General features: G+C 39.9%; 1 long non-coding RNA gene across 1 annotated transcript; it reads right to left on the bottom strand.

Annotated features, from left to right (window-relative positions):
* Positions 1–4,404: 4,404 nt before the first annotated feature.
* Positions 4,405–23,758, bottom strand: LOC142490900 (uncharacterized). The gene is made up of 3 exons (XR_012800137.1): positions 23,587–23,758; positions 6,758–6,865; positions 4,405–4,766 (listed from the first exon to the last, which is right to left on the bottom strand). It is a non-coding gene; the product is annotated as an uncharacterized LOC142490900 (long non-coding RNA).
* Between the last annotated feature and the right edge of the window lie 48,331 nt (positions 23,759–72,089).

Below are 72,089 nucleotides of genomic sequence, written 5' to 3' on the forward strand. Positions count from 1 at the left end.
AAAGTCACTGGTATTACACTGTCTGTCAGTTAAAGGTGCAGCGAACACTTATGGATACTGTACAAACTGTTTCTTTTTTTGGTCACCTATTTCACTGTATAGTCAACCCACTGTTTTGGGTGTCCACCATGTTCACTTTGTAAGTTCTAATTTGCGGGTGCATGCATGGCATGATGGGAAGCAGAGTGTAACTACCTAAGCTCTGTGGTGGCCGAGGCAATATTGGCAAAGAAACACCTGGAGATGTAGCATCTTCTATCTATCAGCAACCGCAGGACATACGCTGGTGAACCACGGAACAAGAGTCGAGCGATAGTGAGCGATTGGTGGATGTCCAGTGTATTGGGATAGAAAACTACCAAGGCTCTGCATTGGAAGTGGAAACAAAAAAACAGCACAAAACCAAATAGTGAAGTAAATCAAAATATTATTGTATAAAAAGTAGGGATAAATATTCTGCATACATCAAACAGATCATAAGCATTGAGCGTGCACAGCACACAAGTTACCACTCGACAAGTAGGGGTTCAGGAGCCAGGATATGGCCTCTCTGGCAGGCATCTACGATGGTATCTGTGGGATTCCTCCTCAGTACAGGCAACCGGAGATGATGATAACACCTCTGTAGAAACCCTCCCTTCGGTCCGATGGTGTTAAAAATGTCCAAAGTTCTTCCAATGGTTTAGGCACGGCAGCGGTCCCAAGATAGAACGGTAAGGGGGACCCTAACCATACAGAGTGTGCTCTGAAACCGGCACAGCAAAAGCCAGGAGCGGTCACTCACACAAAGGTCTCTCTGGTTAGAAATGCCGTCGCTCCGTCGTAGTGCGCCGTATGATGACGTCACAGTCGCGGTTCACAAGAATCAAGGCACAGGAATTAAATGACTCGCAATGATGTGGAAAAATAATAAAATAATGCAGCAATAACCTACTAGACACAGGTGTTAATTAAATCCTACTCGTTTCGTAGTATAACACTACTTCATTAGGTAGAGAAATTGACAATATGAGTATATCAAGAAATATGATTGAGTGTGCTTATCATAAAGAACACTCACAACAGTTAAAAATTTGTATGGCAACAAAGTAAAAATAACATTGAAAAAACCTACATCTATCTAATCAAACTTTTATTAGAATCTCTGAATAGAAGAGGTGGTATAAAAAATATATGACTATACGATATGTACATACATACTGAACCCTAATTTAACGAAGCTGAAAGTAAAATAGCATAACAAAGAGTAGAGATGGGCAATGTATAAGCATATGGGGAAAAGACCCTCAATAGGGATCAAGCTGTTAATAAACTAGCATTATCAAAACTATTCTAATATTGTCCCATATGATTTATCATTAACTCCAAGTCTAGCCAATACCTAAAAGACCTAGCTGGTACATCCAATTTCATAGACTTGGCTAGTCTTGGAGTCAATGATATATCATATGGAACAATATTAGAATAGTTTTGATAATGAGGGGAGGAAACTTTTTAGCCCCTGTGATGCACGCATTGACATCATCATCCGCACGCTCTATGGGCAGCCTCCATTGCCATGACGGATCTGCCAACAGTTAGGTACTGCGCGAGCCGTCCTGGCTCTGGATTGGTCGCTAGGGGCGTGACTTATGAGTGTCAGGGGAGTGCGCTGTGCCTGGCTTATGGTGTATGATTTTTTAACTTGCTATCTGCGGGAGTGGTGCCGCATTTATTTCGCTGTGGGCGGCCTCCATTGCCAGAACGGATCTATCTTCAGTGTGGTTATTGCGCAAGCGCGTACCACGGTGGTTATTGGACCTGTCCTGGCTCTGGATTGGTTGTCAGGGGCGGACTTGTGGTTTCCATGCCCTCAGATGCATGAAGGAGTCTTTTTAGACACATCATGGTTTTTTTAGCAATCAGGTAGGGCGGTTCTATTTTGTGCTATGTGTATTGGTTAATTATGTTAGCTTGTCTCTATAAATATGTTAATAAAGTTGGATATGTATGCCTTGATAAAGCGCTCTGTGTTGCGTGAAACGTTGGTAGGGCTTTCTGGCCCTCTTTTTTCTACATGACCATTAAATAACTAATTTTTTATGGGACACACACTCGCCTGATCATTTATTTGTTGGATACCTGTTGTACTGCTCTGCCTCCTCTCCTCCTTTTTGTTACATTGACTCACTGGACGGATGCACACGTGAGGACCCCCACTTCAGGATTACATGAATGCTGCAGCCTCATAAGTGAGTAACTTGCCTGCTACATGTTTTCCCAATTATGGATCTCAGGACTTTAGGAACTTTCTAGGGTACTTTAAATGTTTATGATTCCTGGTGTGGTTGTGTATACTTACCTACGTGGGTGGAGAGTTCACTATCTAGGAATACGTGCCCTGTACCTGTCTTCAATCAAGCATTTATTTGGGGGTCCCTATACAAGTACCTTTCATTATTCCTCATTACTCTTCTCCTGGCTTTGGTCTTAGCATTACGCATTGACCTTTATTAGACATGGTAGAGGCACATAATTCTCTCCAACATGAAGTGCATGACATGTAAAAATAAAATACATGAATTATTAGAAAAAAGTAAAGATCTTGAAAATAGATCTGAATGGAACAACATTGAGGTTACGGGGAATACAAAAAATAGTTGATGCCCTTGAACCACATTTAATTTGCTTACCTGATGTTGAACCAGACTCTCTACAGATAGACAGAGCCCACCGAGCCCTAAGAGCTATGCCTAAAAAAGGTTAACCTCCTCGATATGTCATAATAATAATAAATCATTTTTGCCCAAAGGATGCCATTTTAAGATTGGTTAGGCTCCAAGATAAGATGAGAAGGGGCCACCTACATATATTTCAAGACATCTCTCTTCTAACTCTCGCGAGATGTCGGGATACAGATGCAGCCACCAGTATCCGATCACTTGCCTGGGTAAAACTAAGGCATCTCACAGTAAATGCCTCAACATGCCTCAACATTTCTGTGAGATTCCTAATGGCCCATCGGATTAACACAGCAGGGGTCCCTGCAGTCCCATTCAGTTTGAATGGGACTGCAGGCACCTCCCCCCCCCCCGCTGTGTTAATCCGATAGGCCATAAGGAATCTCACAGAAATGTTGAGGCATGTTGAGGCATTTACTGTGAGATTGCCCCAGATTTTCCAAGGCAAGTGATTTAATACTGGTGGCTGCATCTGTATGTACGTTCTAATTTAAAGATTATCCCTGCCCATGACCACTTCAAAATTTTTATTCCTTTTCACTGAGTTGCCAAGTAGAGATGGACGAAATGTTTGATGGAATTTGAATCTGGCACAAATTGTCCAATTCTTTTCATCTATGGAATTTGCGGATCATTCTCAAAAAGTAATTTTCAAAATACTTAAAATCTGCCTGATGGATTCGGAATCTGAATCTACAAATGGAATCCAAATTCATCCAATAGATTTTGAATCCATTAACTTAATTATTATGGATGAAGAAGTATATAAATATCAATGTAAAGACATTCCGCTGTTTCAGATTTAAGTTGAATCCGTCAATGGATTCTTTAAAATCCGTGCGGCCGAGACGAATAATAATGTCATATGTAGAGATGGATGAATGTGTCAAAGATCAGCCTGCAAACGTTCACACAAACTGTTCAATTTCATCACAAATCCGCAAAATTTCTTTCAAATATTTTGTATTTAAAAAAAGGTGCAAAAGTAACTAATTCTGTCTAATATAATTAAGGTTTTCTATAACAAATATAAAAATCTATCCAGACTGAAGCATGGTGGGGGGAGGAAGAGTCCTAATTTATTAGAGTATTGTGTGACATAAATAAATCACCAAACACACCTTTATACAGTACAACACATGGAGAGACAGGTATGTTCCCTTTTGTTGTATAAAGGTGTGTTTGAGTATGTACTGTATATCAATTTGGATTATACTGTTTCTCCTTTTTAAACACAATATGCGTAAAGTAAAAAATGTGTTGAAATTCAATTTTTGACGTGGATTTGAACTTTGGCAAAAGTTTGCCCATCTGTAATCATAAGCAAATCATAAGTGACTTAAGTATTTACTGTCAATTTTTATTCCTTTTGCTTGCACATTCAATGTCTTGAACAATTTTTCAAATGTTGCTGTGAAAAATGGTCAACCTGTCGCACCTTGCTGATTTATATGTTGCAATCTAGTGGTTGATATGGCATTTTCATAAATGTTCCTTATTATATTAATACAAGCTTCTTTACCCGCTGAGGTGTAGACAGAATCAAATGCTTTTTTGTAATCTACAAATTCAAAAATTAGTGGTAGATTATTTTTATTACCTTTATAAATCACTTCTTGTACAACTTGAATAACAACAACAACAACAACAACAACAACAACAACAACAACATTATTGCTCCATTTCTTGTTTTTTGCCCAATAACTGATTTGTTTCATCTGATATTTTATCATCGTTAATTTTATTATCGATCCCTCCAGCTTTTTTTGTGCTTTCAACTACAATCTTCATATGTTCTTGATAATTGTTTGTTAAAGTGTCCCCATGCATTTCAAGCAAGATGAAGTAATATTTTAGCTCTTATTGAAATTCTCTGCTTTTATTCTTGAGGTTATGATGTACATTGTTTCATTCTTTTTTTTAAATCGGTTTTCTTCTTTCCATTTTAGCATTCAGATATAATTTGCAGCAAACCAATTGGTGATCACTCCTTATGTCAAAATGGGACTGTGACGTTTTCAATCACGTGTTTCTTATTACCTAGACCTAGGAAATAGTAAATATAATTATTTATTCCATTGGGTCCTCACTACTGTATGTCAATTTTCTTTATTGATTCTTCTAGTAAAAGGAATTCATGATGTAGACGTTTTCACCTACTGCAAATTCTATAAACCGATATCCGTGCTCATACCCAGTACTCGACAAATGCGGTCGCCCGTTTGCCCGGGGTGAGGGCTTATTCCCCCCATGCAAGGTGTTTACAGCGGGGTGCTACGGCAGCACTTTCGTCCTTCTCCAACTCCAATGATCTTACGGTTATTTTACAGACTGACTCTGTCAAATCGGTAGCCAGAAGATTTTGATTGAAATCAAAAATGAATGAATATTTTCCACTTTTTTAATAGTGTAGATATATTTTATTTTGATTGGAGTGGGCTCATAGAGACACACATTATTACACTTTTATAGTAGGGTAGTTTCACTGAAACATTTTCTACTGACATCTTCTGTGGTAACCGCAGATAAATGTAAATGCAATGCACAGTAAGTGACTCGTTGTATTACAGTGCTTTCTATTATTTTTTTCTGTAATATTTACATGTATTCAGTATTCACATTAGTGAACTATTGACTGGATGCATAGACAAAGCAGTCCCACCTCCCACACTTCGATTCTAGCAAGTGAATCCCCCCACTGGGTAAAATGCCAGTGACCAAGGTCTCTTCTTACTTATCTACCTTTCTCTCATATGTAGAGAAACTCACCCCCGCCCCCTAGCCTCCTCCTCTGAAATTCCAATTCAATGACACACATATGTGTTCCATAGACAAAGCATATACACACCCCCTGTACACATTATTTCTGCAAGTATAGGAAGAATAGGTAAAGTGACATGGTGTCATCTTTTCTACTTTTTTAATATTTTAATCAGAGTGGGAACAAAGAAAAATTGTACTGTACATTTTTATACTGAAATACTTTACTACTGTCGCGGCCGAGTTTATTCTAACATTTGCCCGGTCTTGGCCGCGACAGATACCGGGCGCGCGCCGAGGTGTCCCGTGCGCGCGCCGGAGCGTCGGAGGTTCGGTCCTCCAATCGAGGCACCCCCCTCCCCTCTCCGGGTCCACCGGGTCTCCCGAAGCCCCCCACCGCCATCCCCCACATTAGAGGAACCCAGGGCTCCCTAAGGGAGCCCTGGGCACGCGCACCATGCGCGCACGCTCCCAATGAAGCGTGACCGCGCATTGATGACGCGCGGCACGCCGAGGGAAAAAAATGAGGAAACCGGGAAACCTCGCGGCTTGCGGCTCTAGCCAGGTGAGGATAAACTGTGTCGCCACTGTACATTTAAATGTAAACATTGTAACTGCAGGGATGTTGGAATATTATATTTTTTTACAACGGGAGCTTCTCATATAAAAACATTGTAACTGAATGGATCAAGATATATATATATATATATATATATATATATATATATATATATATATATATATATATATATATATATATATATATATATATATTTATATATATATCTGTAGACAAACAAACAGAAACCACATACACACCTTATAGTAAATGGGTATCTACTGATGCAGCCATGAGTATCCGAACACTTGCCTGGGAGAATCTGGGGCAATACCCCCATAATGCTGCAAATTTTCTGTGACATTTCTGCAGACAGACTAATAGCCCATTGTATTAACACAGCGGGGGTCCCTTGCAGTCCCATTCAAACTGAATGAGACTGGCAGGGACCCCCGCAGTGTTAATCCGATGGGCCATTAGTCTGTTTGCAGAAATATTACAGAAATATTGCAGCATTACTGGTGTATTGCCCCAGATATTCAAAGGCAAGTGTTCGCATACTCGTTGCTGTATCTGTATAAGACCTGCAGAGTAAACTCTAGAATAGAGAAGCTGGTCAGTGATCTGAGACAGCAGTACAAATAGCACGAGAAAAGACAACAAGAAGTTTCAATAGTAATTACTCAGATAATAACAAAAGAATGTAAAATCTGCTCACCTCGCTCCAGACCCAGATCAATCAGATTCATGTTGGAAATGTTGGATGAATTTGTAACACCTGTCCCAACTGCTGACATACAGGGACACGGTGTAAGCAAAGTTGGACCTGTTTTTGGAATGGAGAGGATGGTGAGGGACATTGCGGGTCTCTATTGTATTCTAGGACAACAGCAGCAGAAGAGAGCAAGACATCTGGAGGAACCCTCCCCACCCACTGTGTCACCATGCCATACCCATATGCTACGCAACATCCCTGACAATGAGGACATTTTGGCTATGAGCTCACTGATGGAGGGAGGGACCTGGAGGAAAGTGTCATTGCAGAGCAGTTAGCTGTGCCCGCTTTCCAAAGTACACCTGCGGCACCACAGAGGCAAAGATCCGAGATGATCTGAGAGAATGGGAATGCAGTATGGAACATCCAGGTTTACATTATACCAACGAAAACTTTGTCAAGATATCTAATAAAATGAGGAGACAGCCAAGTCGATATGCCCTGCTAATCTTCAAACACCATGTGAGTTTTGTGCAATATTCTAAGTGGTTCAAACAAGTCAACTATGATGGTTCAAGGGGGAGAGCGCCATTCCCATCAATTTCAAGAGAGCCATTATACTGTGGCGCCGGTGTCACGTGGCGCCCGCTTCCCCGGCTTCCCCGGCTTCCCCAGCATCCCCCCGAAGGTTGAAGCGGGTTAAGCGGGGTTACGGGGAATGATGCAGGGCAGAGCAGGAGCAGCCAGAGGGTCGGGAGGGGAGGTGAAGATGCGCGCGAGGGGAGTGCAGGGAAGATGCGGCTGGCGCGCGGACAAGTTCGATGCCAGCCGAACAAAGCCCCAGTACGGACCAGGTAAACGGTAGAATTAAGCTGGCCGCAGCAGTAGACTAACTGAAGAAGCAGTCCAAAATCCCTGCTGCACAATTCAAGACAGTCAAAGACATTATCAATGCACGGCATCCGAGGGCTGTGGGCTAGAGTCTTACGAGTGAAGAAGATGAAGATGAATTTCTGAACAAAAAGTTTTTAGTTTTTTTAAAGATTTTAATCTAATAAATACAGTTTTACAGATTGTTTTTAAAGTAAGGACTTTATTGTAGTCATTGTTTAATTCCTGTTTTCATTCTTATTTTGTATGTTTGGCAGGCTGATGAGCATCAACACTGTGTTTATGCAGGAAACACAACCAGCGATACTGTCAGGTTATATACAGTACTGTAATTCAGGCATCTACAGTATATTTTTCTCTAAATTACACTCTTAAAATATTATTTAGCATTTGAACATGTACAGTAAATGAGGCAGCAAAAAGAAGATGTCAGTTGAAGAAGATTATATTATTTAGAAAAGTCATATTTTAGTCATTGTTTAATTCTTCTTTTCATTATTGTTTTGCAGTTTTGCAAGCAGATACGCATTAACACAGTGTTTGTGCAGGAAGCAATACTGTCAGGTAATGTTATGTAATTTGTGCATCTATTTGTTTGCCAATATCTGTATTGTTCATGTGTTCAATACAGTTCTTCCATACTGTACACTTCGCATGCGCAGAAATTCAATGACACACATATGCATTTCAACATGTTCTATAGAAACTCACATGCACAGAAATTCAATGACACACATATGTGTTGTAACCAGGTTCTATAGAAACTCGCATGCATAGAAATTCAATGACATATAGTATGCGTTTCCAACAGGTTCTGTAGAAACTCACATGCACAGAAATTCAATGACACATATATGCGTTTCAACCAGGTTCCATACAAACACACACTTCAACAACATTCTCATTTTACAGGTGTTAATGTCCAAGAGCCAGTCCAAAGTAGATGCCGGGTGAAGAATATTGTCCATTTGGAAAAGATCAAAGAAATATGTATTATTGTATTTTTACAAAGTCTCTGTGCATTATATCTAAACAGTCATTCACTGTAATCTAATTGAAAAAAAATTGAAAAAATAAAATATTTTAAAAATACTTTGTAGTCATCTGAAGTTTTTAAGGGAATAAGTTGTAGGTTACATTTAAATATATGGGATATCATATCATACAAAATTAACAGGAATAAGGGACGGTTACATTGCACTTTGAAGACAGATTTGAAGACACACTAGCACACTACGCCACCTATCATTTCTGTGGAGTATTGCAAAGATCTCTAAAACTTAATTTTTCCCGGTCTGACACAGGTAAATAACGCTATATCTGTAATTAGTGAATGCAAATGATATTAAAAAACTAATAAATTCACAAGTGTCCCCATAATACACACGATTATCTATATTTCGATACAAGTAATAATAAATACAGATTCAACACATTTATCAAAAAAAGTGTGATATCAATAGATTCATTACAAAACAAGAATAATCTAGATCTAAGTATAAAATTCTAAAATTATTCTGTTTCCAAAATTGAATTATCTCTATAACCTACAACTGTACCATCAGTTTCTCTTTGAATCTAGGTATGAATTGACTCTAAGCTGCTTTAAAAAGGCACTAGTAGCAATATGATCATCCTAAGTATGAATTTCAAGATCTAAAAATTGTATTTTATTAGTATGGTTCACATGAGTACATTTTAAATTAAAATAATTTTTATTAATTGAATAAAAAAATAATAAAGAGATCACTCTTCACAATTCCAAATCATAAGAATATTGATGGTGTATAGTATTTCCTTGCAATAAACTGTAGATATTATAATGTCTAAAATAATTTCCTTCTGAATAGACGACAATGTATCATCCCTATCCAAAAAATATTTAACTGCTGAAATATCACCAGTATGGGGGATACTGTTATAGAGAGATGTAACATCTATATCCAAAAGTCACAAATGTATACAGTCACAAAAGTCTAAATGTATACAGTAGAGGGGAATCCCATTTGATGGTCTCCAAAACTTGCAAAATATTTTAGAGAAAAGGGGGAAATTTACTGTAACTAACAATGGCTAAAGGTAAAGACCTAAATATTGAGATAAATTACAGGTTAAATAATGTATTCCCGATATAATGGTAAGACCGGAAGGAGAAATAAGATTCTTGTGGATTTTCAGTAAATAATACATATTAGCAGTAGACAGATCAGTAACAAATACAATCTAATTTCTGATTCTTAAAAAAAAAAAAAAAAAAAAACATTAGCATTTTATGTTCTCAATAATAAACCATTAAGTTTATTTAAAAAACGCAGAGGTGCGATCTGACAGAAAGAGTCTATAGGAAATGGCATCTGGTAATACGTTTTGTGCTACCATGAGATAATCTTGTTTATTTAAAATTACTATCCACCCTCCTTTGTTGGCTGACCTATAACAATTTGAGAATTAGACAATTGGTCATGTAATGCTTCTTTATCAGTTCCACTCAAATTAGACTCCTTAATGTTCTGCTCCAGGCATAGGGTAAAGAAGTCTTGTTCAACCAGTTTACTAAATGTTTAAATAAATGAAATCCAAAAGAGGTGGTTTTGATCAGAAACAGTCCTTTCCCTCCTCACATTATATTCCCAAGTTCTATAGCTATTGCTTCATCCATATCTCTCCAAATAGAAAGGTCTCTCTCTCTCTCTCTCTCTCTCTACATCTCTCCCCCCTCACTCCCTTTCACCCCCCCCCCTCTTCACCCTTCCCCCCTGGCCCCTCCCTCTCTCTCTTTCTCTCTCTTGACTGATCTGTGGAATAGCTGTATGCTCTCTCTACATATATATGTATATATATATATAAATATATATTACTAATAGATGTAGCAGAACTGTGGTGCGCTCCTGCAGGTGAAATCATCTGTTAGCCCTGACCCTGTTTGTACAAGAAAATGGCCTCTTCTCCCACTGGTGCATTGTGTATGTCCAGCATCAATGGGCAAGAAAGTGCAATAATGTCTGCCACGTCTGTACATATACTATATCCTGGTGAAAGCTACTTCATCTAACAAGAATACTTTTATTTAAGGTAGGATTCCTACACTATTATCAATCTGAAAGTATTAATAACACAAGATGGAAAATATGAAAGAAGCAACTGTTATCTTGAAATAAAATGCAATTTCAGCAAGAAACATAGTTCTGTCATTTAGCTCTGAATAAAGTACAGTAAGTAGAGAAATAATATGTAGCTAAATTTAAATACTGCACATTAAAAGATAACACTACAACATAACCTTTTACACGTGGTGAAGTTATACAATCATCCAATACATCCCCCTTTTAACAATATTTTTTTCCCATGTTATGCTACGATGACCATGATTAACTGAGATTCAATGCAAGCTTATTTGCCGATTAATACCACAAACAATTTTTTTATTCTCTGACCTATTTAACTTTTGTTTTATCAATTGTAGAGTATAGTAATTTAGCAAATGTAGGCCAAATGTATAACTATAAAAATTATAATAACAATATATTACATACCGATGTAGTTGGCATTATTGCAATAGTTAATGATATGTGTTGCATTAACGCTGGCGCATTATTTAACAGCAGTGATATTGAAAGCAAATAGGGAGGAGCTCATGATATATCGAACAGAAGAAAAAATGCAGCAGCAGTTCCAAACAGCAATTTTAGAATCCCATTTTTTAAGCCGGGCATAAATTATTTAAAAGATTAATATTCTTTAGAAATACCAAGTAAGAGCAATGTGTAAAAAATAGACTAGAACTTTCTTGTAGCATTAACCACACTGTGTTAGTTTACATGTGTTATATTGTCCAGTACGGCAGCTCACATCACCTAATCCTCATATTTGTAGCCTGGGAAGGGTTAACTACTTATCCTGCGAGAAAAGATTAGAAGCAGTAGCATAAACTCTAAGCTAATTTAACCTTTAAGGTCAACTTTACCTAAAATCAAGGCTGGTAATATAAGTAAAGCAATCATTGTAAAAGAAGGGAAGTCTATAAAATTTGCAGAGGTCATGGGAAATGTCATCTACCTTGAATTTAATTATAATCAGTTTAAATTGTTAAATAGATTCTTAGTGCCCTAAAGGAATGCATAGATGTAATTAAGTATAAGATCAAGAAGTCAGCCTAAATGTTTTAAGCAAGCAGGAAAGGCTTGTGGTTTGGTTTCAATGAAAATAAGTTACTAAAGCTGGATTTGGGATATAGCCAATGTGCATAAAATCAGTATCTACTAATATTTTAGTGTATTTTCTTCTTTATGATAATTGGTTGGATTTTCCCTTTACATATACGTGATACCTACAATACATTTCCTTAAGAGAAATACAGCTATGCAAATCTTTACTAAACAAATGACATTGATTTTTCTACACATTTTTCCACTGCATGGAAGTTTCGCCAGAATAAAATTTCCTGGATCGTCATAGGGTTGGTTATATCATTGTTTTTAGTTTGTCAGAAAGACTGTTGGGTTAAGCCAGTACAAACAATGGAAACATGTTATGCACAAGAACAGAGGTTGTAGCATGAAGGCACGGAATATGCTACAGTACATGATAACGGAAGAAGGCAAACACCTTCTCTGCCAGTTTGCATAAGCTATTACTTATGGCCTTGCTATTTTTATTGCACTGCATAGATTTTTTTTTTATCATTTTTCATATTTTTTTTTTGTTAGGAAATAGAATCTTTTTAAATAATGAAAAGATCTAAGTATTTCTTTTTAGAAATCCTGTATTTTAGCAGCACTATTTCTTGCAAAGAAGAAAGCACAGCACACATACAGTATCCTTGTGGTAAAGTGACGAGATAATTACTTTGCAGAGAATTGAACGGCAATACATTGCTAGCCCCTTTGGAAGTGAAAAGGTTAATATTAGACTAAGCATCATAGGTGGATGCCGAACGGGCAGTGGTCTCTTTTCAATATGCTGTGTAGCCATCTTCCCCTTTCTCATTAAGATATCATATACAGGCATACCCCACATTAACGTACGCAATGGGACCGGAGCATGTATGTAAAGCGAAAATGTACATAATGTGAAGCAGTAACTTTTTCCCACTTGTCGATGCATATACTGTACTGCAATCTTCATACACATGCATAACTGATGTAAATAACGCATTCGTAACAGGCTCTATAGTCTCCCCGCTTGGGCACAGCTTTGGTACAGGTAGGGAGCCGGTATTGCTGTTCAGGACGTGCTGACAGGCGCATGCGTGAGCTGCCGGTAGTCTATTGGGCGATATGTACTTACTCGCGAGTGTACTTAAAGTGAGTGTCCTTAAAGCGGGGTATGCCTGTACATTCATTTAAAAGGTAGATACATTCTTGCTCTGAAGAAGAGGGCGTACGGCATACTGAATAGAGGCTTATGTGAATATAATAAACACTGAATTCAGTTCATAACCATTCATATATGTGTTTTCACTTTCTTTTAAAAATGAACATAATCTGGTTTGTAAACGGTATTTATATCCTATTTTCTTTAAGGTATAAAATGCTAGAGGTGCTTTTGAAACATATGCTTCATAAATAATCACTGAGGGGGTAAATCTATATACACCAAAGTGGCAGTCCGAGCTGTTTTCAGCTGAAAATCCCCATTGGGATAGGAGAAGGAATGAACACTGTATTGTGGTTATTCTATGTGTTCCTTAATTATGGTAAGAAAGACCAAGGACTGGGGGTATGTATCTTATGGAAGAAAATGTATTATATGTAACCAGTTAATTATCTCTTACAAGAGATGCCAGGATATGTATTACTGAACGTCTCTTTGAATCATTTTACACTACTGTTGCATGTGTTGAAAGCTTATTTTTAAGCTGCTTTAAACCATAAATACAATTCCTAATAACAAAATGTAAATATGTTGTATTTTGGACAGCTAAATAAGAGTTTACTAAGGATGGGCAGGTTTACAGGTTTGAAATATAGTGAAAATAGAAACTAGTTAAATTCAAGCCAAAAACAAGGAAATGCTCACGCTCAAATTCATTTATTTTTAAACTGGGAATCCGCCTCCCCTCCCCAAACCCACCTGAACAGAGTGAGTGTAGGATTCTTGAATCTGAGTCCCAGGACATTAATCTAAACCGCATGCTTGGATCTCCTAGACTGAGCCAAAACGAATCCGAAACAAAACTTTGTTTTCGATTTCTTCTCGAGTACAGATTTAGCATCATGTCTCTCTCTGAAAACAACTCTCCTTTCCTTCCACCCATTTGCATATAGTATAATAGTTTGGCATACCAATTTATACTGTGTATACCGCTCAATTCAGTTCAAGTTGGGTTAAGTATCTTCGCTGTGTGTGGAGCCCAAATTCTCCAGCCAGGCAATGTAACAAAGAAACAGAGAAAATATACATAGTTCTGGTATAGTGAGTCAAAATATCAGATGATTGGTGTATGCAAACCACTGTTTATGCCCTTACATGGCCTCAAAGGATATTATGGCATTTCAATATATACAGTATTGTGGCAGGGAACTGATGATGGGCCTCCTCCCAGATTTAGTATAGCGCATAGGAGCAGGGTTTGCTTTGTGTATGCGCTATACAAGACATTGCGATAGATTGATAGATAGATACAGGAAGTCATTGGTTATCCAACGGAATCCGTTCTGGAAGTAGTGCTGGATAGTGAAACCATTGTAAAGTGAGTCCCATGTTAATCAGTGGCGGTGAGCGTTGGATAACGCATTGAGGCATCGAAAAATGACCTGTAGGGTTGCATTGTAAAGCGTTGGATATGCCATTCATTGTAACGTGAAACATTGGATAACGAGGACTACCTATAGATAGATAGATAGATAGATAGATAGATAGATAGATAGATAGATAGATAGATAGATAGATAAGGATATATCTCAGAGAGAGATGAAATGAAGAACAAATAGTGCAGATTGGCTAAAACTTTTTATCTTCAATTAGTCAAAATAAAAATGCACACACAATCTAGTGAATGATAAAAAGCATAACTGATCTGTAGAATAAGGTATGTGGACAGATCTTGGTATGGAACTAGCTCTCACCACTACTACCGCAGCATTCACTGTGGCTTGCAGTCGGCAACATCACATCCCGTATTCGCACTTCTGGTTTCACAGTACATCCTCTCACTGCATCCTCTCGCACAGACTAAGAGCATCTTTTCCAGTTTTGTAAGATTATATCTAAATGTATGATTTTTTTCAATCAGATTATGCAAATCTTTATTTATTATCTGATAAAATATCCCTAAAAAATGACCTCTGTCATTGCTAGGGAACAAAGCTGTCCTGATTTCAAATGTGTATGTTGAAAAATGGCTGCCATCATCCTCAATGGAAGCATGAGTCTTGTTTTCCAAATTTATATCTGTAACAGGGACTTATCCCATTTTTTAAAAAGCTGCCTCAGAGCTCTGAGAATCCAACAGAGATATAGTTGATTAAAGCCACTCAATTAACTAGTCTCCAACTGGACAAATGAGAACTCTGTAAAAAGCCTCATGTGAGACACAGGAGAGATATTCCTTAGCTTACATTTGGGTTGACAGAAGGAGAGCATAGAAGCCTGCACACAGACACTGTCTTGAGTACAAAGGCTGTGCTGAGATCAAGACATCGAGACACCAAGAGAACTATATTTCCTGGACACAGAGGACCCAGGAACTTGCCAGAGACTGACATGGAGGGCCATCTGCTTAATGTACCTCCTGAGACTTTGGGGTGATAGGCTGGTAATGGGAATATCCCTCCAGTCCTGCAGATAGGGTCTGGAGAAGTAAGTTAGCCCTTACAAAGAGATAGGGGTATGTTGTTTTTGTATGTTTTGCCTGGATAAAGGAACAAGCTCAACAAAGCCAAGATATAATTTCACCCAAATCGGTCTCCATTATATGTACCTCTGCACACAACTCTAACAATATCATTATTTACTTTTGCGTCCTTATTTAATAAAATAGCAGTTTAAAGTTATGTAGCCAGGCCCCCTCTTTGGTCCCCGTATGCCCCCATCTTACCTTCGCTGGGGCTGTGGAAGTGTGCAGGTGCACCCGGATGTTGCCGGGGGTTGTAGGTAGTTGGAGGGGCGACTCGGTCGCCGGAGCTCCTTGGCGGGATGCTGGTTAGGTCACCACAATTTTTGGATTAGCCGTGCATACGCAGAAGCACTTGCGCATGCGCAGTAGGCTCACGAGTTGCGGCAGCCATCTTGCTACACCTCGCGCATGCGCAGGAGGCCTTACACCCATAGCTCAGAAGGGGAACTACACCCCCTATGAGCCTCTGGGAGTAGAGACACATGTTGCCAGGCAGCCAATAGGGCTACGAGAATCTCGACAGTAAGAGATTGATACATTTGATGCGCTCAGACCTTGCGCTTCATTTGGAAGAGGGACCTCAATGGAGCAAGTAGTGTCAAGGGGGCAGTGCTCCCTTGAACTAGGCCAGATCTCCCCCTTAGGCCCAAAACAGGCCCGACACACAAGATTGTAGTTGCTAAAGGGAAAGCCCATAGCTAGGGACATTTCCACAGTAGCAACTTATAGTCATGGTACAGCACTGGTGAGATGCCACGCGGTGATTGCGACCTGTGGTCTGGGACAAGGCCACCTACATACAGAAACTCTTAAAGGTGAGACCCCCCTACCGGAGTCCACCAAATGAAGAGGCGGACGCCATCGCGGATGACGACGACGCTGGATCAGCGGATCCTATTTGTAAATATGCAGTACCAGGGTGTTGGAGCCCCGGGCAGGTACCTCAACAAGTGCACCAACATTCCACAGGATAGCACTATCTCCTACACTTTTGGGTGGGCCCTGACATTGGGGGAAAAGGACATCAACGTATTGGTGCCAAGCACCCTATGTGCTTTGGGGGACACTTCACTGGTGTATTGGGGTTGCGTGCGTGGGACTATATACTGTGGGGTACAGGTTATTACATTGATTTCAGTAAAACCAGTTGTCATATACCCTGTGTGGTTATTATTGGTATTCTCCTGTGTGGGGTTGTAATGTAAATCTTTGGCAATTAGATCATTCTGTACTTTCGTTAAAGTGATCTAGATTTGGGTTGAAGGAGTGGCTAAGTGAATAAAGGCACTGAATTTGAAGTAGGAACGAGGAAGTCTGGTTCAAATCCTAGTCTAATCTCCTTGTGACTTTGGACAAGTCACTTTACTCCATGTGCCTCATGCCCCAAAAAATAGGTTGTAAGCTCTATAGGGCAGGGACTCATATCTGCAAAAATAATATGTAGAGCGTTGGGAACACTGTCAGCGATATACAATAAAAACCCTATTATTAAAATATATTTGTTTCTTTTCGGGTTTTTTTTTGTCTTCTTTCTACCTTTCATCCCTCTAAACCTCCCCAAATTAGTATCCCTTACCCTTAAAGGTGAAAAGCTTTTTTTCATTTCCCACAAGATCGTGGGTATTTTCTTCTCTAAAAGAAGGCGATGTTTATGTGTACCTCTTTTATTTTCTAATCTCGCTTTATAGATACTAATTGGATTACTCCCTCTGGGGATTTCCCGATTAGAATAAGTTTTCTCTCTCTTTTATTATCATAATCATTATTTCAAAAGAGTTTTTTTATTATAATGATTCTGATATTGGTTTTAATTTTGATCCAGTTGGGTTAACCCTGTTAGGCTACTTGTGTGCATTGGGTATAAAGTATACTAGGTTGGCGTACCACTGCCATCTTTATTAGCATACCAGTCAATTCAATTCAATAAAAACATTATATACAGTACCTGTGTTTGGAATATACAGCAGTATAATAGAGTGTCATAACACCATGTCAACTTTGCCTGTGCTCCAGTCAAATACAATTCTGTTGGATTAATAGCCTAAGGATACCTGTGTATATTCAATGTATAGAATTATAGTGTAGTATACCACCACCTAAACTGTACAAATGTACTGTAGTAGTCAACTGTGTTCCAATTTTGTTAATACTATTACTGTAACTTACATGTGTATGTTAAGTATATAGCATATTAGTTTGGCATAGCACCATCTTACTGGTCTCTACTACATACAGATGCAGCAACGAGTATCTGAACATTTGCCTTTACTAGAGAATTCAGTAACAGTTGGGTTAATGCCGTTAGAAATCCTGTGACTATTAGGTATATAGTAAAATAGAGTGGCATACCACTATCCAAACTGTACCAGTGTACCAGTCAATTTCATTACAGTTGGATAAATACTATTAGGTTACGCATGTGTATGTAGTACAGATGTAGTAAACTACAGGGTAAGCTGCCATCACGCAACCATGGCTATCCCGGTGCCTTAAGATTAATGCTGTGTAGAGGCCAATCCTGAAGCATGGACCCTCTGCAATGCTGTCGCGGCAGATTCTTTCTCCAGAGCCACAGCTTTAAACTTTTTCAGCCATGGCTTCGGAGACAGAAAGTCTTGCTACATCTGTATAATACAATGACATGCCACCATGTGACCTGTAGCGGTGTACCTGTCAATTCAGTTCTAATTGGATAATATAAGATAATATAACAGTAACAGCTGTACTTGCACGATCAAGATTGAGTGTACTAAATGTACTTACTGTATATCATATTTTTGGTATACTCTATTGATAAAGAAGCATCTCCGGAGATGGTAAAGAGAAAGTCTTGTTTGGGTCTATCAGACAAACAGTTAGCTGTCAGTGAGTCCTTTCAAATAATCACAGGCAGTCTCTGGCACTTAATATAGCACATGCTATGGCTATTATGGTAATTATATCTCCTGTATCTGCTATTGATTCACTGCGTTTTTACAGGGTAATACCTCTCTGCCCACGTCATCCAATTCCATTTAGAATAAGCATTTCCAGGACTATACAGGACAATGTATCAATGTCAGCAAGGTCAGGAAGACTTAAATCGGGCTCGCTATGAATTTAACCACATATACTGTATGTGGACAATAATGAAAGGACTTCATGACAGTCACTGCCAATTGTGTGTCTAACTCTTCTTTTCCATCTCAAATGCAATTCCTGCTCCCATGCAAGTTACTCTGCAATTCACTGGCGTCACTAAGAAGCATACTGGTGTCAATCTCTTGGAAAAACTAGAAAAGAATATTAAAAAGTTGCTGACCCCCACCTCCCCTTGTGGACTATCACCTGATTTTAGAGATTCTGTGCACTTCCTCTTGGTGACTTCAATTTATTTAGCATATTTTAAGCTTCAATTTCAAATAAATAGTGTTGGCTCTAAGACGCTGTCCTACCGGTATACCTTGTTTTTGAAAAAAATATTTATTTGCAATCATTTTGTGTTTAATTTTTTGTACTATGGGGTCCATGTATCAATGGCAATTAGGGAGCAAAACCAGGGCATTTTTACCCTGCACCTATGTAGCAAAAGCATTTCGCTGCAATGTTGTCCCTTCTGTCCTAGTTCGCTTCATGGGCAGTGTCAGTAATAGGAGTTGGGAAGGAGTTACATGGCTCACATATTATAAGATGTATCCCTTTCTGCATCACTCTTTTTGCTTTTTTTGTGCCCCAAAAATCCTTCATTTCTGAAGCGGTGTATGTTTAATAGTCAAATGTAAGAAACTGTTCTTGCATACTGTATGCTGCAGCTCCGCTGCAAATAATGGAGCAGTGTACAGTATTTAAACAGACTTTTATCTACTTTGATACATGGATCACTCTGGCATTATCATATCATAAATGAATTTTATATACAATGAATAAATGTCTGTACTTTTAGATACTAACTACATTTCCCATTTACTGCTTAAGATTTTTACTTTTACGATAATCTTTTTTTAATATCCTGTAGAGCAGAGAGATTTTTAGTTAGGGAGAGAGATTTTTTAGTTAGGGAGAGAGATTTTTTAGTTAGAGTACAAAGTGCTATATATAATCCCTTAAACATACCTTCAAACAACACGTGAAAAGAGGACAATGTTATACACAAAAACTAGGCACACCTGAAATACTTGAGAAATATGCTACTCGGATATGCAAATGAAGCCTCTCTCGTTGTCTCTCTCCTCTGCAGCAAAGCCTATATTTTAATGTCTGGAACTTCTGGGAGAATCAAATGTGTGAGAATTACATACATTTGCTCCATTTGTTTCCATGCAAATATTAGTCCGTGAATCAAATATTAATGAAAAAATTATGAAATCCTGTATATAATTTGCCTAATTTGCACACATTCACCCACCTCTACATACACTGCATACTTTAGAGTGCAAAATCTATAATAATAGAAGAGAGAGTCTGTCTGTCTGTCAGGGTCATAGCTACAAGACCATGAAACCTAGAGACATTGCACTTGTCAGTTCTTTCTTATTTTTATTTAAGTTCATTACTTCTATGGAGTGACTATAATTTCTCTGACAAGCAAGTGAGCCAGTGGGTGTTGTACCAGGTAGGTATGTATCTGACATGTGACATCATAATGCATATAGCCGGTGGCAGATAAGGAGATAGCTATAAAGTATAGACAGAAAGCAGGTGAAGAAAGAGTGGAAGACAGTTGGCATGTTGGGAGAAAGCAAGAATGATGGTGAAGGAGAGAAAGGTGGAAAGAATTGGGGACATCATAAAGTATTAAAGGAAAGGGATGGAAGGGGGAGATATGAGGGGGAGGGGAGAGGTGAGGGGGAGGGGAGAGATAAGTGGGGAGAGAGAGAAGGTGGAGAGAGAGAAAGGGATAGGGGGAAGAAAAGGATGGGGGAGGAAAGAGGGGGAAAGAGATAAGCAAAAAGGAGTGAGAGGTGTGAAGAGAAAGCAAGAATGATGAAGGAGAGCGGCAGAAATAATTGTAGACATTATAAGGTATGAAAGGAAAGTGATCGAAGGGTGAGAAAGGAAGGGGTGAGAGAGAAGATGAGGGAGAGAGCAAGAGAAGGAGGGAGAGCATGTAGGTAGAAAAGGGGGAGGGAGAGAACAGGAGTAGAGGAGAAGGGGGATGAGAGAAGGGGATTAGGGTGAGAGAGGGGGTGAGAGGAGAAGGGGAAGGGATCAGGGGAAGAAGGAAAAGGAGGAGGAGAGTGATGGGAGGGAGAGATATGAGGGGGTAGGGAGCGAAGAGGAGTAGGGAGAGAGGGGGTTGGAGGCTGTAGGAGGAGTGGTGAGAGAATGGGTAAGGGGAAACGGAGGGGCAGAGAGAGATGGAGGGGATGAGACAGAAGATAGGGAAGAGAGAGGGAGAAGGTGGGGAAATAAAAATGTCACAAAGGTAATGCATGTTAATACTGAAGTTTTTAATAAAAAATACTGTAATTTTGAGAGGCAATTAATAATTTTGATTACTGCTACCTGTGTGAAGGAGGGAACTTTAAAAAGAGAAATGGGGGGTGGGGAGAGAAGAGGGGGAGAGGTATGGCAGGAGGAATAGAGTGGGGGGAAGAGAAAGGAGAGGGAGGGAGGGGGGAGAGACATAATATATTATTAGTCATTTTGATTACTGCAACCCGTTTGATGTCGAACTTTATTCTCAAGTATTATATATTCTATTTCAGGCAAGAGTAGGAAGCATTACATTAAAGTATCTCTCACTAGACCTGCTAATTGAATAACCAACAGGGCTGGGACTACAGCCATTATCTGGACCTCGGGCCAAATGTAGGGTGGGAGGAGGTAGTGTTTTATGCCAGCCAACACAATGTGCCGAGAGGAACGTGGATGGTGGGTATGTTTGAGTGGGTTAAGTGGGTTGAGTGGGTTCATGGGGTCCTGATGGGAAAGATCTTTGCGCAGGAGTGAAGAATCCAATGGACCCAGGACTGGAAGTGAGGCGTAGCTGAGAAACAAAGCTGAGCTTGGCAGATCAGTGTCACATGCCCTTGTACTAGACTAGTACCCTCCACTGCCAAAGGCTGCGCCCACTTTAAGCAATCAACCTTACAGTGTCTACTCTGAAACAAAATGTATCCCCAGTAGAGTTGAAACTTGGGGAGCTTTTGAACTGCATACATTTTTTTTTATATTTTAAAATATTTTTAATTATATTACTTATCTATGCTTATTCAAATAGTTTATTTATGCTTTATAGTGTCACTTTTGCATATTTCTGCATTTTTATTTTTTTTCCATAATTTTTTACTAATTCAAAATCAAAACACATTTTTTATTTTAGAACCAAAACCTTAACACCAGTAAAATTGCCCACCCTTATATATAGTACTTATGAGTACAATGTTGTGGCCATTTTCAACCCATATTACATGGGTTAAAGTGTTTTATTTCAAAGGGTGAAAGAGTAAGGGAAATTTGGGATGGTGATTATAATGATTAAGCCTATCATATAAACAATAGTCTTTTAAGAATGAGGTACTATTCACATTTTACTACAACATGCATGTACTATGTGTTTTCTTGCACAATGTAAATGAAATACTGTCGAATTGGTGTTTTGTGTAGTACTTCCCTGTATGCATATATTTACTTACAAACAAGGCATTGTGGGCGAAAGCCTTATTGAAGTTCAATGGCTATTTCAGTGAAAGCTTTAGATGTTTTTTTTTTTTTTTTCAATTATGCAAGATAATTCACCAAACTTTACTGGGCTAAACAATTCACAACATATGTCTTAGATGCTGCACGATTTTGCTACATTTTTTGCAAGGCCTGACATCCTGAAATAGGGCTCCCAGGAGAGAAAGAAAGAGAAAGAGAGAGATGGTCTGAATCTCTCAGTCTTGCAAATTGATGGCAGAATAATAAATAGCTGAAAAACTGCTGTGAGCATCTTGCATATTTTTTTTGATGATTGTTAATGACTATCATACTCTAGTGAATAATTAATTCCCTTTGCCTATTGTAACACTTTGCATAATTAATGTACAGTAATTGGCATATTGTAGATCTTAATTAATCAGTATCATTTTATTACTTGCTCGTTATCACTGAACATTATAGCAGTCTTTAACATTCATTTATTTATGTGGTATTATTATGTTTTTTTTGCAAATATTATATTGTGAAATGTGTTATTTGGTTATCTTGTAAATACAGTGTAATAACAATAATATACATCATTATTTAAGCCTGTTTTACTTTCTGAAATAATGCTGAGGCATGTACTGTATGTACTGCTATCTTTGTTAGATTGAAATTCAGACGGTACATTATATTATACGATACAAGCCTTCATGGTTATAGGAACTTCCACTATTCATTACTCAGGTGGAAGGTTTTTGACTAAGTTCACATTTGTATTATTATTCTGCTGAACATGCATATGTGTGTGGATTTTAAATAAATATCATAGCTTGTTTAGATCTACAATAACAGTAGTGTTTATGTAGAGCTGACTGACCTCTCTTTTCTAAGAATTTATAGGTTGTTTGACATCTGAGTTGTTACTATAGCAACACAACATGTGGATTCCAAAGGTCAGCTGACACAGTAGTTCCAAGTGGTCAATGCCTTTAATGTTATCATGGGATATTACCTTTAAGGTGAACATATGCAGTAACATCAAAGTCAAAATTTTAGTCTGAATGAAATTATATTAAGCCATCCTTAAATTTCCTTTAAATGCTTTCATTTAAAACTTCAATTGATGTGTGTAGGATCATTATTACAAGAAGTAATTACTTTATGAAGTAGTATTATCAGACTGAAGCTAAACACGTCTTTTCTTTTAATACAGTACTGTCACTCTCAATATTCTGCACTCTCAAGCAGTGAGTAGGTACTGTACATGTAGCACCCTCACTATTTCCCCAAATCCTGACACATAAGTCCTGGTAAGAGCAGGCAGTGCTAGGGTTACTAGTTAGCTGGTGACATCACATCTCCTCAGTTGCTGAGTGTAGCAATTTACAGGCACAAGCCTGGGCTTGTACTGGAGTACTGTTTCTGGGGCTCCAGGAGCCGAATATGGTTCTACCTGAACCAAGTGCTGTTCCGCCTGCAAGATTAATGGACTTACCTGTCTCCACACCAGCCGGTGTGAGAGGCGCTGAGTCATTTTCACTCCAGGAGATGAAGCAACACTTCTACTTGGGGGAATCTCGGGGAGCGATGTCCACAGTTTCCAAGGTAACCAGTCTCGACCAAGAGGCCTCTGTGTCTGCGAAGGATCCATGCGGATCCTCACTTCTCCTCAGTTGCTGAGTGTAGAAATGTTCAAGTCTGGGCTAGTGGAGTTGCAAGCAGAGGGGGAGGGATAGTTTTGCTCCTCCTGCTGTATGTCTAAGTAGACTCTGTAAAAGTCAGTTAGTTGTTCCCTCACCTAGGGAAGTGCCAGTTCAAGCTGCAGTTCAGTCAATATCCTGCATGTGTGGTTTTTTTTTAATAAATCAGTTCTGCAGTAAGAAAAAATACTTTTAGCATTTTCTGTTTTTAAAAAAACAAATTTGAAAGACCAATTTTCTTGTATTCTATTTTAACAGCCATTTGCTAAGGCACTGCCCCTTCATGTCCTGTCACAAGCCCTGGCACACCCCTCTGTCAGCCCTGCCCTCCCTCTAGCACTTGTCAGTGCAGGAATGCTCATGAATATTCATGAGCTTCCACTGCCAGTCAAGCAGATTATAAACAAATCCCAGCTTTTAATATGTCACCAAATTTCGACCTATCAATACATGGAAAACGAATTGACCTGCAGCTATACTGTTCTTTAGCTAATTAGAGATTGCACACATGAAACTATTGAAGTAAAAAAATAAATGTAAAAAAAAAAAAAAAAAAGACTGAACTGCAGCTTCCATCCCTCACATAGGGAGGGGTGTGTAAGCAGGGAACGTGCAGACTGCTTGGGAGTCTCAAACTCTTGGGATGAACACTCAAGGGCCAGAGAAAAGTGCAATACCTTCCCTAGTAAGCAAGAAGAAGTATTCTGGACACAGTGGATAGGGACAAGGACACCAAAATGAGACCGCTCTTGCAGAGGAGATTGGGGGACCCAACTCCTGGCTAGGTATGGAATTGAGGTGGGACTATAAGCAAAAGCCTGATCATAAGTATTCACTGGGAATGGTCTAATATGAAAAGGCCCTAAGGAGATTTGTGCAACTGAAAACCCTTTGTAGTGATACAGAGGTGTGGTGACCTATGAGAGTAACTATACCCAGATATTGTCTGTGATACAGCAGTGAGATTTATGTGCTTGCCTATCCAATAAACATCTTAAGTTACAAAAGAGATCCTGGAGCCCTATTTCTGTGTTCCTGCACCTGCACCATCACCACTACCGTCACCTCGCTTACCTTCTTGACCTGAACCTGCACAGAAAAGAACCTGAGATCAGAGGTACTTGACCGGGAAGCTGACACTCTAATCCTACCGGGAAAGGGATGGATTTTGGTTTCAGACTAACAGACATTATCTACCCATGTACAACCTACCCCATGCAGCCCGGGGGAGGGAGGGTAGGGGTCCTACATACAGATATAGCAGACGTTACCACTCCCATTAACGCGCACTAGCACACATTGTCACACAGGTTTTTGGGGGCGAAATTGCCTAATGTTGTTTCTGACAGATCAATCTGTTTAAACAGAGCCACGGTACATCTCATGCTAAACATTGTGACATAAGTAGGGTGACATTGTGCGATAATGAGGGCAGTAAAGTTTGCTACAATCTACTGTATATAACTATCTGTATCCAGTGATTTGTATCTATTAGGATTGGAGGAATTACTCATATAGATTTTATAGTTAATAATTAATAATTGTATTTTCTTTTAACATGTATCATATAGTCTTTGGGAGTTTAGAACACCCGGTGTTGTCTGCACCTCCTGTCTCCATAAGGCCTGGGTCCCATTGCATCCGGCGGCGCACGCGCCCGTGTGCGTTTCACTCACAAGACCAGAGTTTCCCCGGAGCCAGCCCCAGTCCCTCCTTGCTGCAAGGCTCAAAGCGCACTGTAACGCGTCAGCCAGCAGGGGATACACAAGGATCATGATCTCAAGCAGCGACGCGTCACGTGGTGCGGCAGGGAGCGAATTAGGGTAGGAGGGGAGCTGTCTGGAGCTCAGGGACTTGTTTGCGTGAATCGAAATATGCACTGTCTTCTGTGCAGCTTGGCAGCACTCCCCCCCCCCCCGCTCCCTCCCGTGCCCGTTTTTGCAGGCTGTGTGTGCTGGGGGGGGGGGGGGGCCCGGCTCCCGGCTCAAAGTGAAAGCGGGGGGGGGGGGGCGGCTCCCGGCTCCTGGCTCCAAGTGAAAGCATCAAGGCAGATCAGCTGCCTGCAAGCTGCTGCTGCTTTGGCCACGCGCCGAAAACCGGCTCCCTAAAGACCGCATATAGCGGTGAAGTGCCGTGCACGCGCCGCCTGAACGCATTGCGGGCAGGCTGGCTCGTGCAGCAGGGCCTTAGCCTTAGGGTGCTCTTCTTCAAGATTTATTTGAATGGCAGGTAACGCCGAACTGTGATATATGGTGTATGGTTATCTACAACCCTACACAGACCTGACAGCAACAAAGTCCTTTTAAGTTGCCTTAACATTAGAAACCACCCATAGGGAAATGGCAAACAGATAGCAAGTTGCTAGTGTGAAGAGGCAAAGCAATGAGCATACTGTACATCTTTTTAGTAAATACACAGTTTATTATACTGGGACATTTACTTACATATAGTATATGGTACAATGATTAAATAATACAACTACTAATAAATAGAACAGCTCTAACACAATACTCTGTATATACAGTATACCAATATGTCACTATGTACCCAGCTGATACTGCTGCGGCCGAGTTTATTCGAGCATTTGCCCGTTCTCGGCCGCAGCAGTTACCTGGCGCGCGCCGGAGGGTGCCGGGCGCGCGCCGAAGCAGCGGAGGAGAGGCCCGCCGATCGCGGCTTCCCCCTCTCCTCTCCGGGTCCGCCGGGTCCCCCGGAACCCCCTGCCGCCGTCCCCCACATCGCGGGACACTAGGGCTCCCTCGGGGAGCCCTGGACGCGCGTGCAGGGGGCGCAGGCACCCGATGACGCGTGACCGCGCATCGGTGACGCGCGGCACGCCGAGGGGATGCCACTTGCAAGCCGGGAAATCTCCCGGCTTGCGGAACTGGCCACACTTCAATAAAGTGTGTCGCCAGTGTACCTGTCCATAATAGTTAAATACATTATTAGATTATCTGTTAAATTATCCTCTAGTAATGTATTTTATACTGCAAAAACTGTTAAAGTGAATGCTTTAATGCAGGCATTCAGCAAGTCATTAACTTCTTTTATCGATGATAGTGAGGTACAATTACACCTGGTCAGGACTTGAGTGAGAACAATCCATTGGCTATATTTAATCACGTCTTTTTAAAGTATATTTTAAAAGGTTTCATTATAAACCTGCACTAGATTTTGTTCAGATCAGTTGACTTGATGCTTGTATGTTGTGTGGGATATTGGCTGCTGCCCAATATATCTCACCTCACAGATCAATGAAAACCATTTGACAAAGTATAGACCTTCTGTTTCATAATCCAGCAGTGGAAACTCTATGGTTATCTTTACTACTCCAATTACACAGCAGTGCAGTAACTCTTCGGGACAACACTGGTCTTGCTCTGCTGTAAGGTCTTGCTCCCTTTCATCAATACTGTCAATAAATGTTCCTTTTGTATTTTTTAATAAAATGTTTTACCAGGAAGTAATACATTGAGAGTTACCTCTCATTTTCAAGTATGTCCTGAGCATACAGTTATAATGACAAATAATACATGGCTACAATGCATAGTTACATAAGTTAACAGGGTATACATTATATACAAGACATAGAATGCGCAGTTAGAGATACAATATATTATACAGTAGGTGTACAGTATGTAACAGTTACAGACCAGATTAAAATATGAGCCAGCTTTAGTTTTGAAAGAACTTAGACTGTGGTGGCCGTGAGAGCCTCCTGTAAATTGTTCCAGTTTTGGGGTGCACGGTTAGAGAAATAGGAGCGGCCGTATACTTTGGTGAACCTTGGTACCATGAACAGTCTTTTGGAGTCAGATCTCAGATGATTTGTGCTGCATTTGGTAGGGGTGAGGAGGTTGTTCAGATAGGTGGGTAGCTTGCCCAGGAAGTATATGAAGGCAAGACAGGAACTTTGTGCCTAGACTCAAGTGATGTCCAATCTAGTTTTTTGAGCATTTTGCAGTGATGTGTGCTGTAGTTGCATTGGAGAACAAAATGGCATATTGAATTGTAGAGGGTATCAAGTTTGCTAAGGTGGGTTTAAGTTGGGTTGCCAAGCTATATACTATGTCCCCATAATCGATAATTGGCATTAGCATCTGCTGTGCGATACACTTTCTGACCAGCAGACATAGGGAGGATTTATTCCTGTAAAGTACACCTAGTTTGGCATAGAGTATGAAACTCTGTGTGAGGAAATGATTAGCAATGCTGTGAATGACTAGTTCAGTGAAATCTACTTCTTAAGATGTAATTCTATGTACGCTGAAGCGCTGGCTCGTTCCATTTTCGTCTGAAAATTCCAATTGAATTCTATAGGAATGTTCAGATGAAAATGGCCGAAACCGCTGCATTAGCGTAAATAGAATAAGGTGATTAAGCATTTAAAAGCAATGTCAATTGTTGAAAAAGGGAAAAAAATAAAGGTTCTTAAACCAACCTTTCTTAGGGTAGTTGACAAACTAAATTAATTGTTTTCGAACTGTTTTAGGGGTAGATCCACTGAAGTGCTCTAAATGATGGCAAATAAAGTTATTTTAACTAATTACTGTAGGTAACATTACTTCTGCTTCATTTAACAGGAATCCTCAAAGCTAATCATATGCATAAATAAAGTATATTAGCCAAAATACCATCATTACGTTACTGTACCTGCGTTTCCCAATACACTGCACATGTGCATTGGTCGAACTTTAAAGCACGTTATTAAGACTGTGTTATTAACAGAGATTTTCATGTGTGTTACGAAAAGCTAATGCAAATCTTGTTATAATATTAGAAATGTATCATTTTTACACGTATTAAGATTTTCACTTAAGTTTATTGTACATAATATAATAATGCACAAAAAAACGATGTGCTTAACAGCGCTAATCCCTATATAGTGCAATAACACAATATATACAGGCAATAGTTGGATATGTAGCAATATAGTACTATATTGGTGAACCCCGCTTCAGCAAAATGTTAAGTAAATGTATAGGGGTACGGTGCTGATGGTTGACGTAATAAGTTAACAACATAGAGAAAAGAACCCACTTAAAGCACTCAATGACCCCTATGAAGTGTAATGATAATATTAAAAATAATCTTTAATGCTAAACTAATTAAAATAATGGGTGTTAAAATACATCAAATGACACACATACTGTATATGTTAACCCTTAGATGAGTATATATGACACTCCGGGTTAATGTAATAGAGGGACAGTTTGAGGTGAATTAGATCAAACGTGTCCAGAGAACTGATATGCAGTATTCCCTAATAGTGGTAGTTAGGTATGAGCAAAGGTGGGGGGGGGGGGGGGCTGCAAAATCACCTGTCTAGGTAAAATACAGGTCTCAAGGTGATAGTAGTGAAAATGTGAGACTGGTCAAAACGTAGCTATATATAGGCACAAAATAAATGCACACCAATCAGTGTGTGCTCACTAGATATATAATATATTGCTTCAATGATGGAAGATCAATACTGTATATTCTCCCACATGTGACCACCTTGAAAAACAGCTAATAAACTCCAAACGAATAAAGAGCTGGCTGTAATACACAGAACACAAATACTATGGCTAATAAGTTCCTATAAACGGTGTGGCTGTTGGTATACCTATGCACATATTCATGAATGTGCTACCACCGTTAGGAATGCTTCTGCCACTAATATAGCTGTGTATAAGTATAATGAGACCTTTCTAGAGTGTCAAACAAGTCCCAAGGTGAACAACTGGGGAAATAGGAGATATGAGACTAATCGTAGTCCTACTAATAAGCAATATGTACACACTGATCAAGGGGTGCACTCAGCATATAATATATAAATCCACAAATGGATAGTCAGTCACACATACCCCACAAGCAAAACACCTAAAAATCAGATGATAAACTCCAGGATGTTATATAACTAGCTGTCAACAATAAACATAAGTACCATGGCTACTAGACTCCTATGAGCGGTGTGGCATGTGTATACCTGTGCACATATTCATGAATGCGCTTCCACCGTCAGGAGCACTAATACCACTAATGTAGCAGTGTATCCAAAGAGTTAAAGCAGCCCCAACCTCACCTAACGCTGCCGAGTCACAACACAGACACCTGCCCAGGATAGAAGGGAGTACACGCGTGCAGTCTAGCAGCTGATTGCTCTGCAATTCAGAAGGCTGCCACGGAAGTCCTGACTGCGCGCGTGCACGTGACAGATGTCGACGCTTGCGTTTCGTGATTAGAAACACTTTCTCAAGGCTCAGTGCACAGCAATCAGCTGCTAGACTTCACGCGTGTACTCCCTTCTATCCTGGGCAGGAGTCTGTGTGGTGACTCGGCAGCGTTAGGTGAGGTTGGGGCTGCTTTAACTCTTTGGATACACTGCTATATTAGTGGTATTAGTACTCCTGACGGTGGAAGCGCATTCATGAATATGTGCACAGGTATACGCATGCCACACCGCTCATAGGAGTCTAGTAGCCATGGTATTTATGTTTATTGTTGACAGCTAGTTTTATAACATCCTGGAGTTTATCATCTGATTTTTAGGTGTTTTGCTTGTGGGGTATGTGTGACTGACTATCCATTTGTGGATTTATATATTATATGCTGAGTGCACCCCTTGATCAGTGTGTACATATTGCTTATTAGTAGGACTACGATTAGTCTCATATCTCCTATTTCCCCAGTTGTTCACCTTGGGACTTGTTTGACACTCTAGACAGGTCTCATTATACTTATACACAGCTATATTAGTGGCAGAAGCATTCCTAACGGTGGTAGCACATTCATGAATATGTGCATAGGTATACCAACAGCCACACCGTTTATAGGAACTTATTAGCCATAGTATTTGTGTTCTGTGTATTACAGCCAGCTCTTTATTCGTTTGGAGTTTATTAGCTGTTTTTCTAGGTGGTCACATGTGGGAGAATATACAGTATTGATCTTCCATCATTGAAGCAATATATTATATACTTAGTGAGCACACACAGATTGGTGTGCATTTATTTTGTGCCTATATATAGCTACGTTTTGACCAGTCTCACATTTTCACTACTATCACCTTGAGAACTGTATTTTACCTAGACAGGTGATTTTGCAGCCCTCCCCTCCCCCCCACCTTTGCTCATACCTAACTTCCACTATTAGGGAATACTGCATATCAGTTCTCTGGACACGTTTGATCTAATTCACCTCAAACTGTCCCTCTATTACATTAACCCGGAGTGTCATATATAATCATCTTAGGGTTAACATATATGTGTATCATTTGATGTATTTTAACACCCATTATTTTAATTAGTTTAGCATTAAAGATTATTTTTAATATTATCATTACACTTCATATGGGTCATTGAGTGCTTTAAGTGGGTTCTTTTCTCTATGTTGTTAACTATGTAGCAATATATGCAATAAAATAGCAGTGCAGCCAGGAAAAAAACTGGAAGAACCAGTACCAGAGGCAAAACAGAAAAACAAGATACAGACCGGCGCCCACAGTGATAGTACAATGTCCACTGAGTCCAAGATAAAAAGTCCAATCAGATGTGATATACGATGGAGCTCCACTCAGTAGATCGGTGACATGTGGAAAAATACAAGAAAGAAAATCATAGTGTGTATTGCAAACACAAAATACATAAAACAATACTAACTAACAACAACAATATGAAACATAGAAGCTGATAACATAAAACTAATTTATTAAAACAAAGAAGCCAGTTGTAGGGGATCATCAGGGGTTAAAACCCAAAACCCTACTTACAACAGGACCAGAACATAAGCGCGTTGAACACCAAACAGTGGCAAGCAGTGGCAAATCTTCTGGATGAAGCGAGTCCCTTGCGAATGCCCAAACCAGAAGGAGAAGGCGACACACTTCCTCGGCTGTCTGTAGATATCAGCAATGGCGCCGTAGTAAATTGAGACTGCTCCTGCCCAGTCCACGTGTACTGTTGTCTGGGGGTAATTCTCTTGGGTTCCTGCTCCTTTAGCCAGCGGGGGGGTGATGTGTGATCAGCCAGCTGGTTTAAATATAATAATATAATAATATAATAATGACTGTATAAAGTATGGGGGAGACAAAAAATCTACCAATGCTGCATCCAACTTGACAAATAATTTAGTACATTAATATGTATTTTATCTGTATTCTTTCTTCATAAATATGAATGACATTGTTCAATTCTTTGGCCAAAATATTTTAGGTCTACAACCACATCACGGTAAACCCCTTTCAGTAGGTCCTACACTATCAATATTATACTGCCTTATGTATTTCTTCCACTGCAAGCCTTTTCTGTCTCTTGTATGCATAAGGTCAAAAACCCAATAGCACTCCAAATAACACACACACACACACACACACACACACACACACACACACACACACACACACACACACACACACACACACACACACACACACACACACACACACACACACACACACACACACACACACACACACACACACACACACACACTATATATATATATATTTCACACCTTGAGAAAGTCCTAAGGGATGAAACGCGTTGGTGCGTGGTCCTGTTTTTCTGCCTAACTGACCATTAAAGGCTAATGTATATTTTACCCCTGTTTGGAGTTGCCCTTATTTCCCTGCGTTTGCTAACGCTGTGAGCTGTGCTCCTCTTCTCTTCTGCCTCTTTGGATTTCCATTCTGAGGGCTGCACGCCAAAGAATCCTCCTACCTGGAACCACATCAGGAAGGTAAAGGGCATAGCCCATCATTTCCTACCTTCCTTTGCTGGACTGTTTTGTATTGTTACCCCAGGGGTGAATTTATGTTTATTGGAGACGAAGTTTTGGGGTAGCCGTGTGGGCACCACCAAGTCCCTGTTTTTCACCCTGGGAGGTTCATTCACATCTGTCTACATTGTTCCTGGATTTTGGAGTCATATATATGGAAGTTATATTATTGGAGCTTATTGTGGTGATGCACCAATATACCACACAATCTATATATATTTCTGGATGTATTTTTGCTATCATTAATACACTTTGATTTTCAACATTGAGTGTTGTCCAGTTTACCAGTCCTCGGAACGGTAACGTATAACTATATATATATATATATATATATATATATATATATATATATATATATATAGTGCAGAATAAATGAGTTCTTCAGTATTAGGTGATACCTTTTTTATTTGGACTAAAAATTTGTGTCATAGGAAAAGCTTTCGAGAGTTCTCCTCTCTTCTTCATGTCAAGCAATACTGATATACAAAGGATTCAATGGCTAAAACAGTGTAGAGAGAGGGAAAAAAAACAAAAGATATGTACTGTAGATAAGGTAGGGTGTTACAAGTGTTTGAAGCCAGGGGACAGTGACAAAGAAAGGTGGGGAGGGGGAGGGATGCTGTGGTGGGAGAGAAAGTGTGGATAAGAATTGAGGCAAGCAGGATAATTACAAACAATTTTGATAGGGTGTGAGAAAACCCATGTCCGCATTAAGTCCTTTGGTTTTGGTGTCAAAGAGTCTTATCATTCTGAGTTCAAATGTTTTCCATTCTTGGGTGCTTTTAAACATTCCATTGAGGATTTTGATTTTTAAATCATTTATGGAATGATCTGGTTGTGAGAAGTGATGTCCCACAGGTGAGCAGTATCTTCCTTCTTCGTGATGGAGTATAGAGTGTCTGTGCATATTTATTCTTCCTTGTAGTTTTTGGCTGGTTTCCCCAATGTAGCAACCTTGGTCACATCTGTTGCACTGAATCATATACACTATATTCCTGGATGTGCAGCTGTATGATCCTTTAACATTGAATGTTCTATGGTTGTGACTGGCTGTGGGATCTTGGCAAATATGTTTGCAGAGTTTGCAGAGTTTGCAGCGTTTGTTGTTGCACGGTTTTGTGCCATTATCCATGTCTTTAAAATCGTTATGAAGTTTTCTGCTGACTAATTTCTGTTTGAGGTTTGGTAGTTGCCGGAATGCAAGAATGGGAGGTTTGGGAAATATTTCTTTTAATGTCGCATCCTCTGTCAGCATGGGTTGCAGATCTTTGATTATTTTTCATATACCCTCTAGGGTAGGGTTGTATGTGGTCACTAGTGGTATGCGTGTGGTAGGTTCTTTCCGTCTGTATTGTAGAAGGTGTTCTCGTGGGGCTTTTAGTGCAGATGTAATCGTTTTGGCAATGGTCTTTGGTTTGTATCCCTTCTGTCTGAATGATTCGGTCAGGGTTGGGAGATGCCTGTTTCTGTCTTCAGTGTCAGAACATATGCGGTGGTATCTTATAGCCTGGCTGTGTATGATACCTTGTTTTGTATGAGTGGGATGGAAGCTGGAGTTGTGGAGGTAACTGCATCTGTCAGTTGGTTTCTTGTATACAGATGTGTGTAGTTTGCCATCTTTCAGGGTTACTGTTGTATCTAGAAAGTTTACTAGGTTTGATGAATAATCCATTTTTTGTTTAATTGATGTGTCACGCTGTGCTCACCACGGACAAGGAGGGACCCCAAAACTGAGGTGAGAAGGATAACACCTGCACCCACAGCTACGGGGACACGCCTGGAAAGTGGAAAATAGGCGCCTGGAACCGTACGGGAATATAAGATAAAGTAAGATACTCGCCGGACGAAAAGGGAGGTTCCAGAAGGATAGTTGGTACCAAGAGCCTGGGGTCCAGAGCCGGGAGGTAGGTCGGAATCCATGAGCCAAGGTAAAGGGTCGGAGAGTTAAGGAGGTCAGAGTGCAAGCCAAGGGTCGGAGTCCAGAGCGGGTCCACAGCCAAGCCGGCTGGTACACAAGAGATCACTAGGAAAGACAAAGAGACAGGAACTAAGGAAGGCACGACCGTGGGTAACACAGGTCACACAATGCTATGCTCAGCCAATGAAGGAATGGCTGAGCAGGGTATATATAAGGAGAGAGGCTAATGGGAAGAGGGGGAGGAACGGAGGAGCGGTCTCATGGGGAACAGGGTTAGGTGGAAATAATGCCCCAGCTGATTTGCTTGACGCACGGCTTGTGAGCGGTACATGTGCATCAGGCGTGTGCCCCGCGCGGGAGATGTGCGCGCGGCCTGAGCTGGGGCCGGGAGTCCCTCTCGCGGGAGGAGAGAAAGGTGCATGAACGTGCGCGCATGTGCGCTTCTAGTGGCAGCCGCGGGGACCAGGGAAGAGGAGGGAGAGACCCGCTCGCGGCGGAGATCCTGTGGAGCAGGAGCCGGAGGCCTCCGGTTGAGTTGTGGCCTTGGAGGAACCCTCTTGGGGAGAGATGTTCCTCGGGGTCTTACATGATGGATGGAATGAGTTCAGGGACTCGTGGAATTGTTTTAGGTTTTCTTCACCCTCTGTCCATATTATAAACAGGTCATCAATATATCTGTAGTATTTGTAGGGTTTGTGGAGGCATGTAGTTAGGAATCTTTGTTCAAGATTTGCCATTAAAAGATTGGCATATTGCGGTGCCATCTTGGTACCCATTGCAGTCCCCATTAGTTGTAGGTACATTTCCTTATTGAAGCTGAAGTAGTTGTGTGTGAGGATGTATTCTATCAGTTTGGTAATTACATCAGCGCTGTATTTCTGATCCAGTGGAGATGTTGTAAGGAAATGCAGGCATGCCTCAATACCATCCTTGTGGGGGATGTTGCTGTAAAGGGTTTCTACATCCATGGTAACTAGCAGTGTGTTGGATGGTAGTTGGTTGATGTTGTTAAGATTATTGAGAAAATCTGTGGTATCTTGTATGAAGCTGTTGGGGCTTCTGAATAAAGGTTTGAGGATATTCTCCACTAAGCCTGATATTTGTTCCGTGAGTGTATCCATACCTGTTATAATAGGTCTGCCGGGGTTTCCTGGTTTGTGGATTTTGGGAAGCATGTAGAAGATCCCAACTCCTGGGTTGTCAGGTATTAGTTGCTTCAATTGTGGTTGCAGGTGGTTAGGGAATGTTTGAATGAGATTCATGAGTTGCTTTGTATATTCCTGGGTTGGATCATGCGTGCGTTTCTTGTAGTAGGTGTTATCTGTGAGTTGTCTATTGCCTTCTTCTATGTATTTACTTGTGTTCATAAGCACCACTGCGCCTCCTTTATCTGCTGGTTTGATGGTGATGTTGTGGTTGTTTCGCAGTTCCTTGATTGCAGATCTCTTCATGGGGGATAGGTTGTACATAGTTTTTTCTGCTGTGTGGATGCTAGTAAGGAAACTTGTGATCTTAAGCTCTGTATGTAGCTGTCAAGTATGATGTTGCGTCCTGTTGGTGGTGTGAAGTACGTGTTCTTCTTCTTATTGTTGTACTCCATCATTATGGGGGTGCTATCTTTTTTGTGGAAGTATTCTTTCAGTCGTAGTTTCCTGAAGAATTCTTCTAGGTCTGAGAATAATTGGAGTTGATCCAGTTTGGTGGTGGGACAGAATGTTAGTCCCTTGGAGAGAACTGAGGTCTCAGGTTTTGATAGTTTATAATCAGACAGGTTTATAACTCCATGGCAGGCTGTGTGTTCTTCTGGGTTGACGGTGTGTATCTGTCTTGAAAAGTCAGTTCTGGTTTCTAGTTCTAAGTAGTTGTCCTGCTTTTTGTTGGTTTGAAATCCCTTACGTTGTGTCCATGGTCTGCTGCCATAATGAGAGAGGAGTTGTAGTTTCTTCTGTTTCTTCTTGATTAAGTTCCGCTGCAGTCTCTTGTGCAGAGTTAGCATATCTTTTTCAAGTTTGTTGGTATTTGCACTGCTTTGCAATTGCAGGATTTGGAGTATTGTGCATTTTTGCCGTTGTAATTCCTGTTTTTTTCCATATAGTTGATGGATCAGTTTGTTTCTCAGTTTCTCTCTGAGGCGTTTGCATTGTTCTTCAGCGAAATGGGAACATTCAATGTTAAAGGATCATACAGCTGCACATCCAGGAATATAGTGTATATGATTCAGTGCAATAGATGTGTTCAAGGTTGCTACATTGGGGAAACCAGCCAAAAACTTCAAGGAAGAATGAATATGCACAGAGACTCTATACCCCATCACGAAGAAGGAAGATACTGCTCACCTGTGGGACATCACTTCTCACAACCAGATCATTCCATAAATGATTTAAAAATCAAAATCCTCAATGGAATGTTTAAAAGCACCCAAGAACGGAAAACATTTGAACTCAGAATGATAAGACTCTTTGACATCAAAACCAAAAGACTTAATGCGGACATGAGTTTTCTCACACCCTATCAAAATTGTTTGTAATTATCCCGCGTGCCTCAATTCTTATCCACACTTTCTCTCCCCCCCCCAGCATCCCTCCCCCTCCCCACCTTTCTTTGTCACTGTCCCCTAGCTTCCAACACTTTTAACACCCGACCTTATCTGCAGTACATATCTGTATATCAGTATTGCTAGACCTGAAGAAGAGAGGAGAACTCTCGGAAGCTTGTCCTATGACATAAATTGTTAGTCCAAAATAAAAAAGGTATCACCTAATACTGAAGAACTCATTTATTCTGCACTATCGCATCTGGACTAACACTGCTATTTTCTGCTTTATATATATACTGTATATATATATATATATATATATATATATATATATATATATATATATATATATATATATATATATATGTGTATATATATATATATATATATATATATATATATATATGTATATATATTCAATTCTAAAGGCTGCAGAATATATATATATATACAGTTGTGTGAAAAATAAAGTACACACTCTTTGAATTCTATGGTTTTACATATGAGGACATAATAGCAATCATCTGTTTCTTAGCAGGTCTTCAAATTAGGAAAAATCAACCTCAGATGAACAACCACACATGACATATTACACCGTGTTATGATTTATTTAACAAAAATAAAGCCAAAATGGAGAAGTCATGAGTGAAAAACTAAGTACATAAACCCCATATAGGGAAATACTAAGTTTCCTGCCTTAATCTAGGAGTAAAAGATGCTGCAGCTTGGTGTGGCACTCCAAAAAGTATAGTTTGGTGCATGTTCCATAAGCATAAGCAGAAAAAAACTGTTAACCCCAGTGAGAAAATAAGAAACAGCACTCAATATATAATGCAAAGAAAACCTGTATTTAGAAATACATAGCACACTTAATCCAACGTTACGGTCCAGAAAGGACCTTCCTCAGGGAGTGCTGGCGAACAATGTCAGAGAAAGAAATGTATACCCAAAAATAAAACCCATTGTAGTCAATCAGAGGAAACGAATTGACTATTAAGAAAACCACATGACATCACGAGGCATCATCACTGATGAGCGGCGGCCATCTTAGACAGCAGTGACCAGTCCGTTCAGAACAAACCCTGTGCATGTGCGTGAGGGGGTAAGCCAATCCTGTGTATGAAGAGTAAGGCATCCTCTGTTGCTCGGTAACGTGGGCTAAGCATTGCATCATCATAGATACTAGTAAGGGGAAGATTGCGCATGTGCGGGGCAGTGTCTCAGCCAGTCTGGAACGTGAGCCGCAGCGCCAACAGAGGGAGAGCCATCAGAAGTACAGTGTGGACCTATAATAACACAAGTGGGGTATAAACGTGAATGACGGGTTAGGGGAATAAAAACAAAGGAACACAGTTTTGCAGGCTGAAAATATTGCTGACAACCATGAGTCTGACAGCAAAAGGTTTGTACACATAAGGGACACACATACTGTCTAGCAGGGGGGTGTACACCCCCTGGGGGGTGGGGGAGAAAAACATTGAATGCACATGTAACACCTTTTGCCCCCGCCCTATCGCAGATGGGGACCATGTGGGGAAATACACTTGTGTTACCAGGTGTGGTGCGTTACCTGATAGGCTCACAGAAGGCCTGAACCTCCGCCACTGGGAGCCTGGGGTTACCTGATCATTCGTTGAACACAGCGCCTCCACCTGTAAGGGCTCCCACCTGAGTGGGATGGTCCTCTTACAGGAACCACAATAATAAGACACGCACACAGTGTATGCTAATAACTGTTTACTATTGCTAATACTAATAACTTCGGTACATGTACCACACAGAATAATGCATATAGCCATAAACATAGAAGTGCACCGGGTACACACATCACCATCAATATTCCCTCCTCCAAAGTACTTGGGTGCTGGGCACCAATCCCCTGATGTCCCTTTATGTCCACACCCACCCACATATGTTGGAGATAGCGCTATCCCTTGAAGTGTTAGTGCACTACTAAAGGTACCTGCCCGGGGCTCCAGCCACGGGTGCCGCTATACAACTGGTTTGGATCCGCCTGATCCAACGCGATGTCCTCCTACGTGTGGTGTGAATTCCGGCGTGGATAATATCACTGTGGCTCCGCACCGTCTGTACCTTGGTGGGGATCCGTCTGCAGCCGGCAGGCAGCAGTCACTGCTTGGCGTGGCCTCCGTTAAGATAGTCTATATATATATATTAGTCTCTGGTAAGATAGTCTTTATATATAGAGGGGTCTGAGCCCAGACCCAGAAATCAGGCTGCGCGCCACAGAGTGTATCTTTACTTAACCAAATAGCTAAAGGGGCAGATCTCCTTATCTAAGGCCTGTCTCTGAAGCAACCAACAAAATGGGGCAAGGGTAACCGTTATCTGGGGCCTTTGGGGGTTATCTGGCCTAGTGCAAGGGGCTACTGCTCCCCTGCACCCTCACTGACCAGCTCCCTGCTCTTACTGACCCTCTTCAAAACTCTGTCTTAACTGTCATCTCTCACAGCTTCACTGGTTGCCTAGCAACATGTAACTGCAGCCTCTCTTAACTGTCCCTATTCAAAACTGCCAGCGCAGGCTCCCTTGCACTGAAAAAGCCTTAATTGCAAATGCAGCCGCCCTATTGACTAAGCCGCAGCATGTGACAATCCCCTGAGGGATACCAGGGCTATACATAGACCAAATGTCCAATGCAGCTGTCAGCCAAAGAGAAAGATAATAGGAGATGCACATAGGGAAGGACTCAGAGAAAACAGCCAAGTTTAAAGTCCTCATTTAATCCTTTTGAGGCCATGGTGTTAAGTTCAAAAATGATCCTTGTTTCAAGTTGTAGTAACAGCTTGCCCCTATCACCCCCCGGAGGGGGAGCGTGTGCCTGCAGGATTGGCATACACCACATGGTTGCGAGACTATGTTTGATTTTTTTTAAAATATCTTGCTACTGGTTGTAATTTCAAGTCGTCCATGTCACCTGTATCCAGTAAAGCCTTCCTGATGGACGATCTGTGAAGACAAATTTGCTCTTTAAACATCCGTGTTGTCTTTCCTACATAATAAAGGTGCTGGTATCCCTCTGCTTAGTTTAAATCCCCCATTCACGTGGGCCGTGACGTGAGATAATTTAACCATGGCACCCCATAACGGGGCCTCAGTGCCATCTAAATGTGTTCTTGTGTCGTGATTCAGATTCAATTCTAAAGGCAGCTGAATTGGCAAAAGTGGGCAAAAGTGGGCAAAAGTGGGCAAAAGTGGGCAAAAGGCCAAATTTACGAAATGACAAAAGCGCTTACTTCCATTTTGGTTCTTAAAAAAAATTGTGATGTACTGTAGTTTTCATCCAAAAATAAATGTTTGCTCTTGTCTCTGTTTGATATGTTTTTAGATTATAAAAAAATTATGGAGAAAAATCAAAACAAATAGAGACATTTGGTAAAACGTTTTTTTTGTGTGCTCTTTATAAACCTTTTTGGTTCATGAATTAAAAAAATTAAATCACCAAAAAAAATAAAACTTTTGGGGTTTTGACTCGTATTTTGTTTGGATTCGGGAATTTAGTCTTAAGTTTCAATCAGGGTTTGAATCAAACATTTCTTTTTTTAACTACTTGACTAAAAGTTTGCATTTACTGTAGTGCCGACGAGTATTCTAAAACCAATCTGGGGCAATCACCAACAAGACCCAGGTACATACTGGGTACATGCTGAAAACATGCTGGGTACATGCTGCAACATTTCTGCAGACAGACTAATGGCCCATCGGATTAACAGCGGGGGTCCCTGGCAATCCCATTCAAAATGAATTGGACTGCCAGGGACCCCTGCTGTGTTAATCCGATGGGCCATTAGTCTCTGCAGAAATGTCACTGAAATATTTGCAGCATGTACCCAGCATGTACCTGGGTCTTGTTGGTGATAGCCCCAGATTTTCCATGGCAAGATTAAGGCAAGTGTTAGAATACTCATCAGCGTACCTGTAACTGCCAAATACAGAACGTTCGGATTTAAAGCCTGTGAACATGCTAATCTACTGTCACGGCCAGCTTTATTCTAAAGCTTGCCGGGATAAATGCGGGGCTTTTTTCTGATTTGAATCGGAGTTTCCCGCGCGGCGGCCGCTTCAGCAGATAAGCGCTAATGGTGCTTATCATTGAAAGCGCCCGAGGCGCGGGAAACAGGCCTAAAAGAGCCGCGCACTGCCGCGGGTTAAAAATTCCCGCAGTGGCGGCCGCTTTAGAGTAAAGGCGGCCGCCACTGTATACTTGAGGGTGAATATTTGGGAAAATAAAATAAAAGCTCTGTGCTAGTAGCCATGAAAATGACTTGCTGCTCACATGCTACAAATTAGATCGAGAGAGAGAGAGAGAGACCACATGGGTTACCTTGACTCAGAGGCTGGAGTCAGACGGCTGGATGATGAGGTAGCAAGGTTGTAGAAATATGGGGCCAAGAAATTTCATAGTTCATTTATTCATGTCATAATGGACAAGGACATCTCATACACATTTAATAACGATGCACTGTATTTTATAATAGACATACATGAATACAATACGTCCATCAGTAACCACTCTTAACACTCAAACTAAGGAAATTTGACTTAGTTGCTCTGAGTAAATGTGGAACCCAGACCCTCCTTATTTCTTCGGAAACATAATCAATATTAATCTGATTACTCTGGGCACCTACGGGAATCCTGGCGGATATTTTCCTTACTTGACCCCAAACATTTTGCCTGTTTGGGAACTGCCACTTCCATACAAACTGATGAGGAATATTAGCGCCACTCTGCGGTTAGAGCTGATTTGCCAGCATCCAGGAGCCCTCCTTTCTCAGGCCCTCAATGGCATGCTGTTTTCCTCTTCATTTCTGATTCAGGATTGCGTTCCTTCTTTTGGGGGTTTCGTAACTTAACGAGTACTGCCCCTATCAATAACATAATAAACAGGAGGGCCTGGTCTATGCTATTACTTTAGAAACGTTACTGATCTACAGTAGCCTCCCAGAGGCCGCTATCCTCTTGTCTTTCTGGAACCTAAATTTCTAGAATAATCCATCCACCTTAAATACCGCAGACTGACGTCTGGATCCCCATAGCAACCTAGGGTGGTGCGCAGCATACAACAGCCATGTTAGTAACCCTTTAAGAGGGAGGTTATATATATGTATTACTTGTATGGAGCTGAGCAACAAATAGTTTTTATGAACTGTCAGCTAAAGGTAATTATGGTTTTTTTGTAGCAGGAAAAATTGCCTCATTGCAGCAATAATGTAAATAAGCCCAAAGCCTCACTGTTATATGAAACAGATAAAAGAAAAACACTGTCATGCAAGCTAACAAATATGTTGTATTGACTGTTTCAATACTTTTGAAACGTGAAATGTACCAGAAGTAAAATTAAAACACAAAATATCTGATGCAGTTCTTTTGCTGCCTGCATTCATCTATGCCATGTTGGCAAGATCTTACTTGGCTTCTTAAAGTATTGCAGACAGATTTGCCAATTGGACAACAACTGAAAGGTTCATTGCCAAACTGAAATATCAAACTAACCTAATGTACTAAAAGAGTATGTCTTAGGGTTTAGTGACATGCTTCATGATAGTTATTAAATGAATTTAATTAGAAATGATAGAGCATATACACTATAAATACATTTTTGCAAAGCTAGCTTGTATTTGAGACTTAGCACACTTCATAGTTGTCTAAATTGTTTACTCTGTTGTACATGGACTGTTTGAAAGGAGAGATATGTGTTTTCCAACTACAGATGTTTACTTTGTCTAATCTCATAAGGAATTCCAGCTCTAATAATGGAAGAGAAAAGCACAGAGGCAGCAAATTTGCAATTTTTTTACTGGATTCGATGGGCATTAATCATTAAACTGTGATGGTGCCAATCGAGGCATGATTAACAAGAAAACTCTCATTCAACTCAATTGGAGTTTCGGTGGGACAGCACAATATTCAGCACTAATACAGTTTAATCAATACCTTCCAATGATACATGGAGGCCTCATGTTTCTGTACATTTCTCTGTCCTTGCATCTCTGCTGCCACAGTATGTGAAAGACAAGAACATTTAGAATCATATTTGTTAAACTAAGAAAATTATTAAATATATAGTAAATTGAAGGTAATGTATGAAGTTATATAATTCTTCTTTGTAGTGGCTTTTAAGTAACAAAGGATAAAAAGCAAATTATTATTTGTGAAAATACAATAGTATAGTATTGATAGTAATAGTTTTCATTGTATTTTGATTTATCCTTTTGATGTTATGTATCATAAATGTGATATCCATAACAAAATACACTGAGCCAACAACAAACAGCTGCAAGGCACATAAGGTATGTAACTACTGTTTAAAAATCTAATTAGTTGCTCTGTCGCATCACTTTCTTTATTGCTATGTCTAATCTCCTGGGATAGAATCAAAAAAGGAAAAATTCCCAAGAAAGGGAATAGAACGGTTACATAACAAAATGGATGCACTCAAGGTTTGCTGAAAAAAATACAAATGTATTTCTTACATTTACGCAGTAAGCAAAAAAGACACTCAATACCCCAAAGAAATACACAATAAATACAAATCTATAACCAACATACAATATAAAACCAATTAAAAACTATACAGACACAAAGGCATAACCTGATATTTAGAGTAAATAGACAAAACTTATAAAAGTGCAGAAAGGTGGACTACTAAATAAGATAGTACAGAAATCCAAAGGATCTGATACCAAAATCCTAACCAAGTAACCGGATATAGCCAATGGAGAATGGAACACATATAAAAACAATGAAGCATACACTATTATCCAATGCATATATGTAATATCAAAGTAGTAAATCAGAATGAAAAGCAGGAAAAGCAGAGGGAGGTGAAAATGAAAACATGATAAAGTCACCAATCCTGAATACTCAGCTACTTCCCAATCCATATCAGTCTTAGTGGCCTCCAAATATCAAGCGCCCACGATTTTACATATTCATATTGTGGTCTTGATAGGAGCAGGTGAAAGTGCCCAATGGGAAATAGCCAGGGTATATTTTATTGGCAAAGTAAGCTTCATCAGGGGCTACAAGCATACACGCGTATGTGTCATATTAGGCACAAGTATTTAAATGATTCACTCTTTCTTGGATCAGAGATGCATATTCAAAAATGATTTGTAATCTGGAAATACAAAAATGGAAAAATGGTGTAAGCAAATAACAGTAAATATTCAATCTTATAGAGACAATATACTGTACACTAAAACTAAAGATACTTAAAGATCCACCTACTATACCTATTTAGCAGGTGCATCTCAATATTGCCTCTCCTGCCTCTCATGTGAACCCTTTCAATACCAAACGCAATAATCGCAAGAGGTTTGCTTTTATGTTTGTACAATTTTTTTTTAGGTACTGTACACTTGTAATCATGATACTATACAAGAACAGGAACCCAGTTTGTAGATCTCTCCCTACTGAACTGGTAGATTGATGAATTATTTAATATACATTTTAATAGTTAAGTCTAGAATGTTAAAATAATGCAACGAAAGATATGCATCTCTGATCCAAGTACAGCTCAACCCCGTTATAGCGCTATCCGCTATAATGCGGATCCGCTTATAACGCGGTTTGAGCGTGAACCCCGAATTTAAAAAAAAAAGTTTTTTTTTATGCACACACACTGCATACATTCACAGCACACTGCACATACTCACAGCACACTGCACACTCACAGCACACTGCAAACACTCACAGCACACTGCACATACTCACAGCACACTGCATACACTCACAGCACACTGCATACACTCACAGCACACTCCATACACTCACAGCACACTGCACACTCACAGCACACTGCGCACACACACACACACACTCACAGCACACTGAACACACACACACACTGACACACACACAGCACACTGCACAGCACACTGCATACACTCATAGCACACACTCACAGCACACTGCACACACTCACAGCACACTGCACACACTCACAGCACACTGCATACACTCACAGCACACTGCACACACTCACAGCACACTGCACACACTCACAGCACACTGCACACACACACAGCACACTGCACACACACAGCACACTGCACACACACACTGACACACACACACACACACACACACACACACACACACACACACACACACACACACACACACACACACACACACACACACACACACACACACACACACACACACACACACACACACAGAGTCAAACACACACACACACACACACACACACACATACACACATACACACACACACACACACAGAGACACCCTGTCTCTTTAAGGGAGCTTGCTCTTGCAAGACGGAAGAAGAAGCAGGAAGCAGAGACAGGGAGAAGAGCTGCCAGATGCCGGGTAAGTGCTGTGTGCTGTTGCCGCGGCCCTGCGGGTCTGGGAACTCTGGGAGAGTTCTCAGCTTTCTCCCTCCGGCAGACATGGTACCACCACAAATTTTTTTTTTAACAAAAAATGAATAAAAAATCGGCGCCATTTTTTTCCCGTGACCCCGTTTATAACACGGTGGTCGCGGGTAGCCCCCGAGGACCACGCTATAACGGGGTTAAGCTGTACTATGATAAGACTCTGGATCATACGTAAATACGTGTGATTAGCTAAGTATACCATTCACCACTGTTGTAACAAGTAGTATTGGTAACAAAAAAACCCTGTGGGGGGAAATAGGAGGCTATGCCAATATTCAAAAACCCTATGTCATTCATGGGTACTATGGACAAAATAGATGACTGTCCAATAATACCATATTTGCCAATGGCTTGAGCAGTATACAAGTTGGTGACACTTTATATACTGCCCTGATTGCCAGATACCTTACCACCTAAGGGTGGTTAACAAATAGTTTGTGGGAGCTCCAGTATGATCCTTGGATCGAGTTCCCAATGAACTCCCAAGAGAGTTCTGAACATAAATGTCTTTAAATGGGTCAAAGACATAAACCTCTTTGCCAGGAAATTGAAATTACAAAAATTCTTCAAATCGAGAGACAGAAGGATGGCCAATGCACAAAGTATCCCAATACTTGACTCTACTGACACTGAATGCCTCCACAACATAATGGCCTTACTGGACGAATCTGAAAGAATACCAGACGAGGATCCCTTCACCAGTTTGAGACCTAAATCTAGGTTCATACCATTTGAGGACCAATTCGCTAACATTTATGTTTTTGTACTGTAAATCTGGTAACTAGTGACCTGGAACTACTACCCAAAACTAAATCCATCAATAATTTAAGCCCTGCGGAGAAAAGAGCACTCAAGAATCTGGCACAGAACAATACCATTGTGATTAAACCATAAGATAAGGGTGGCAATTTAGTCATCTTGAGAGTTGAAGACTACATTAAAGAGAACCTAAGAATACTATCTGACAAAGCCTGTTATGAGACACTGGATACAAACCCAACTCTAAAATTCAACACAGAACTGATCACCATTTTGAACAAGGGATTAATGGACAAACTGATCTCACAGCAGGAATAAAATGTTATTTTGGTCCAAACCCCAAAAATCGCTACCTTCTATAGCCTGCCCAAAATCCATTAAAAAAAAGTCATTACCTCCCGGGCACCCAATTGTATCGGGTATAGGTAATCTCACCGAACATGCCAGCTCCTTCATAGATCAGTTCATGAGACCATCTGTGGTAGCCCTGTCTTATCTTAAAGACATGAAAGATGTCCTAAACAAGTTAGAGGGCATAATGATTACAGAAGACACAATCCTTGTTAGTCTGGAAGTTGAAGGGCTGTACTCAAGCAAACATGGACCTGGCCGGGATGCCATAACATACTTTCTCAAAACGAGAGGGCAATGACATCAAGCACACAATCACTTTGTAATAACGCTACTGCAGTTTGTATTGAATAAAAACTAGTTCTGGTTTAACAACAAAATTAACCACCAAATACAGGGAACTACGATGGGCACCCCTTCCTATGCAAACCTCTATTTGGGATGGTGGGAGGCTGAAGAAGTTTTAAATAAGAACTTGAACAATACACAACATGCATTGAGATGTGGGTATGCTTAATCGATGATGTGCTCATCCTGTGGCGTGGCTCTACAGAGACTTTACACAGTTTCATCACAATACTGAATACCAAAGCACTCAACCTATACCTCACTCTAGAGTCCCACCATGACTCTATTTGCTTTCTAGACCTCAAAATAACGAGGGGTGAGCATGGAGTACTCCATACCACCACTTTCTGGAAATCTACAGCCACAAATGGCATACTGCAGGCCAGTAGCCATCATCCAAGGGCGCAGGTAAGTGGGATACAGGTTGGACAATTACTGCGTTTAAAGAGAAATTGCAGCAAATGACAGAATTTGAGAAGCAGGCTACTGTAATGAAAAAGCGATTCCTTGAGAGAGGATACAGCAACAAAGTTATTAAAAACGCATACAAAAGAGCGAAACATCAACCACGTGCTGAACTCCTGAGAGAACACCAAGGACTCCAGCCAGAAGGTGGTGAGATTTGTTGGAACATACAACAAACAATGGAAGCAAGCCCAAAACATCCTACAAAAATACTGGCACATTCTGCTGGCAGATAGCGATATTAACGAAGTAATCCTCACCTATCCATCAATGGTGAGCAGGAGGGCATGGAACCTACGAGACACCATGGTTCACAGTCATCTTTGTGGTCACTCAATGCCTAATTGGCTACCCCCCAAACCGCTTGGATCATTCCAATGCTAGAAATGCAAAGTCTGCAGATATTTAAAGGCGACAAAGGAATTCACCAACCATGACATCTCTCATAAATTCCAGATTCGTAAATTCATAAACTGCAATACCACAGGAGTAATCTACCTGGGTACTTGCGTATGCGGTAAGAAGTACATGGGAAAGACGCGACGCCAATTCAAAATACGAATTCTGGAACACATTGGATCAGTACGCAACAGTCTTGATACTCCAGTTGCTAAACAAATTAACAACTGCCATGATGGCAATCTAAATTCCATCTGCTTCACGGGCATCGATCTGTACTCCCCAGGGATAAGAAAGGGTGATTGGAACTCAGAGCTCCTTAAACAGGAAGCAAGGTGGTTTTATACCTTAAAGACATTTTCACCCAATGGGTTAAATGAGGGATTTATATATACTCCCTTTATTTGACATCCATCCATAGTAGTGATACATTAACCACCATACCTGTAACTGTTTCATACGCCCATAATATATATTTTCTTTAACTGTGCATGCAATGTCTTGTATATAATGTATACCCTGTTCATTTATGTAACTGTATTTGTAACCATGTATTATTGAAGTGAAACTTCTTTAGTGGCACCTATTCTGATGGGGTAAAACGGGAGAGATGGGGGACAAATGTGAAACGGAAGTGACGTCACAGCTCCCCCCTCCCCCCCCCCCCGCATCTACTGTGACATGCGGCGGCGGCGGCGATAGCCGCCGGCGCCGCTCCTAAAAGCCGCTGCTCCCCCACACACACCCGCTGTGACATGCTGCCCACGCATCTGCTGTGACATGCGGCGGCGGCGGCGGCGATAGCCGCCGGCGCCGCTCCTAACGGCCACTGCCATGGGTATAGCAAGATGGCTGCCGCAGAGCTTCCGGTGCTGCGGGTGTAATAAGATGGCGGAAGCCGCGCAAGTACTCCGGCTGAGAGAGGACCTCCCACACACCCCTCACCCTCCCACACACCCAGTTGCTCACATGCGGCGGTGATAGCCGCCGCTCCTAACTGGCGCCGTTCCACCGCCCGCTGCCATGGGCTGTGAGAGGAGGAGCCGCTGCTCAGCCTCTCTCCTCCCTCTTGCTTCCCCGAGTCCCGCAGCTCTCCCACACGGCTGCTGACATGCGGCGGCGCTAGCCCCTGGCGCCGCTCCCCCCACCCACCCACCCACTGACATGTGGCGGCGCCGCTCAAAATTTTATCGCCGGAGTAGGAGAGTCTCAGGCAGAGCAGCCGCGGGTCCGCAGCTCTGCCTGTCTGTGAGGGGGGGGGGGTGAGGGGAGTAGGAGACTCAGGCAGAGCCGCCGCGGGTCCGCAGCTCTGCCTGCCTTTGAGGGGGGGGGGGAGTCAGGAGAGAGGGGGCAGGACACAAAGAGAGACACACATACACTGACAGACACACACACATACATATATACACACACACACACACACACACACACTGACTGACACACATACACACACACACACACACACACACACTGACTGACACACATACACACACACTGACTGACACACATGCACACACACTGACTGACACACATGCACACACACTGACACACATACACACACAATGACTGACACATATACACACACACACTGACTGACACACATACACACACACACACACACACACACACTGAATGACACACACACACACACACACACACACACTGACTGACACACATATACACACACACACACACACACACATACACACACACACACTGACTGACACACATACACACACACTGACTGACACACACACATACACACACTGACTGACACACACACACACACACACACACACACGCACACTGACACACATATGCACGCACACTGACTGACACACATACACTCACTGACTGACACACATACACTCACTGACTGACACACATACACTCACTGACTGACACACATACACACACTGACCGACACAGAGAGACATTCACACAACACAGAGAGAGAGACATACACTGACACACACACACACTGACTGACACACACACACACACACTGACTGACACACACACACACTGACTGACACACACACACACACACTGACTGACACACATGCACACACTGACTGACACACATGCACACACTGACACACACACTGACTGACACACACACACTGACTGATACGCACGCACACTGACACACATACACACACTGACCGACACAGAGAGACATTCACACAACACAGAGAGAGACATACTGACTGACACACACACTCACACATTGACTGACACACTGACTGACACACATGCACACACTGACTGACACACATGCACACACTGACTGACACACATGCACACACTGACTGACACACATGCACACACTGACTGACACACATGCACACACTGACTGACACACATGCACACACTGACTGACACACATGAACACACTGACTGACACACATGCACACACTGACTGACACACATACACACACTGACTGACACACATACACACACTGACTGACACAAATACATACTCTCTGACTGACACACATACATAGTCACTGACTGACACATACACTGACTGTGCCGAGCACGCGCGTTATAAGTCAATTTCTGTGACAAAAGTCAAAGAAGTTTCACTTACTATGCGCGTGCACAGCACACACAGCTTTTTTTTGTCTTAACTCTGTGCCCAGGACATACTTGAAAACGAGAGGTAACTCTCAATGTATTACTTCCTGGTAAAATATTTTATAAATAAATATCTTCTTTAAAACTGCATTCCCACATGTGATATTCTGGATCCCAGACACTTTTTAATACATGCACTTGGTGAACCCATACATATTATACCTGGACCATTGGTCAATATAGGAATCCTGACTTACCACACATTCCTTTACTACATATCAAAGACAAGTGGGCATCTGGTACCCACTATGGGATAGTAAGCAACCACTATTATTCCCTGAGCTAAAATCAACTGTATTGGTTTAAACACACAGACTGTTACTGTATGCACATCTAGGTTTAACCCCACTCGACGAAGATGCCCTGATAATGATCCTGATAATGAGCATTTTCTACTTTCTCAACATGTGCAGGCTAAATCTGCAAATGGTTAAAAGTTTAAAAAACATCTGCATTCTATGTACCCTGCCTGGAATTAGACTGAACCCTATCTTCACAATTTACTTCATCTAGCCAAATTTGCCTGTCAGGAGTTGGCATAGAAGGGGTTAACTTTTGCAACAAGAGACTGATATGGCTATAAAAACCATGATTACTCCAAAAGGGACACTCCCTTCCTTTATTGCCATGAAGAAGCATTCATACGTGAAACGCGCACGTCGGCCAGGAAGTCACATGCACGCGCAGGACTTTCTACTGTGACTGCAGAGATTTTTCTTACTCACGACTTTGTTGCTGTATGCTGCTACAATACTGATTTGTGCATTAGCACTTTGGCACAAAGCTCGGACCAGGTGCTAAGCGCTGAACAACATACATTTCTCTCATACATACTCTACCTTCACGAGTTGTTACGCTCACATCACATTGTAAACGGATTTGTGTTGTAACGGATCGCACTATAACAGGGTTGAGCTGTACTAATAAAACTTCCAAGTGTCAGTTCATGTGAGGAACAAGTCTTGCTGAGTAAGTATCTACGCACTGCGTGAAGAATGCAGACTGCGGTAGAAATATTTTCTATGCTCCGTAAGTATAATATGTCAGGGGAAAAAGGCAGCTGGAAGGTGAAGGCTATGGCTTCTCCCCTCCCGTTCCTATGAGTATCATCAGCATTTAGATAATACTGCAAGCCAACATATTGTATGAGTTCACCAAGAAAAGAGATATATAGTGAGAAGAGCAAACAGCCAAGGACATAGCATTGTGGGACCCCAACAGAAAGAGGGAGTGAAGATGAGGAGAAACCAGAGAAGGACACAAACAAGCAGCCATTGGAAAGATATGTCATGAACCAGTTGAAGGCTGTGTCGTGGAGGCCAGTAGAGTGGAGAATGTTCAGAAGATGGGGGTTATTGACAGTTTAAAAGTCAGCAGAGAGAGAGCCAGGAGAATTAGTAGGGAGAAGTGACCCTTAGATTTAGCTGTGAGTTGGCCATTGGCCACTTTTGTTAGTGATGTCTCAGTAGAGTGTATATGTATATTTTTGGGATTCAAAGGTCAACTTCACTAAAGAAGGCATTTAAGGGGTTAATTTGCATGCTCTGTGAAAATGCAGAGACGAGGATTCACATAGTGCAAAATGAAATATCTTTGCTAGGTGCTCATGGGAGTACAACAGAGTTAGATAGTCGGGGTCCGGAACACAGACAGCAGATATACGACCAACAATAATGAATATTTTCTTTGTGCTTTATTTCTTCATACTAACAAGCCTTTGAAATGAAAAGGTTATTTTGTTGTTAGAAAAGCCTTGCTTGAGGAAAAATTACTTCAGAGCTGAAAGAAACAGCTAACCAAAAAGACGGCTCTCTGCCTGTAACCTGTAACATCTTATTCTTGCTAACTGAAGCTTGGTATTGAATAACGAGTCAACAATAAATATATTAGAACTACAAGAAACCTGTGTTGAAGACTATTTTCAAATTAGAAGGATCTTATGGTATTTAAACAAAGAATAACATCATATATTTTAATATAGTTATGTATGAATTTAATTGTAATATATGTGATGTCATCTTAATGGGTTTAATATGATTGATCGACAAGGGCACACAGATTTGAATCAAAAAAATTATTTATTGTAAATTCTTTTAAAATAATTTTTTTTTTGATTCAAATCTGTGTCCTTGTCCATCAATCATATTGGATGCATTGGACGAAACACGGGTCTTCCCTGGGACTAAGGAGCACCGGTAAAAGTATCACTATTTATCTTATTTTTGGTGTGCAACAAAAACCTATAATTTTTTTTTTTTTATCTTAATGGGTTTACCATATACAGTTCCTTACACTTCCGTCTATATTTTCATGCATTTTCTATGCCTGAAATGTCAGTTTGTAATAAAACTATTTCAATTTTTGTAAAACAATAATTGTCCATACAGTATTACAGTAGTAAATATAAGAAAAGCTTATGTTGAAGGTTTTTGAGTTCTAGTTTTATCCATTGTGTCTGTATTTTTCTTCTACATAACACTATATGAATGTTAGAAATGGTGATGTAAATTGGTGCAGACTGACAATGTCAAAGATAAACGTAGTAGTGTAGATGTACAGACGCAAAGTGCATGTGAATTCTTCAATTCTGAAAACATTTAGTTTGGTTTCCTGGCAATAAACAATCAACAGTTAAAGAAGAATGAAAGCAAGATTACTATTTTGAGCCGTTTCTTAATCAAACATATCATATTTGTCACAAAGAGAAATGTTTAAAATCTCAGCGTCTTCAAAGGCTTGTGGTCAATTGTCAGCATGTTGTTGAAAGTTGAAACAAATCAGCACATGAGTTCTGTATGTCCACTGTCGCTCTTTTCAACTTCTGAATGATGAGACACGGGCTAGGACTTCAAAATCATATCTTCTATGCACTTTAATGTTCAGTGTTATCACCATCCTGTGAGAATGCTTGGAATCTAACAGAATATATTGTACAAAGACATTCTCCAGCTTGTAACTAGGCTACACTCTTTTCAATATTCACACGTAAGTAAGAAAGTACTTTACAAAGGCTGTACTAGGCTATTTTTAATATGAAACTTTTCATTGCAACCAGCATAGGGTGGGTCCGACATCACATCAGAAGCCCAATGGGACAAGCACAATTTACCACTGGTTATTTAAATACTGGGGATCTAGAAATAGATTACACTGAATCCTTTAACCCAGAAGTTGACTTTCACAAGCATGTTACACATTAAGTTGAACCAGTAAGCAGAATTTGGTTGAATGTAGCTTTGCCAGTTCAAATAGTAACACATCTTTGAAGTGGAGCGATGAGGCTCAGATGATTTAGTCAGAAAATAAGCAACGGCGAAAATAAATCTCTGGTCATTTGTGTAGGTCTCCTTTGGGAATGCCTCTGAACTGATGACAAATTCATACTCCTGAACTCAAAATAAATCAAAATAATTATGTCTTATAAGAGTACCAATTTGGAATTTAGGCTCATACTATAAATAGTCTTAAAACTCTGCTACAAGAAGGGCTTGACATGTATTGCTATGCAATGCAATACAGATCTTTCCGTCAGTAAAGTTATTAACAACTAAATATTATTAGACTAAAATATCATGTTATGTTTTTACAGTAAATATTCTGCTTTCTTGAGGCAGCAGGACAGATTGTTCTCCAAACCACCATTTTATTTTACATAGTTAGAAACATACAGTACAGTACTTTTCAATCCTCACTCTGAAGTAGATTGGCACATTACAGTGTAGGAATATATGGTTCAGAATTCTTTTAACAATAGTCGGCTAAGAATAGTATTTATGCCTGCCATAAATTGATGGTTACAGATTCATTATATATTGTATGAGATAGCAAGACTGCAACTACAGTAGTTAACTTGGAATTATTTTTCTATGTGTACAGTATGTTTATTTAAATGTCTTCTTTTTTGCAGATTTTGACATTTTGATAATAAAGTTAAGAAATTAGAATAGCTACAATATCTGTCTGCAGATAGTCACATAGTTTTTTCAGACTGGGTGGTTAAGATTATTCAAATTAGACTTGGTACAGTGGCCCAAATTCACTAAGCCACCTTTTAGCCCATTTATGTGCATGGGTTGTAAGGGTTGTACTGTATGTTGTCTTTTAAAGTTAGAAGTTGTACTAAAAATATGGACCTTTGCCTTTTTTTCATGCATTCAGTGTATGGAATTCAGAGAAAATTCAGGGAAAATACAACCTGGATCACCATAACTGAAAAATCTCAGTGGCCCAGATATATCAAGCACTGCTACGGAAAAGTGGAGATGTTATCTCAAATAATGAGTACATTTTGGGGCCTATGCACCAAGTGCTGATAAGTCACTTTTCTCCGAAAAAAAAAATCGCTAAACGAGCGGCGATAAGCCACTTATCGGCAGGTTTTCAAACTCGTGCAATTCTAGTAGCCCTGATTAGCTTATCAAGGCTAATCGTGGCTCCAGAATAAAGATTTCCTCTCAAAATCGTCCCGCCAAGAAAAGTTGGCAGGAAGGTGGTGAGAAGCTGCCGATAAGTGGTGTATTTTTCCTGTCTTGAATTGATGCCGTGAGTCTCCGGAGTTGATTCCCATTAATATAAGCACCTGAGATCCCCAGCATGAATCCCATGCAATAAAAATGCATTTACAGGCAACTTCATTACCTTATCAGCTAAACGCTAAGGCAAAGAAGGGGTTAACCCTTCCTGCTACACACCAAGGGTCAAATACCCCCGCTTCCCACAATAAACACAAATATCCACTTCCTCAACCCCCATGATTGATACCAGAGGCTGCGGGTGTATGTGGGCCCTCGGGAGGTCCCCGCGGGTGTCCGGGGGTCCTCAGGTGGTCTGCGTGAGTGTCTGTGGGCCCTTTGTTGGTCCCCGTGGGTGTCCAGGGGTCCTCAGGTGGTCCCCACAGTTGTCTGGGGACCTCGGGTGGTTCCCGTGGGTCCCCGCTGGCCTGTGGTATCAATCCTGTGGCTAAATGTTTTTTTCTAACACATACAGTACATAATGGTCAAAATAACTATTATCCATATATGGATAATAGCTAATTTGCCCATTATTAAATAAAACATTAGCAAGCCAGCATAAATAAAGTAAATAAACCTTTCTACTTACCCCTTGCATCATGAAGGGTGTCCTCATCAGCATACTGCAGGGCCATGTCCTCCGTTGCCAGAAATAATACAATAAATAATACAATCTAATGGCCCTTAACCCCTTAATTACCACTATAGTAATTAAGGGGTTAACCCACCCTCCACCGCTACCCACCAGGGAGGCCTGAAAACCACCCGGACCCACTATACCCACCCTCTACCCATTGATTGGCATAGTGGTACATCATACCCATATAATATGGGCATGATAAGCCACTATAGCAGTCAATTGGCACCCTAATAAAAAGCCTGAAGGCCAAAAATACACAATAATAAAGTCTGGCGAAGTGCTATACTTAGCGTGAAACGCGTAAGAGTAGATTTTTTATTCTGTCTGTGCCATGTTGTAATTTTTCATTAAAGACCTTTTAAATTAGTACATGCTGTAGCCCCGGACGTCTACTTTTTGCACGGCTGTGCTCTGTTTATTCTCCTTTATCGGATCACCTGCTTCTCTATACCACGTGAGGCATGCCAACCGAGGAAGACAAGCGACTGAATGTGAGTACTGTACTCCCTATCAATTACTGATATACATGAGAATTAATTGTCATGGACACTACAGGGACCTTTATGCTCTGGGGAGGCAGTCCAAATAGGAAGAGAACCAGAGAGGGCTGATAAATCACCAGCCATCTGTACTATCAACCAGGACATTTACTCATAACTCCCCTACTGTGAGCAACACATCTGTATTAAGTGTCTGACTCATTCATTGTCACTTTGATTATTTCTCTCTACAAGCAAGCTTATCAATATATAATATTTATGCCACCGGTAACCAATTTTTTGGCAGCACCGTTTCATGGAACTTTGTTCTGTTGTTACAATCAATTAATTAATTTTAAACACTAGCCAACAAAATAATTAATGAATTTAAACCACTAGGCAACACTAGTAGTTAAAACCAGTAGCCAACAAAAAAAATTATTAAATTAAAACGCTAAACAATCGGACATTGAAATAAAAACAATTTAAGCAAAACAATAAGCAGAAAAATAAAATACAACAATCAATAGAAAAAAAAAGCTTTTACCAAAAAATGCATTAACTGTCACTGTATAGATCTGTACCCTAAACGGGCACAGATTAATAAATTATTAGTCAATGGGCAATGAAAACCATAAAAATAAAATAATACAATAAAAAAACCTGAAATAATTACATTCACATAAATGGCTATATCACATGGTATTAGATCCATCACTTTAAGGGATGATGTCACATCCTTTTGAACTAATGTAATTTATCACATGGTACCGCAATCAATGGGATTGTCTTCAATCCAGGATTTGGAGGGCCAATGCTTCTAAAGGTAAGATTATTATTGAATGTATGTACAATTATCTTTACAGGTTTTTTTATTTAATTTTTTGTTTTGTTTTTCATTGTCAATTGACTTCTAATGTATTAATCTGTGCCTGTTTAGGGTACAGATGAATAAAGTGGGAGCCAATGCATTTCTTCTATTGACTGTTACAGCTGCAGCAGCCATTATTTAAACATTTCACGGTGCCGATATCGTGTGCTCTGCTGTACTTTACGTAGCATGAATGCGGCCAATCGCCCCAGGCACCCGCACTTATCGTGATTGCTTTATTGAATTTCATGGATTTTGTTTCTTTGGGTGCAATGAAATGAATGAATTGCATTGTGTACAGTACTGTGCTACTGTGCTAATGTGTAATTTAAGGTGTTTAAAAACCAGAACTCTAAAATGCCATTTTCTGCACTCGCGTCTTAAGGCGCTAAGGTTGGAAGACATCCGAGTCATGACATCGGTATCCCGATGTACACAACGCGTGAAGTGTTTGAATAACGACCGCTGAAGCTGTATATTCTCTATTTCTGTTTATTGTTAAGATTACATTGTTTTGAATTGTGATGGCTTGTGTATTTTTGGGTGGACAGATAGGTTAGTGTTTTTATTAAATGATTTTATTTTGTTGGCTACTGGATTTAATTGATGTGTTGCCTAGTGGTTGTATTAATTAATTGTTGTTGTGCTTACTGCTTTTATGTATTAAATGTATTATTGGCTTTTGGTATGATTTATGTAATTGATTGCCTAGTGGTTTTAATGATTTTATTGAATGCATATTGGTTTTATTTCTTTCATTGATTGGCTAGTGTTTATATTTAGGTAATTTATTGGTTGGCTAGTGCTTTTAACTTTTGATTTTCAGGGTTTAGGTTCTTGTTTTATATGTTTGATTATTGTGTTTTTTGGACATTCATGCTTTTGTGTTAGGGTGACCATTGACTGCTATTCAGTAGTAGCTTATCATGCCCATATTATATGGGTAAGATGTACTGCTATGCCACTCAATGGGTACAGGGTGGGTATAGTGGGTCTGGGTGGGTGGTTAGGCCTCCCGGGTGTGTAGCGGGGGAGGGTGGGTTAACCCCTTAATTACTATAGCTGTTATTAACCGCTAAGTTGATTAAGGGGTTAGGGGCCATTAGATTATATTTTGATGCATTCTTTCTGGCAACGGAGGACATGGCCCATCAGTATGCTGACGAAGACGCCCTTCATAATGGCAGGGGTAAGTAGAACGGTTTTATTTTGTTTATTTATGCTGGCTGTCTAATGTTTTGATTAATAATGGGCAAAGGATGTTATTTGCCACATTACTGTACTGTATGTGTTGGGGGGGGGTGTATTTATTGAAATGTAGGCCATCTTTATCTTACACGAATGGTACCGCAGCCCAGTGGGGACCACTCGAGGACACCCAGATACCCGTGGGGACTAGCCAGGTACCCTCGCAAGCCTGTGTATAAAAAAATACATTATGGTTTTATGTGGGGCACAGGGGGTGGGTGGGTTGTGTATTGGTGTTTATTACATATTGTAATGGTTATTGGTGGCCTATTTTGGTTTATTGTGGGTAGCGGGGGTGGATGAATGGAGGAGCAGTAGCCCCAAGGATGGGTGTTTAGGCCTACCAGGTGGGTAGCGGGAGGGGTTAACCCCTTTATCACCTTAGCGGTATTAACGGCTAAGGTAATGAGGGGCTAATCTACCCGCAACCCTCCCCCCGCAGGGCCTAAACACCCACCAAGGGCCAAATACCACCTTCACCCACAACTTCTACCCACAATAAGTATGGCACTGGTGGTTAACCCCTTCATTCACTTAGCGATTAGCCGCTTAGGTAATGAAGTGGGCTGTAAATGCATTTTTCCTGCATCGGATTCATGCCGGGGGCCTCCGGTGCAGGTATTAATAGGTAACCAGCGGGGACCACCTGAGGACTCCCGGACACCCACGGGGACCACCCGTGACACCCATGTCCTCTGGTATCAATCATGGGGGAGTAGAGGAGGTGGGTATTAGTGTTTATTGTGGGTAGTGGGGGCGGGTGAAGGGGGTATTTGGCCCTTGGTGGGTAGCGGGAGACGTTAACCCCGTCATTGCCTTAGCGGTTAGCCTCTAAGGTAATGAAGTTGCCTGTAAATACATTTTTATGCATCAGATTTATGCCGGGGGTCCCCGGTGGTGATATTAATGGATATCAGCTCCGGAGACTCTTGGCATCAATCCAATGCAGGAAAATGCATTTTTTTTCTAAGTGCCATCTCGCCGCTTATCGGCAGCTTCTCACCACCTTCTTGCCAAGTTTTTGTTGCGGGACGATTTGGAGAGGAAATCTCCATTCTAGAGCAGCGAACAGCCTCGATAAGCAGATTCGGGCTACTAGAATTGAGCGAGTTTGAGAAATTGTCGATAAGTGGTTTATCGCCACGCGTTTGACGTTTTTTTTTCGGCAAAAAAAATTGCCGATAACCTCTCTTATCGCCGACTTATCCGAGCTTTACTGAATAGCAGTAGGCTTTTTTGGCGATAAGGTGGCGATAAGTGGGTTATCGCTGCTTACTGCATGAGGCCTTAATCCTTTATATGCCATGAGAGCATTTCATCCTTCTTGAGGGTGTCATGCGATGAAGGAGAATCATTTGCATTAGTCAGTATCCCAGATTTCCACCCTTGTTACACAACATTTTTGCAAACCATACATGTAATGAATGAATGAATGAATGAATGAGCACTTAATAATATCTCTGATATATCACACTGAATCAAGCTGATAATATATTCCAAACAAATCCCTGTAACAAATAAAAAATGAAATGGTCCTCGCGTGTAAAGTGCTATTGAGGAATCCAACCTTTTTATTATGCACTTGATTGCATCCACTAAACTTTTCAGGCTCCTACATCTTGATTTCATTTCACCTGCAGTTTCTTTTATTTTTGTAGATCAAAACATAATAATTTCATGGAAAAAATAATAATGACAATCGACTGTTTGATTTAAGAGGCAGCGCATTATGATTTTTTTAAATCAACAGTATTATTTTGCACGTAAGTTATGAAGGTAATGAAATCTTACACTCATGTTAGTTTAAGTTTTTCTCAAGAGTTCATGAAACCACAAACCATGTTTCACCTCCTTTTCACAGATTAAACTTGCCCTTGTCCTATAGTACAAAGAAAAATTGCGAAAGAGAATTTCTCAGACACAAAAGTAAGCGTTGACATACTGTAGTATTGATATAGCACCATACAGAAGACTGCCATAATAGGATTTACATACATTTACACTGAACCTTAACGCAATACTTTCGTAACACAGCAAAATGTAAGACATTAAGTGCTAAATATTATTGCATTGCTTAAAAAAATACATGTTTGAATTTACAAATATAATTTTTTACATAAAAAAACTCCGTGATTCTTGCAAAAATTTGCAGAACCAATCATATAAGTACATATCTTTTCATATATTTTACAAAAAGGTAGTAAATTAAATGTGTACCTTGTAGGGTGTGCTACAGGTTCTTATATTGCAAGAGGTAGAGAAGGGCACATGTCACCAGCAGAATGGCAAAGTTGAAAGTCCAGAAAGTGGGAGTTAAGAGGAGGAGGTATCAGCATTGGAAATAATGGGGGGTATTCATTATACTGTGATAGTGCCAATCAGGACACTATCGCACAGAAACTCGCACAGAAACTCCCATGGGAGTTCTCTTGCTATAGTGCCCTGATCAGCACTGTCACAGTTTAATAATTAATTCCAACTGAAGGGATGGTTATGAAAATAGGCGAGCAATGTCACGAGAACTAATAAGTTGAAGAGTGTGAACGAGGACTTCATGATCGACAGTGTCAAAGGATGCTGAGAGATCTAGTAAAATGATTAATGAAATGTTCCCCAAGGATTTCAACATTAGAAGGTTATTAGTCAAGGACAGTTTTAGTGGAGTGGCTAGGACATTATTCAGACTGTAGATGTCCAAACCACTCTACCTGTACTGTACAGTATCTCTGCTCCTGAGCGTTTTTAAGCCTGCCTACAGATATAGCTCAATTTACTATCCCCAAAGCTGCAGGATGAAAAGCCAAATGCCTCAGCTCTGGAGACAGTTAAAGCCCATTCCCACGTGTGAAATACAAGTGGCGCTTCTCTTCTCCTCTACGAGAAATGCTCCCAGTAATGTACAGCAATCGGTAACAGATAAATACATTTTCAAAAACCCTACGTGGATCCTCAGTGGATTGAAAAGTCAGTACCACTTGTACTTTACATATGGGAACGGAATTGAGGTAATGGATCCCTCCCCTGAAACATTGCTCCCCTTATTTCAACTATTATTTCTCCTGTCTACAAGCTCCTACTTTCATTGACATTTTTTTCATTATTATCTTTTTCATTTTCAGCATAATCTATGCTACCAGTGTAATAATCTATCACTAACTACCAGTGTTTTTTTTTTAAACTTTTTTGCACTTACCCCAGTGAATTATGCCTCTGATACTGGGGACAAGTATCTGTGTTTGTACATATATATATAATTTTTAATACTGTATCTATTTACCATTCATGATTGTATAGACATGATATATATATATATATAGTTTATTTTTGCCTGGCAACATCCCTCTGGTCCTGCATGGTGGATAAGTATCTATATTTTTACAGATGTACAGTATACAGTTTTCATGTGTCTTTCTAACATTAATGATTGTATAGATATGTTATAAATATCCCTTTTTCTAAGGTGATTTATACATTTGGGTGCCAAGTTTACTTTTCTCTAGTCAAGTACTAGTAAAATATTCATTTTCTGCTATTAATGGTTTATGGATTTTTGTCTTGCTGTACATTGGAGTGCTGGGAACACAGTTACATTTTGCTATTACATCTGGGTTCATCTGTATTATCTATTTATTATTACTAAAATATTTTACCAGAAAAACAAATATATTTAGAGTTACCTCTATTTTTCAGGTATGTCCTGGGCACAAAGTAACGTTGACAACATTATAATTTATGGTTACAAACATGTTTAAAAGGGGGAAACAGCCAAAGTCTTGAAGGAATGTAGACAGGAAGCTGATTTTAGGGACTCAGGTAAATTGTTTCAGAAGTGGGGTGAGCAGTACAAGAAAGAAAAGTGACCTGATTCTTTATTAAACCATGGGACTGTAAGCAGCTTTCTGGAGGTTTCTAGAGTTGTCTAAGGGATAAGTGCTGTGTACAGTAGGGGTGAGAAGCCGACTCAGTTAACTGACTAACGTGTTCAGAAAGAACTAAAAATGTACGACAAGAAAGATATACATTATTTTCTAGACTCAAGGGATAGCCAACCAAGTTCAGTTACATTGTAAGACAACAACATATTGAGCTGTATAAAATGTGAAGTTTGCTCAGGTGAATTTGGGCTGCTGCACCATACACTATATCCCTCAAGTCGATAATTGCTATTTTTGTGGCTGAATAAAAATTAGCATCTGCTATACTATGCTTTTTCTGAGCAATGAGCTTAGGAAGGATTTATTTCTATAAAGTACATTCAGTTTCAAATTGATTTTGGATGTCAGTTTGCAAATATGCAAACAAATTATTAAATTGGAGGCAAGCCACATTCCCAGATATTTAAAGCTAGCAGCTGAGGCGAAATTAGTGTTACTGCAGGTTCTAATAAGTAGCTCTGTCATGGGCAGCTTACACATTTTAGAATTGATCCCAAACACTATAGTTACTCTTTGGCAGGGTTGAAAAATAGTTTTCTTTGTTTGATCCCGTTTTCAACCTTTGAGAAATCAGTTTGCAGTAAATGTTCAAGGGAAGAGAGACTGGGACTGAGTGCATGTAGAATATTATCATCAGCATACATATGCAGAGAAGTTATCTTACAAATTGTGGGTAGGCCATTTATAAAGTCAGAAAAAGTAAGGGTTCCAGAACAGAGCTTTGAGGGACTACATGGGTAATTTCCAAGTGGTTAGAGTTGGAGCCTCAGATCTTGTTGTGATATTACTGATAAATAAGAGGCAAACCTGTTTAAAGCATATGGTCCAATACCAGAGTCCTGGAGCTTCCTTGACATTCAGCCTGATCAATAGTATCAAAACCCTTGAAAATATCTAAGAATATTGCACCAGTCAACTCTTCCTGTTCCATACCACATTGGATTTTGTTTCAAATTTTTAAGAGGGTTGTGTGATTTGGTCAGAAGCCAGATTGAAACTCAATTAGAAATATTGGACTTCTTATTGAAGTTGCTTAGTTTGGCATTAATACATAATTCCATGACTTTGGATAATAGAGATAGAATATAGATAGGTCTGTCGTTTTTAACAATGTCTGTGTCAACCCTTTTGAAGAATGGGATAACTCTAGCAGTTTTCTGGGATTTAGGAATTTGGCCAGAAGATCAAATGGAGTTCATTATGCAGGCAATTGGTTTAGCAATGATGGGGGCAGCAAGATGTAGGAACATAGATTTCAATTGGCCATGCCCACATTGATTGCTTAGGTTTAGTTTGAGGAGCTCCTGTACAATGTCCTCTTCAGACACTGGATACAATTGGAATTCATACTGTACGTATAGTGAGGAGGAGGTAATGATAGAGGAGTGCACAGATTCTGGGCTCCCATATTAACATCACGTTTGCATTTTGATAATAAGGAAGTAGCACAACCCACAAAGTATTAATTGAATGTGTTGCCAATGGCAGATTGATCGAAAAAATCATATTATCATTTTTGATAATGAAAGGTTCTTGTTGGCTGCAGGGCTCCAAAATATTATTTATTTTGCTGGATTTTATGTTTTGATCAAAATTGTTAGAGTAGTATTGTAATTTTGGAAGTCTAGTCTGTCTTGTGCATGTATTCCGTAGGGCTCTATATTTTTTGAGATCTTGCATGGAGCCGGTTAGTTTGTATCTATTCCAAAAGACATATCTAAAGTGGTAAAGCTCAATTAGATTGAATGTAACTCAGGGACTCACGGACTTTGACTCTGCACCGTGGATTATGGATATCACAGATTTTTAGGAATTCTGACTGAAAATAGTTGAGGGCCAAATCGGGATTTGAGTGGTTACAGGAGTGAGTGGTTACATGATTTGAATTTTTTTTGAGTTGGTTGAGATATTTGTTGGGTTCAATTTAGTGATTTGAATTGTGCACAGATTTTATTGTTTTTAGGATCAAGCCAATTGTGGTTGAAGTCACCAAGAGCCAACAGCTCACTGTTTCTATTTCCAAATTATGCCAGATCTCTCTATCAAACAGAAAACAATTCCAAATTGTATTGCATTGTTAAAATAAGAAGGGAATATTAAAGTGAAAGAGAAAGAGGAATTCTAACTAGAATTAATTAAAGCCATTTACCTTTAATACTATTTTCATCACTTACAGTAGATTTAATATTTGCAATCTTAACAATATTTACCATTCTGAGAGATCGTACTAGTTTTCAACCTCTTAACTTTCCTATTCTATCTGAAGAACAATCCTATCAGAATTTGATGAACCTCTGTAGTGACATAGGAAGAGATCTGAATATACAGTATGAACCAAAATCAAGATCCTTGTACTCACCTACAATGTTCTTAAGAATGTTGCCTCTGCATTCATCTCAGCTCAAAATACTCCCCTGCATACCCTCTCAGTTCTTCCTATGCCTACTGCTCCATCATTTCCTTAACTCTCGCCTCCAAGACTTTTCCGGAACTGAGAAATTATGTGGAATTCCCTGTGCCACAAAACCCGTCTCAGTCGCTCTCACACATGTAAAATTCCCTGAAAAAGCAGTTCTTTAAAAAAAGCCAATCCAAAAGTATTCTGATATCCCCACTGCATCCTCCTATATTTCCAAGACACCTGTCACCTGAGTTACTGTACAGGTGTATGGTAATGTTTTAATTTTATTTTTATTGTCTTTCATGCTAACATTTGTAATGCATTGTCAAATATGTTGCAAATAATTAATATTAACAATAATAATCAACCAAAAATGTGTCAAGGAGACTGTTACATTTTATTTTCAGTAAGTCAGATTTCTTTATTTATTTAGAATAGCAACACTATTATATGCTTCTAAATATTGGCAGGGAAACAATATAAACATTTAAATCCTTATTTCAGTCTTTCCATTATGTGAACTTCTAAGCTACCAAGCTTTTTTTTTTTTTAGCAGCAAGCAAGTTAATATCTTTAAAACAGATATTTTTTTATGCTAACATATATTTCTCTTTGTATTTCTTAAGTCATGCATCTTAAGTTTGACTTTAGAACTAGTTACCTAGGTGACATATGGTACGGAAAGCTACAAATATAAATGAAAATACATCAGGTTCCTAACATTTGAAAGACAGTGATAGCCATTGTAAAAGGCCCTTATAGAGAGAATCCCCAGTTATATTTACGTATCACCTTAGTAACCACAAAACTAGTAAAAACGAGGAAGAGCTTAATTCAACAGTGAAAAAAAATAGCTGACGTAAATGCATACAGTTCCATTCATACCTTATTACAACTGCAAGAAAGTGAAGAGCATGTAAGAACAAAAAATGTTCAAAGAAAATTGTTTCAGCACGCAAAGATTAAAGTGAAATGTCAGATGGCGTAGCAATGAAAGGAAGAAATTAGTTTGTTATTTTTTTTCAGTTCCATTGCTAAAAAATATTTCATTGTGGTGTAACCTGTAAGTGAGTAGAGATGATCAAATAGTAAAAACTAAGCCAAAACTGGAGATTTTGATGTGTTAAAAATAACATATATCAGCCTTTCCTATCAATCAGTGTGTACGTGTAATGTGAAAATTAATCGGCTCAAAGTGAGACCCCCACTGACGTTTTTTAGGTTACTGACTTCAAAATATAAAAAAAACAGCACTAAATTGCCAAAATATACTTTACCACTGAAAATATTGGGATTGTTTGACATTCTTTGATAAATCTAGAGCCATTTCTTCATTACTGTGTTCTCATTTGCATGTCATTACCCAGAATCCCTGGCTGCAGTGGAAGCATTGTATGCTAAGAGATAATGGGGAAAGGCAGGGTTGAAGTTCTTTCTGAGACATTGTGCTCACAAGTGATATTTTTATTTGCTCTCTATTGAACAAATGCAACACAACTTTACAAAGTCACACTTTAGAGATATGTATAAAAATTGCCCCGTTTGCTCTGTAACGCAGACGAAAAATCTTAATGTGCATTTGTTTCTACCAGCAGCATATGCGTGAAAAGTAATATTTGTGTTTCTTATATTTTACATAGTTCGCTAAAGAGCAGTTATTTAAGTCTCACACCCCATAAAAATGAAGTCACAAGACAAACTGTAACTTTATATTGTGCTGATACCTGTATATAACTTTATTTTCACTTTTTCAAAAACGGTAGTTTTTACTGTGTACTTACTTGTTTCATATTTCATTGGCATAAGCTGTTACTATAAAGTTTTCATATGTGTGATTGGCAGTGAGCATTTGAAGTTTCCTGGGAGGAATATTTCCATCCAATGATCTCTCCAGAATGCAACCACAGAATTTTTTTATTTATTAGTACTCATTTACCTGAAAGAAAACCTGCACCCATTATTGACAAAAATGTTGATCTATTATATTATAGTTTTGGCTATTCCCCCCACTCTCGATTATCATTGTAAAGTAACATATGTACATCATTTTTGGAGCAAGTCTCCACTTTGCGATACTTGATACAAACACGTCCTAACCAAGAAATCATTGCTTTATTGAACATTGAATATTTTAAGATGTTGGACAGGTATATAAACATTAAGAAACATTCCCACTGTTACTATTGATGATTTTTTTATTTGCAAATATACATTTTTCAGTAATATGGGAAATGTTTTTTTCAATATTTCATATTTAAGTTATGGTTAAAATAATATTTAAAAAATGTGTCTGGGTAAGCACTTTCACTGGTTGTTTTTTTTTTCTTCCAAAAAACATAAATAATTAAAAAAAAATAAGACACAACAGTAAACACTGTATCGCTCACAGATGCTTGCAGAGATTGATGCAGTTGTGGATATCAGACGCTGAATTAATATTGTCCGAGTTATTGGGCAGTGATGCTGGTCTGGTTTTTCTTATATAAGCAAGAGGACTTTTTATTAGGGAAGAACAAAAAGGGGTAGGAATGGGATTGAAAAGGGGCCTTAGTGCTCGAAACGTAGCGCTCGAAGCGCAGCACGCCTTCAGTGTATTTTTTCTTATATTGCCTCACACTTTCTGGCGCTTGGTTTTTGTTTGTATTAGATATTTTAGGACATTAGTGCTCTTGCTGTTGACATTTACTTGCTCTCTTTTCCTATTTTTGGGTTTGCTAGGTTCTGACAGATTATTTCTTGTTTGTTATTTTATGGTGATCTGTTTCTGTATATATTCTTGTGTTTAGCTTCCTTAGAAGTTTTATACAAGTATTGAGACACTTCCTATACAATATCACTTTTGTGTTATTGCTGTGTACAGTATGAATTTGATTGGACACAATTAGAGATGTCTTTCTCTGAACTATTTATTTTCATTGAGAGTGTTGTGGGTTATACAATATGTCTAATCCTTTGCCATTCATGGGCCTGCAATAAGGGATCCTCATCTTGATTGAAGCCCTTTATCTTCAATTAATAAAGGAATCCTCTGTGATTATTAATGCTCTTTCTTCTTTTTTCTGATGTATTTTTTCTTTAATCTTAAGCCACCGGATGTGGCCTCTTGTTTGACCTTTGGTGTCATACCAGGGCCCCAGCTAGGGCCATCACAGAACATGTGTGAAGGTGTCACATTGCACATAAGCCAATGAAAGCGCTTGCTATAATATGTGTTTCACTAATTTTTTTATTACAACACTTCTTTTGTCAACCAGAGAAATTTGCATTTATGTATGGTATGTGTTTACATTGGCTAATAGCCCTATTAGCTATATTTGGCTGATAGGAATATTCCCATTACTATAAGGGGGGGCAGTTTTGTTGTGGGGTAGGGTATAGGAGGGAGAATGGGGATAGGTGCCACAGGTAGAGTGCTAAGGCCCCCTGGAGATGGTAATAGCCAATAGAGTTAGTAGTGTATTATTAGGGAGCAAATAGCCCCTTTGTAGTCCTTAGTGGTTAGATACAGTAGTCATGGGATCCCATGATGAGCTGACTACTTGGACTACTTAGGAGATAATAATATCTTAATAAATGTTTGTGTTACTTTTTTATCAACTAGTACAGGATAGTTTATGTTCTCTTGCTTATGTACAGTATATACTTGCTATTATATACTTATGCAAGATAGCCTGGTGTAATTAATACAATTTTTTGACCCTTCATGGGGCTACTCCCTTCAGGATAGAGCTCCTTACCAATTCTCCAATTAGCATAAAGCTATTATAGACCACATTGTCAGTCTGCACTTCACCTCCACTCAAGAGTAGGTGAGTGTTTATGGTTGACAGGAAGAGATATGTGTAAGTATTAATATGTCACACTAGGATATTTGTGCACCCACAGTATACCTTTATAATAAGGGAAGTTTGTGACTGGCTTTAGTCAGCTTTTTACTGCACTAAATCACAAATAAGCATATGCTTCATTTATTTAACCCCTTCAGCGCACTTTCACATACTTGACAAATTTTAGTCCATAGTACAATAAGAAATTGCATATATTCAGTGTAGGTACCTGCTAATTGTAGTTTTCCTTGATGAGGTTGGCAGCTTGAATCATGTTTTGCTGAAAAGATGACACCAAATGACTCCTTTGTTACACAGACAGGTTCTAAATGTAAAAATGTCACTAGTATATTTTTGCCCAATTGGTAGGAGTACAGGAATTGTTCTTTGTTTTCCATAAATGTGAGGTCAATCCTTCTACCAGCTGCAGACAGTACTTCACGAAGGGAGGAGCTCAGGTAATATGTACAGTATTGGTACTAGAGTACTGCCAGGTATTGCATATGGATAACTGGCATCAAAATGAGTACATTTGTGTTATTTACTAATTTTGGTGCCGGTTCCAATATTTTTAACGGGTGCAGAAAAAAATGCATTGTTTTTACCGTTACCAGGTTGATGACTTGCTCGCTAGAAATAGCCCTTTTTTTTGCAGATGATACCTCAATTTTGGTGTATCGCTGCTTAGTGTATCTAGGCCATTGGGCATTCATTTTTTTTTAATTTCTTCTACAAGTTTGCTTACTGCAGTGACTAGAAATAGCAAATATGAGTGAAGAGAAATACAGTAGAAGTAGAAGGTGATCAGAACACTCACTTGTCAGATCACTCATTGATGCATTTATAAATATTAATTAATATGTGTAGTTCTGTGGGCAAAACTCAAAGCGGCCTAGAGAGAGTAGCCACCCATGACAATCTAAGCACGTGCACAAGTTTGCTAGTGAAACTAAAAGGAAAGATTACTCTGAGGAAGAGTATTCCTTTTAATCTGACTAGGCCTCAACCTCTGGGTGTGGAGGGCACCAGCCAAACTATTTGTGAGTTCAGTGTTGGGGTCAGTGGGATAAAGTAACCCTTTGTGCTGTAAACACTGTTGATGGTGTTGGTAGTTTGTAGTAACAGCAGTGAAGAAGGTGATGAAGAAGGTGATGAAGATGATGATGATGATGATGATGATGATGATGATGATGACAATGAATCTGTGAGTAGCAGGCAGTCTTGGCCAGCAACCTGTAACACTAGTGGATCTACCTTATTATTAGAAGAACACTGAGAATCAGAAGACGTCTATGTATCTATATTTGAAAGTTAAAAAAAAGTTTCTCACCAGCACCCTTACTGTCAGCTTCAGAAAGAACACACATTGTTGGGCAAAAACAGCCAACCCATGTTATACAGCACACTGTATTACACAAGAGAAAACTGTTAAGGAGAAGTATCATGCGGATTGACTATCATAAATATGTTTGTGGTGGTGCAGTGTGTAGCAGAAATTGCTGAACCAGGAATGAGAGAGAGAGAATGAGAGAGAGAATGAGAGAGATAATGAGAGAGAGAGAGAAAGAGAGAGAGAGAGAGAGAGAGAGAGAGAGAGAGAGAGAGAGAGAGAGAGAGAGAGAGAGAGAGAGAGAGAGAGAGAGAGAGAGAGAGAGAGAGAGAGAGAGAGAGAGAGAGAGAGAGAGAGAGAATTTGGATATTGCAAAATGCATTCAAGTTATTGAAATTGACATAATTATCAGGTACTGTGTCTGAGATGTGGCACTTTTTGGGCACAGGTGTCTCTCCATGTGTTGCATAAAAGTGTGTAAGTGTGTTTGGGGAGTTGCTGTATATAAGTAATTTAAGACTCTGGTAAAATAGTATTCTCTTTCCCATCCCCCAATATATCAGAGTCAAGATGGGAGTAATGCATCATTTTAAAAATTATCCTTGTGTTAACAATAATATAGTGGTAGTGTTACTGATGTAGTTCTTTCTGTGACATGTTTCCACATTATGGTATGGTGATTTGTGTGTAAACCTGCAAAACAAAAGAGTGTGGGGATAGGACAGCAAACATAGTTGGGGCATATATGAGAAGGACACAGGTTAATCCAACTGTCAACAAGGAAAGAAAAAACAGAGCTCTAACCAATAGAATAAGGATCCAGAGGGGGCTACTTCATAAAAATTACTTTATTTTGACATACAAAAATTGAACCCCTTAAGAGGTGGGAGAAACACACAACGCGTTTCACGCCTAAAGCGCTTCATCATGGTGAAGTGCTTTAGGAGTGAAACGCGTTGTTTGTTTCCCCCACCTCTTTAGGGGTTCGTTTTTTGTACTGTATGACAAAATAAAGTATTTTTTATGAGGTACACCCTCTGGATCCTTATTCTATTGGTTAGTGCTCCATTTTTTCTTTCCTGGTTCCTGCTACTTCCACACAGCGAATGCACATCCCAGGACCTCCTCCGGGATTCAACAGGACTCTGAAGTGAGTTACTCTGTTCCTATTACTTTATCCAGCATAGATGCTATACTGTGTTTCAAGAAGTTGACCCGAAGATCCAAAGTACCCCAATTCCTATACTAAGTATTAGTATATATGGACCTAAATGGTCCCTCAGATAATATCTGGATGGCAATCTAAATAGATCACTGAGGGACCATTTAGGTCCATATATACTAATTCTTAGTATTTAGTGCAGTAATTGGGGTACTTTAGATCTTTGGATCAACTTCTTGTACTTTGTTTTACTCCACATGCACCTTACTTATTTTACATAGGTTCCATTATATATGGAATATAATAGGTGAGCGGTTTATGTGATGCTACATTATACTGTGTTTCAATAAGGAGATTTATTTGGGTGTCAGCAAGGCTGTAGGTGTCTAACCCACAGGAGACACTACACACCATTCTCCAGGCACTTTGTATTGGCTTAATATATTTAAATAAAAAGAGGCATTTTATTCTAATACAAGATTATTATCTACTACATGGGACATTCGTTTGTTTGACCACCAGATTCACTTTATTCATCTTTAACCCACCTCTGACCCTATAAATTACTTTTTTTTACTAATTGGGTCCCAAAACAAATGAAAATGTACTGACTGATTGATATGATGCCTTCAGTGCCATTGCTACCATTTCATATTAGCCCCACAACCTACCACTGACTAGTGTTCACCACCATTCCATTATCACTATCATTATAATCACTTTTGCAGGTGCCAACAAGCCAGTCATCACTTAAATGTTACTGTACAGATGTAGCAATGCTCACTGTCTTCAGTGCCGCTGTCACCCGTGGTCATGTGACTGCGGTGGTACAACACTGAAGGATTAACATTGCGTGAGTCCCATTTGAAAGCCTAGTCACCTGCAGCACCATCGCGGCAGACACGGTCTCTGGTGATGAACCTACATTTTTTGGCACCGGATACAGTGAGTCTTGCTAAATCTGTATGTCATTTTGTTATATTTTTCAGGGAGTCCAAACAAGCCAGCACTCATACAGCATTGACAGCCACAAAGATAACCTCTGATGTAGATCTGATTGAGTTGATTTACTGAGTTGCCTCCAGTATCATAATTCCCATGGCAATGACATAGATTTTATCACCAACACCCACTAGTTTCCCCCACCACTGCCATCACCAATAACTGCATTCTACTGGTATTTTTGTTTCCCCCATGTCAGAAATAGTTGGAGTAAAGCTACAGGATGTAGGGAAATTACTTGACTTCCTTAGACAGCCTGTCCCACACTCCCAAATACAAAAAAAAAT

The sequence above is a fragment of the Ascaphus truei genome, chromosome 3, assembly GCF_040206685.1.
Source record: "Ascaphus truei isolate aAscTru1 chromosome 3, aAscTru1.hap1, whole genome shotgun sequence".
Lineage (NCBI taxonomy): Eukaryota > Metazoa > Chordata > Amphibia > Anura > Ascaphidae > Ascaphus > Ascaphus truei.